The 71,557-nt window shown below is 36.0% G+C and overlaps 5 protein-coding genes and 2 long non-coding RNA genes across 9 annotated transcripts in view; 5 read left to right on the top strand and 2 right to left on the bottom strand.

Annotated features, from left to right (window-relative positions):
* The window catches only part of LOC132113149 (uncharacterized), an 8,631-nt gene extending 6,803 nt beyond the window's left edge, over window positions 1–1,828 (top strand). The window contains exons 2-3 of the long non-coding RNA XR_009425095.1: window positions 1,554–1,620; window positions 1,773–1,828. This is a non-coding gene — a long non-coding RNA (uncharacterized LOC132113149). The remainder of the gene's footprint in view (window positions 1–1,553; window positions 1,621–1,772) is intronic.
* A 3,756-nt stretch (window positions 1,829–5,584) lies between these two features.
* LOC132113148 (uncharacterized) lies at window positions 5,585–6,899 on the top strand. The gene is made up of 3 exons (XR_009425094.1): window positions 5,585–5,661; window positions 6,149–6,539; window positions 6,664–6,899. It is a non-coding gene; the product is annotated as an uncharacterized LOC132113148 (long non-coding RNA).
* A 1,267-nt stretch (window positions 6,900–8,166) lies between these two features.
* LOC132112388 (tyrosine-protein kinase SRK2-like) lies at window positions 8,167–17,864 on the top strand. The gene is made up of 9 exons (XM_059519842.1): window positions 8,167–8,595; window positions 9,567–9,688; window positions 9,833–9,999; window positions 10,096–10,255; window positions 11,218–11,373; window positions 11,493–11,548; window positions 16,825–16,975; window positions 17,056–17,187; window positions 17,281–17,864. Exons 1-9 carry the CDS (start codon window positions 8,300–8,302, stop codon window positions 17,472–17,474), a joined length of 1,434 nt encoding a protein of 477 aa, XP_059375825.1. The 5' UTR covers window positions 8,167–8,299; the 3' UTR covers window positions 17,475–17,864.
* Window positions 17,865–19,646: 1,782 nt separating this feature from the next.
* Window positions 19,647–34,947, bottom strand: rp1l1a (rp1 like 1a). The gene is made up of 4 exons (XM_059519840.1): window positions 34,773–34,947; window positions 28,380–29,043; window positions 27,154–27,331; window positions 19,647–26,869 (listed from the first exon to the last, which is right to left on the bottom strand). Exons 2-4 carry the CDS (start codon window positions 29,019–29,021, stop codon window positions 20,124–20,126), a joined length of 7,566 nt encoding a protein of 2,521 aa, XP_059375823.1. The 5' UTR covers window positions 29,022–29,043; window positions 34,773–34,947; the 3' UTR covers window positions 19,647–20,123.
* On the top strand, window positions 34,560–40,038 carry c32h8orf74 (chromosome 32 C8orf74 homolog). Its single transcript, XM_059519841.1, has 4 exons — window positions 34,560–34,714; window positions 34,941–35,130; window positions 36,135–36,532; window positions 39,795–40,038. Exons 1-4 carry the CDS (start codon window positions 34,673–34,675, stop codon window positions 39,993–39,995), a joined length of 831 nt encoding a protein of 276 aa, XP_059375824.1. The 5' UTR covers window positions 34,560–34,672; the 3' UTR covers window positions 39,996–40,038.
* A 1,574-nt stretch (window positions 40,039–41,612) lies between these two features.
* On the bottom strand, window positions 41,613–48,870 carry LOC132112385 (L-threonine 3-dehydrogenase, mitochondrial-like). Of its 2 annotated transcripts, XR_009424937.1 has the most exons (10): window positions 48,747–48,870; window positions 46,957–47,131; window positions 46,680–46,722; window positions 46,346–46,416; window positions 44,663–44,812; window positions 44,406–44,578; window positions 44,065–44,155; window positions 42,976–43,245; window positions 42,280–42,408; window positions 41,912–42,048 (listed from the first exon to the last, which is right to left on the bottom strand). XR_009424937.1 is itself a non-coding variant. In XM_059519839.1 (9 exons), the coding sequence occupies exons 2-9, from the start codon at window positions 47,120–47,122 to the stop codon at window positions 41,909–41,911; spliced, it is 1,104 nt and encodes a 367-aa protein (XP_059375822.1). In that variant the 5' UTR covers window positions 47,123–47,131; window positions 48,747–48,870; the 3' UTR covers window positions 41,613–41,908. The 2 variants fall into 2 exon arrangements, 1 of the variants encoding a protein (XP_059375822.1); XM_059519839.1 differs by lacking the exon at window positions 42,280–42,408 and having other exon boundaries at window positions 41,613–42,048.
* Window positions 48,871–53,723: 4,853 nt separating this feature from the next.
* LOC132113147 (XK-related protein 6-like) lies at window positions 53,724–70,527 on the top strand. 2 transcript variants are annotated; one of them, XM_059520969.1, is made up of 3 exons: window positions 53,724–54,397; window positions 68,017–68,213; window positions 69,368–70,527. In XM_059520969.1, the coding sequence occupies exons 1-3, from the start codon at window positions 53,787–53,789 to the stop codon at window positions 70,333–70,335; spliced, it is 1,776 nt and encodes a 591-aa protein (XP_059376952.1). In that variant the 5' UTR covers window positions 53,724–53,786; the 3' UTR covers window positions 70,336–70,527. The 2 variants fall into 2 exon arrangements, with proteins under 2 accessions (XP_059376952.1, XP_059376951.1); XM_059520968.1 differs by lacking the exon at window positions 53,724–54,397 and adding an exon at window positions 64,859–64,951.
* The last annotated feature ends 1,030 nt before the right edge of the window (window positions 70,528–71,557 follow it).

Genomic DNA, 71,557 nt, shown 5'->3' with positions numbered 1-71,557 from the left:
CTTGCAAGTTCACACACCTCTTTAATGTTATTTTTAGTGATCTCCGACTGGCGAAGTCGAACATCATTAGCGCCGGCATGAATAACAATCTTTCTGTATTTACGTTTAGCATTAGCCAGCACTTTTAAATTTGCCAAGATGTCAGGCGCTCTGGCTCCCGGTAAACATTTGACTATGGTGGCTGGTGTCTCTATATTCACGTTCCGTACAATAGAATCACCAATAACTAGAGCACTTTCATCAGGCTTCTCAGTGGGTGCATCACTGAGTGGGGAGAACCTGTTTAATGTTTTGATCGGAACAGAAGAGCGGTGTTTTGACCCACGACTACGCTGCCTCACCGTCACCCAGTTGCCCTGCTGCTGGGGCTCTGTTTCCTGGAACCGAACAATGTACAGGAATCCCTGAGCTAGACGCATCCAAAGCCGTATCTAGAGCCCTAACATTCTTACTGTCCTCAATTAAAGTTTGGATGCCTGTCTCTAATTCTGAAATCTTCTCTGTCAGCCTAACTATTTCCCTGCATTTATCACATGTGAATCCCTCATCAGTGACAGAGATAGATAAACTGTACATGTGGCAAGAGGTGCAAGAAACAATGATAGGAGAAGCCATTACTCACCGTGCTTGATGAAAATTCTTACTGCGGTTGTTTGATGAACTTGTGAAAAACTGGAGCGAGGGAGAGGAGAAAAGAAAACAGCGATAGGTTCGAATGAAAACGCTAATGACAAGCTAACGAGTGCTAACGCTTTTAGAAGTGAGGAAAATGTTTTAAAAAGCATGCGAGAGTTAGACGAATTGTTAATTTTGTTATGGTAGTATGTCATTTTAGCAGTGGAGACATTAGCAGAGAAAGAAGATAGGAGTGACTGATACATATTAAGGTCAGTAGTATTTCTGGATTTGCGCCACACCCTTTCAGCAGCTTTAAGCTTAGAACAGTGTTTGCGTAGAACATCAGATAACCAAGGGGCAGAAGGGGTGTTACAGGCTGGCCTGGAAAATAAGGGGCAAACAGTGTCTAAACAAGATGTAAGAGTGGAGCAGAAAGTATCAGTAGCACTGTTAGCATCCAAAGATGCAAACAGTTTAGGGGAAGGAAGTGAAGATGAAACCATTGCAGAAAGCCGGGAGGGTGAAAGTGTGCGTAGGTTACGTCGAAAGATGACATGTGGAGGGGTAAATGAAGTGTCAGGGACCATGTTGAGGTTAAGAGTGAGGAGGAAGTGATCCGATGTGTGCAGTGGAGTAACCAGAACATGATCAGTAGAGCAGTGTCGTGTATAAATAAGGTCCAGTTGGTTGCCTGATTTGTGAGTAGCAGTAGTTGACACTCGGTTGGAGATCGGTTGGAGATCAAAAGAGGCAAGCAGAGTGTGGAAATCAGCATACAGAGGTTTAATATTATTAACCTTTTTTATTTTACTAATAACACTAATTTAAAATAATAAATTCCATTCAAATAAATTAAAGAAATTTTAAAAAGTCAAAAACACAATAACTTAAAAAAAGAAAAGAAAAATAAATCTAAAAACATTTTGTCTCTGCAGGACCCAGTGGAAAGTTTGATTGTATTAAGTGGCTGTGGAACATCAGACTGCATTGCATTTTTTTGGGGTATGGAGTTTAAGAAAGTTTTATCAATAAAAAAATAAATAAATAAAGGAAAATTAAATTAGAAACCACTGTATATTTACCTATGTGACATTTTCCCCACTGTGTTCTGAATGACACATTTTTTATTTGTCATATCATATTTCATACCTTAGACATCCTTTAATAAGATGTTGAATGCCCCAAAACAGAAGCCGATCTGTTCGTACATAGCTGGAGGTGACAGGTGTATAAACAGTCTGTCTGTTTGATGCATAAGATGAGACTCCAGTGTGACACTGCAGTATTTCTGGACTCTGTTTTTAAAGGGCCCTGCTGACCTCACAGGAGGCTCCAGAGGACGACCCAGCGCTGGGAGCTCGCCTGCTGTACAAGGTGAACGCAAGAACAGAGAGTGAAACAAGTTATGGGCTTTACCGCAGTAATAAATCAGTTTCACCAACCTAAACAGAGACAACAGGCTATTCTTTGACATTTTCAGAGGAACAAGTGAGCAGCACCTAAACTCTAAAAAATGCTGGATTGTTTCAACCCAACTTTGGGTCAAATATGGACTAACCCAACTTTTGGGTTAAAAATTACAAAATTACAAAATTTAACCCAACAGCTGGGTTAGTCCTTATTTGACCCAAAGTTGGGTTGAAACAACCCAGAATTTTTTAGAGTGTAGAAGCGCCAGAGAGCTCTGGGCAGTTGCCAAGTTGTTGCTATGTGATCACTAAAGTATGTGAAATTATTTTTTAACAGATGGCTTTACACATGCACGGGTGTTGCTTATAGGCCCAAGTCAATATTGCTCACTCCATATCCTTAGATATGGCTCAAGTTCGTCCTTAATTATAAATCTGTGGGATTTTCACCCATTTTATCATTTGAAAATCTAGTTAAAATTAAGTGAGGTAAAGAACGTTTAGAAATGTAGATATTTCATATTTAGATATTTGAGTAATGATATTAATAATTATGCTTTCTTTAACAAAAGCACTACTTTAAGAACATTCAGCTTGACAGATTTAAACATAATCTATTTCCTCCATTTCTACTAACAGGTTTGTGCAGGAATGAAGCGTGTCCTGAATATCCTGTGGCACGTCTGTTTGAATAACACTATTGTCTTTTTCTCAAATCACATTATTTAAATAGTAAAAGACAAAAGTTGTAACTCCAAAAAAGCCTTCAAAAGCAAAAAATATATAATAACATATTTAATTAAAAAAAAAAAAGTAATCACATCATAGTCACAGTTTTTGAAAATGAAATATTGAATTACATTTATATATATATATATATATATATATATATATATATATATATATATATATATATATATATATATATATATATATATATATTGTAACAAATAAAAAACTTTACAGTTTTATTTATATTAGGTTCTCACATTTTTTGGTGAATTGTATTATAATATTATACTATTTAGATCTGTTTTCTATATGCATTGGCTACTTTTTACTATTTTTAATAGTGTGATTTTCGATTAATTGTATTTAAAACAGTTAGGGTCAATTTAAACCTGCAAACATCATAATAGTTATTAATTAAATAACAATAATAATGAAGCCCACAACAAATGAAAACAAAAGCATACAAAAATATATCGTCCCCATTGCTACAAATATGAACATTTAAGGTACTAAAAGGCACCTTTTTAGGGTAAATGAGGTACAAAAGGTGTATCTTTCGAAAGGCATTGGAACACTAACAGCTTTTGCACCTTTTTTTGAGTGTACTGTAGGAATCTTCTGCAGTTTTTATTTGATTTCTTTCAGACGTATGTAGGTTACATTAACGCGAGCTCTTATCAAAGCCATCTGCGGGTCTGTGAATGTGCTTCATGATGTTGTTCTGTGTCAAAGGCACCATTTGTTGCTGGGCAACTTGATTTTGAACGTCTTTACTCTAGTGCTTCTGGGTTTCATTCCTGTCCATATGGCGAGGTAGATCTACCGAGTGCAAACAAAGCCTTTCTGCATAATACAAACTCTCATATTGTGATTTCAAGTGCCTAATAACATACTAACACTCTTGCCATGCTGACAGGAGTGTTCATTTCACTTTAAATATGTTGCAGAGAGGATGACTGCAGAGCAGAGGCATAAGAAAGCTCTCCTCCTGAATCCTGTTTTAGGAGTATGAGACACTGCATTGACATAAACACATCTGTGCACGTGCAACACACCACCAACTGCTCTGAACACCTTGGCAACCACCCTAGCAACCACTGGCAGGCACCCAGGTCACTCTATGATAATGGTTGCACAGGCATTCTATAGAAAATATCAAAATAAAATATCATAAGAAGCTCTAGTCATCAGCCGATCATCCCGGATGAAAGGAGGCAGTGCAAATGAAATCATTCTGGAAACTATTCTTCGGGCAGGACATGAAGCTGCATTTAGAGGAAAGATAACAACACCTGAGTACTTTTTAATTCCACTTGGTATTTTTTTTTCTAATCTAATTTGAGGTTTAACTGGTTTAATTGGTTGTACTGTACCAACTATGAACTGCATTATAATGATTATACTCACATACACACATTTCTGTAGCATTTTGTAAATTAATACTAAACCTACCTGAAAAACTGAAAGCAGTCTTCAACTTATTTGTATTACTGTCCTGTTGATATCCTAATTTTAAAAATGGCAATGCAAATTTTCCAAAACCTTTTGAAAATTGCCACCATAAAAGCAGTTATTTTGATCACCAATAAATAAATAAATTGTACAATTTTTTGAATAATTTTTGCACAATAATAAAAAAAAAAAAAAAAAAAATGTGTTCTCTTTCTCCCTCGTCTTTACCTGTCGATCTCTTAGGCCGCCTCCCTTGACTGCTGATTGGCTCATGAAGCTGTCAGTCATCGTTAAGCAACGTGACGCCGACCTATCCGCTGTCAGTAAAGTTTCCACCTGCAGAATAAGAGGAAGGTGGAGAGGAACGATGTCGTCGTGCGACTTCCATTGTGCAACATTTAGGTAACTCGATCTGTTTAGACACCCCAGGTAAGCAATAGCAATAGCAAAATAGCAATAGCAAAATAGCAATAGGTAAGAGGTGAACGCCACCCCTTGTATGTTTATTTTCTATTAGTCGAGATTACGGAAGTAAATTACACGGACCTTGGCGCTGAAGACTTTCTTTCTTTCTTTTGGCGTCACTACTAGCATCCTCTTTCTCTTTGGTTGATTTGTTTGGTTTTTCTTTTTTTTCCTGAGTTGTAAGCATTTTTACACATTGGTTGTCTTTTTAATGATTGGTGTTCTTGTAAATATAGTTTGTAGTTATATGGATTATTTTCACTTTGTATAATAAATCTACTTTCGTTGGCAGTTCGTGTCTCTGTATTGTCCATCAGTTTACAGATTTGCCACACGTTTAATGTTACTCCTTTTACCCCAGACCAGAAGAGGGTCGTAACACTGATCATAACAGAATAATGATATACCAGAATAGAACACTGATTTGACTGCTGATCATATAAAAATAGACTGCTGATATACATATTAGAATAAAAAGTCAGAAACAGATTTATTGAGAAGTACGTTTGCACATGCAAAGAATAAATGCACAGATAAAAAAAAAACATTTAAATAAACCACAAAACTCTATCTATTTTATAGTCTATCTATATCATAGTTCTCTATGATTAAATGTGTCCTTCAGAGGTATTTCTGCCTGGATCACAGCAAGTGAGATGGTTTGTGAAACCACTTCCTCTAACAGTGATGAACTTGCAGCACTTCTTCATCAAGCAGGACAGAGGTACAACATTTCACTACTGTAGCATCTTCTAACACATAAACCTGAGCTTTCCTACGCGGACAAGTTGAACTTCTGGCGCATGTGTTAAAAAAAAATTCAGAAATTGCCTTGGTAATGAAGGTTTTAACAGGCCTAAGGTTTATTTTTTTTATTTTATTATTAATTTTTTAATATATAAATCTTTCAGCAGCCTTCAGAAGAAAGCACATGTGTACTATATTGGATGGCAAACTCTTGACACTATAGGACTGACTGATGCAAGTGAATGCATCTCAACATATGGAGCAGGTGCTGTGTGCAGTGCCAAATATTATTTTATCATTTGACATGTTCTTTAAATGAGTTAATTTGACAGTTGCTAATGGGTAAATGAATAACAGTGCAAGAATAAAAAAATTTATGCGAAATGTTTAAACCCCAAACCAAATTGAAAAACAAAGAAGGGGATCTATCATCTTTGGTGACATTCGTTTATCAACATAAAGTGACCATTCATAAAAAAAAGATTTTAGCATCATTTACTCATTCTCATATTATTCCAAACCCTCTATGTTGAGTACTTTTGCATTTACCCCTATTCAATACCTTTATATATTTATTCGAATTTTTATTATTATAACATTTATTAACATCTATTAATATAACAGCTATTTTGAGGGGCCAGAATGTGTAATTTGTCATCAGGATTTTGTGGACACCATCTTTTCAAGCCTGAGTCAGTATGATATGGTCCTGTTTCTTTTTTCAGTTAATGGTGAGCAAACATGGACAAGTTGCACAAAACATGGTCAGCTCCTTAAGTCTCTCCTAAGATGACCTTCATGAGGTGAAGGACATCTAATTTGCATGCAACTGCTCATGACCCTGAGAATTTCACCGCTGTGAGTAAAATTAGTAACCAGGATTTTTAGTAAAACCTCTCACTTCTTAATAAAATTCCTTTCCAGAACACGTCTTCTAAGCGCATAATGCTGCTTAAGTAATCAGATCATTTTTTGCATGGACTTAAAAGAGAGCAAATAACTTATTAATTTTTTTTTTACTATATATTGCTTCAGGAAAGAGTGTACAACATGTTAGAAAACGTTCTGCACATCACAAAGCCTTTTTCCTCAGAGGACCTGAAGTCATTTGTAATGGTAAGCCATTTTTCACATGAACTACTCCCGCAAGTACCAATTTAGTTGTACTGTAATATCTCTGTATATACACATGCTGTAAGAATAATAAAGTAAAGAGTTCAAGGAGTCTTTTATTCAACAGAGATAGCTCTGGGAGCTTTCAACTAAATGGTGTCTTAATGAAATCAGCACAGGAGCTCATTTACCGAAGGGAAAAGTCTACGTGAACTGCACGATCGACCTCAGAGTATCTAACCGCAGGCAGAACAGGAGAGGCATCAACATTTTACAGATATCATTATTCATATCATTTTTAATTCATACTATTGGAACCAATTAAACCCCAAGTTAGATTAGAACACAAAAATGACAAACAATAACCTTCATGTACTGCTTTCGATGTGTTATAGGAACTATATAACAAATATGATGCCCTAGCAACTATATAGCAACACTACACTCTTAAAAATGAAAGTTCCAAAACATTTTTTTTTTAGTTGCCCAGAGAACCTTTCGGAACTTTAAAAGTTCTTAAAAGAACCATTGTTTAAATGTTCAAATGATCTGCAGTGGAAAGTGTACTCACCCTTACGCCATCCAAGATGTAGATGAGTTTGTTTCTTCACCAGATTTGGAGAAATGTAGCATTCCATGACTTGCTCACCAATGGATGCTCTGCAGTGAATGGGTGCCGTCAGAACTAGAGTCCAAACATCTGATAAAAACATCACAATAATCTACACCACTCCAGTCCATCAGTGTCTTTAAAAGTGAAAAGCTGCATGTGTGTAAGAAACAAATCAATCAAGACATTTTTTTTTTATTTCAAATCGCTGCTTCCAGCTAAAATGAGAGTCCATATTATTGCTTCCACAAGTGAGATAGTCATCTGGTCTGAATCAGGAGAGAAATCTGCACAGATCAAGCACCGTTTACAAGTATAAATAGTCCAAAACAGCTCTAAACAAATATGTTTGTGGATTTCAATATGAGAGACAGCATCGGATGGATTTTTCACTGGAGGAAGCATCATTGTGGATTATCGACTTTTAAAGCTAAAACGTCTTAATGATGTTTTCTACATGTGTGCAGCTTTTCACTTCACAAGGCATTAAGCGATGGACTGGAGTGGTGTGGATTACTTGTGGATTATTGTGAAGTTTTAAACAGCTGTTTGGACTCTCATTCTGACGGCACCCATTCACTACAGAGCATCCATTGAAATGATGCAATGCTACATTTCTCCAAATGTGTTTCCGTGAATAAACAAACTTATCTACATATTGCATTACCTGAGGGTGTCAATTTTCAGCAAATGTTCATTTTTGGATGAACTGTTATAAACTTTAATAAAAGCATTGCATTATTAGCAATGGATTGTCATCCTGTGATTCAAGATGCAGTGAATGCCTGCTTCAATTCCTCCAGGAATAAAAGCACTATGGACTAAATGCACAACAACATAATGCAGTCTCACAATGAAGGGGCATTTTTAAGATAGTGTTTCAGGCTGTGTAGCTTGGCTTCTAATCAGTAACTACAAATTCTTGTTATACTCTGTATGCATGCTGTGGCCTTTTGTTGTTGAAATAAACCCAACTGTATGACATCTGCGAAAAAAATGATAAGAATTCTTCTGAAGACTTCCTTGACCTACTAACAGTATCTAGTAGGAACCTGTCTGGCTGCAGTGAGCTGGCAGTAAAGTGCGCTAGTCATGCCATTGTACCATCATTCTGCTGGAGTGCACATGGCGTGAGCAGATATGAGTGGTAAACATGGGAAATTCTGCATGCACCTGTAAACGTTGCTGTCCGTGTTGCCCAGCGAAGAATGAAGAGCGGCCCCTCAGCCGCAAAAGAGTCTTCAGGTCGATTTATGACTATCCCTCACGCACAATATGGGATCTAGATCTGAAGAAAGGAGATATTCTGGAGGTGACAGGAGAGAATGCGCACTGGTTGTATGTGAGGAGACGCACAGCTAAGGCTAACAGATCTAAAGACTTTGTGGAGGAAAAAGGATATGTGCCTAAAGACTTCATCAAACCGCTGGGTAGCGTAGAGGCCGAGCCGTAAGTCTTTGAGTTACTTTTAATCATTTTGAGCTTGTTCGAATGCATAATATATAGCGCAACCACACGCTTAATGAATCTCTGCCTTGAATGAAAATCCTGTGTTTCCAGTTTCACAAGTTCTGGTGAAGCTTTGGGGAAGTTCCTATTGAGAATGATTATAGAGATAGGGTTTGGATATTATTGGACGCTAAGATATATCAGCGTGAATCTGTCAAGGGACAAGTGTAAGATATCCAAAGAAGCAAATTAATGAATACATAAACAATTTTAGAAATCATTAAGTTTTTTCTAAGCTTGTTAAATGAAAAATTAAATACATTAAACATTTTTTATTTGTTGTGACATTATTTTCTTAACCATTAAGCATTTCCCCTCCATATTTTAAATAATGTAATGTTAAAAAATAGTATTAATAATTTTCCCATTCTGTCCAGACACAAATATTTTAACAAATCAGTATTACAATGGCTTATAATTATAATTATAATTAATACTTATTAAATTGAAACACACTGTGTATGCGTGTGTGTGTGTGTGTGTGTGTGTGTGTGTTTGCAAGCAAAATGAATGCACTGTTTATTTTTTTTTTACTTTTTAATTTGTTACAGTGAAATATGACCCTAACCTTATTTGAGTTTTGTTTCTGAGATTAACCCATTAAATCGTTTACTTCATTTTTCTTATAATAAAATGAGCATAAATATGACTGTGAAATACATTTACAATTATACTTTACTAATTTACAAATTTAAATTATAAATAAAAAACATTATATAGTAAAAATATATTATTAAATTATATTTTATATTACGATATTAAATATACTATGTGAATAATGTTTTTTTTTTCCTTTGAGATTCACCCATTAAAATCATTTACTTTATTGTCCATTTAATCTTTCATAAAATGTACCACCACATACTATATTGGACACAAATAAAATACAAATAGTTTCAACTGATTTTCAGATGGTATTTTGAGAGTGTTAAAGCATGTATAGAGGCCAAGAGATGTCTGCTGAGACCAGAGAACAAAGAGGGTGCGTTTCTCATCTGGAAGTGTGAGGAGAATAATCAATATTACTTATCAGGTATGACAAGTGTGATTCACACACACATTATCTCAAGCCTCTGCCACTTTCATATACCTCTACTGAACCTGATAGAAAATAAATCAAGTAACAATAAACCAACCTTAAATGAATAACATTTTCTACAAATGAATTCTTTTAAAGTGAGGAACGGCCTTCATGCACGGCATTACAGGGTCAAGCAGGGAGAAAACGACAAGAACTTCTTCCTTGTTAATCACAAAATCTTCCAGAACTTGCGTGACCTGATAGAGTTTTACTCTGAAAACCAGAGCGGACTCTGTGCGAAGCTTCAGGAACCCTGTGTGAAGGTCAGTGAAGAGTTAAAACCTACAGATTAATGAATGTACTGCTGCATCCAATAAGAATTTGTCCAGCATAATTCCAGTCTGTCCACACTCTTCTAGCTGGACCAGCCAGCTCCTCTGACTCTGTCATTTGAAACCAAATGGGAGGTAGACAGAAGCTCACTTAAAAAAATAAAGAAGCTGGGGAGCGGGGAGTTTGCCGAGGTCTGGCAGGGGCTCTGGAACAACACCACAGAGGTGGCCATCAAAGAGTTCAAAGGTAAATCCGGCTAAATCTGTGCTTCTCAGCTGGTTTTACTTCATGTTTACACTTAGTACTGAGTGGGGACTCAAATGCAGAATAAATGTCTTCAATTAAAGGGATACTCCACCCCAAAATGAACATTTTGTCATTAATCACTTACCCCCATGTTGTTCCAAACCCGTAAAAGCTTGGTTTACCTTCGGTAAAATAATTTAAGATTTTGGGATGAAAACCGGGAGGCTTGTGACTATCCCATAGACTGCCAAGTAACTTACACTGTCAAGGTCCAAAAAATATGAAAGACATCATTAGAATAGTCATTTTGGGGTGGAGTGTCCCTTTAAGAAGTGGCTTTACTGGCGTTAACATATTTTGCTATCATAAATATAGGGTTTGTTGTATTTTTATTATTTGCATTAAGTATCCTTTTTTACCTAGTAATCATGATCCATTTTTTATTTGTGAGCCTATATTTGAAAATCACTAACTCGAACAACACAAACAAGCTACAGCTAACAAAAACATGTTCTAAGAATGTATAACATTGTCATTAAGTTCCAAAAAAAAAATTCATAAAAATAAATGTTTTTGAACATTCAAAACATTTGAATATCTAAATGTTTTAAAGAGGTTTTGTTTTAGTTATGCAAATTTTAAGGGAAAATTTTGCATACATTGTTGGAGGATTGCATTTGAATTTAATTTTTTGTGTGAGTGTGTATGTGTATATGTGTGTGTGTGTGTGTGTGTGTGTGTATATATATATACGTATAACTATTGTTATTATTAGGTTTTGAGAACATTAGTATAGACCAGATAAATTTGAACAGAAGTTATGTTAGCGTTACTGGAAGAATGTTTGCTTTTAACTGTTCTTAACCTTGCCAAAGTATGATTATCTAGGAATGTTCATCTCAAATTATTTTACTTTTAAAATGATGTTAAATTAATCATATCTGACCCACTTTACATTGCAGATGTCAACTATTCAAGTATCAAAACAGAGATTGATATCATGAAAGAGCTGCATCACGAGCGTTTGCTGAAGCTCTATGCTGTGTGTACCAATAGTCAACCCATGTGCTTAGTCACAGAGCTCATGAAAAATGGCAGTTTAAAGACATTTCTCATCAGTAAGTGAATTAATATGAACTTGCATGCAACAAAAAACAATTTAGATAGCCATAATCTTAACTGACAAATTGCTTTGACAGAAAAGTGCTGTTTAAGAAATAAGTTTGTTCTTCTTCAGACCACAAACAGAAGCAAGACCTGGAGTTTTCAATCATGATGGATTTTGCAGTGCAGGTAACTTGATTTCTTTGTGAGTAATTCAGTTGTCTGGAATGTGATCAAAATCATATGACCGGTTTTCCTTAAAAACAATTAAACATGAAACTTCCATAATCAATAATACTCCCATGATAATAATAATAATAATAAAATCAGTGGAGGAAACTGCAGGGCAGGATTTTTACCATTCTGATAGTGTAAAGTGTCTTTATATGAATGACCCCTTTTGTTAAAAAACAAGAGTGACTGGAAAAGTATTTTACTGAAAATTTCAAAGCAATGCATACATTGATTTCTCTGAAAAGGCTCATTTTATTGCTCTGTTAGTTTGAACGGCCTGACACAGCAACATTGACATGTGGTGTGCAGGGCCGTCGGACTGGGGGTAAAACCAGTACTGATTACCAGGGCCCCAAAGTAAGAGAGGGCCCTTGAAAATCTGGAATATATATTTTCAAGGGGAGGGGGGCCCATTAGGACTGCCTATGCATAGGGCCCGGGATTTTGTGCAGCGCCCCTGGGTGTGCTCATTATTTTTGCAATTCCATTCGGTGCTGCTGTCATGCAAGATCAGCTGCTTCTCAATATTCAAATTGATGCTTCCTCATTTCCTCGCTCCACTGTCCTCCAGCCCGTGACCTGGAAATCGATCATCTTGAAGGACATATCAATGCTCCAAATGCACTTGAAGCAGTGAGGAACAAGAGGAGGAAACCCTTATGTGGTGTTAAAACACCTTACAGATGCATAAAACTCTTCATTCACATCCGGCACAACAGTTAGGTTTATATGCTATTTAAATAATACATTTTATATGCTTAAAGCAGTGCATCTTGCATTGTTTACACTGATTTAGAGATCACAGTGTCCAATCAAAAAACTATTTCAGTTGATACTAAACCAAGGCCCTACATTTGTGGGGAATCTATTTATTTAGAAGGCCTCCAATGGTCTTTTTAAACCATTTAAAAAAAAAATGATTTAAATGAATTTTGTTGAATGATTAATTGAAAAAATTAAAATAGCAATAGAATAAGAATTTCTTGTAATCAATTTAAATGATTTGAAAATAATATATAGGCCTACACACCAGAGCTGGGTGAGATGCAGTAACATATGAAATGCAAAATGAAAAAAATGCTTCTTGTCTCGTCACATTCAATTCCTATGGGGTTTTATAATGGGATTTTTCATTTTATAAGTAAAAGAAAGCCTGTGGCTAACATAACTTAATGATACTTTAACGTTTTGTTATAAAATGTAAATTACACTCATCCATATCCAAATCCCAAATTTTGAAGCAGCTGTGAGGGCGTGCAGTTTACATTGTAGAACAAAATGTAAAAATATCAAGTTATGTTAACCACAAACTTTATTTTATTCATAAATTGTAAAACCCCATTATTAAAGTGCCCCTATTATGGCTAAGGAAAGGTTAATATTTTGGTTTTGGGAGTCCCCAACAACAGGCTGACATGCATGCAAGGTCAAAAAACACTTTCAATTGTCTTAGAATATGCATTTATTTTTACCTTACTTGCTCAGTTACTTCCAAACGATTCACTCAACAATTCATTTTTCCAATGAAATACGTGACTCTAATCTGGAGCAATTGATCCGATTGTATGAGGGGCCGTGCAAGACTTAATTCATTCTGGCACTCTTACACGCTTACATTCTCCTTTCACATACATATATTCTTGCTTTCACACACTTACATTCTCCTTTCAGATACATATATTTTTTCTTTCACACACTTTCATTCTTCTTACACATGCATACATTTCTACTCTTACACACACTTACATTCTCTTTTCTTTTGCTTTCACGCACACATACATTCTCCTTACAAATACATATATTTTTTGCTTTCAAACTCATACATTCTCCTTATACATATATTTCTACTGTCACACACATACATTCTCCTTTCACATACATATACACACATACATATATAGATGTATGTAAGAGAAGAATGTATGTATGTGCGAGAGAGAGTATAGTGGAAACGGAAGGCGTTTAGTTGAAACGGAAGGCAGGTTAGGCGCGATCAGGCTCACCGTGACAGGTCTTGATCAGCATGGCTGAGGTAGATGAGGAAGCCGCAGATGTATTTCAGCAAGCTATCTGGGTTTTAAAAAATAAATAAATATTATTATTGTGAAAAGGTTACATGGCCTCGTCCTTTGAGCGAGTTGTGATTGAGGACGCGAGCTCAGCCTCAGTCGTGTTGCCAGAAAGATGTATTATAAGCGTCCAAGGTTTTTTTGTTTTTTTCATTTAATTTAGGAAGTGAATAAAGTGGGAGGTTGCAAGTTAGGGACAGCGAAATCTTTATATTATTTAAATAACTCAAGACTCATTGCGGTTTATTTATTTTTAGATGTTCATTTACTTATTTAATTATTTTTTTTTCAATTGCAGCTCTGCGTGCAGCAATAACTCAGTGCTAGATTAGTGATCTATAAGTGCCACCTGTTGTCAGAGATTGAATTAGCATTTTCATCAGAATCAGAAAGAGCTTTATTGCCAAGTGTTTACACACAGAAGAAATTTCGTCAGGAGCTTCCAGTACAGAAATTACAAACATAGTGCAGACACACATATAATTAAGGAAATAACACTAATAATAATAAATAGTATTAAAATATTCATTAAGCCAATCTGATGTTTTTGTTTTGTGCACTTGCTTCATGTTGCATATATATATTTTTTTGTTTGTTTGCTCAAGGTTAGTATGGCCAGTAACAGAGCAAAATAAACATTTAATAAATGTAAAAAAAAAGAAAAAAAAGAAGAACTAAATAAATTGGCAACGAGAATGGGAATCGGCTCATTTGATTGTAAAATAAATAAAATCCTGATCAGTGCATCCTTAACTGGAATAGTTAGGCCTACCTGAAAGACCCGAAAAAGCATGGTTTATTTATTTGTGCAAAATGGTTATTATTTATTACAATACAATGTTTACAGTCAACAATGAAAACAATAAGTCTTATTGATTGATTGATTGATTGATTGATTGTGGCAAGTCCTGTGAAAATTTAGCCAGGGCAAGTAAAAAATAAATAAACCACAGGCCGAACTGGACCAGTTGAAAATGTCTTTAGCGTTAAGCCCTGTTAATATGATCAAAATCAGTGTCTAAGTACTTGTACACAGATCTTTAGAACACGTTGGTTACATAATGATATGTTAAAAATAAAAACTTAAAATATGTACTTGAAAAGTAAACAGGATGACTTTGAATAGCATAACTGTAAAATTGTGAGGAAGAGCTAAGCAGGTCTTGCACATGTATTTCCTGCTCTGAGAGTGACGTCCTGCTTAAACAGGAAGTAATGGATACCAAAAAAGGTAGAAAGTTTGGACACACCTTCTCATTCAAAGAGTTTTCTTTATTTTCATGACTATGAAAATTGTAGATTCACACTGAAGGCATCAAAACTATGAATTAACACATGTGGAATTATATATGGAATTATATACATAACAAAAAAGTGTGAAACAACTGAAAATATGTCATATTCTAGGTTCTTCAAAGTAGCCACCTTTTGCTTTGATTACTGCTTTGCACACTCTTGGCATTCTCTTGATGAGCTTCAAGAGGTAGTCACCTGAAATGGTCTTCCAACAGACTTGAAGGAGTTCCCCGAGAGATGCTTAGCACTTGTTGGCCCTTTTGCCTTCTGTCTGCGGTCCAGCTCACCCCTAAACCATCTCGATTGGGTTCAGGTCCGGTGACTGTGGAGGCCAGGTCATCTGGTGCAGCACCCCATCACTCTCCTTCTTGGTCAAATAGCCCCTGATGCCTTCAGTGTGACTGTTTTGTCAGTGTGATATATATATATATATATGTAAAAGGAGAATGCATGTGTGTGAAAGCAAAAAAAAAAATATGTATGTGTAAGGAGAATGTATGTGTGTAAAGCAAGAATATATGTATGTGAAAGGAGAATGTAAGTGTGTGAGAGAGAGTAGAAATGTATGTATGTGAAAGGAGAATTTAAGTGTGTGAAAGCAAGAATATATGTATGTGAAAGGGGAATGTATGTGTGTGAGAGTAGAAATGTATGTATGTGAAAGGGGAATGTATGTGTGTGAGAGTAGAAATGTATGTACGTGAATGGAGAGTGTATGTGTGTGAGAGTGCCAGAATGAATTATGGCTTATATGGCCCCCCATACGATTGTCTCATTTTCATTTCATCATGTCTGTAATACCTGATAAAGCAGCGTTTGTGAGTGCAGTGCTGCTTTGTTTTCAGTTGTACTGGGAAAACTGCTATTTTTACTGCTCCAAAAGCAGCACCTAGTGGCCTAGAATGAATTTGCATTTTCATTTAGACCAACTCGAAAAGACCAACAACTGTCATTAGGTAAATTTTAAAGGAGCCCGAGGTTAATTACACTTCTTAGTTTTGACGTCATAGTTCCCCCACTCTATTATTTTAATTATGTAAATGACATCCCATGTTTTCATTTCAAGATGGTTTATATGGCCCCCCATACGATTGTCTCATTTTCATTTCATCATGTCTGTAATACCTGATAAAGCAGCGTTTGTGAGTGCATTTTAAAAACTCTTATCTTTTGAGAGATTTTCATTTCAAGATGGTGAAATTTGCACAAAATCGAGTAGTTTGTTTCACTTCATACTACTGTTGGTCGTTTAACATTATTATCTTAAAACATTTGTCAAATGTTTACCATTTAGTTACTTACATCTTACCTTTCACTCTTTGACTTTTAAAAACTGGATCAGTAAAGCCCTGCCTCTTTTGATTTGATCGGCCATCTCCATCATTTTGACATTAGCTATGTTTCCATCCACCTATTTTTATGCCCATATTTTTTAGAAAAATTGCATTAAAAAACCCTGTTGGATGGAAATGCCAAGATGTGCACAAATTCTAAAATTCTAAGCAATGATTGCCTTTATTGTGTTTCGTCTGCTCAATCTGAAGCGTAAGTAATTTATAATATCTGAAAAATTTTATATTCAGTGCTTCTTCTACTTTGTGAATTTAATGCCAGTTTATTAGGAAGTGATGATTTTTTTCTCTTTGACTCATTGGATGGAAACGGTGCTAAATTTGCACATGTTATCAAATTTAATGTAATATTTCAGTTTTTCCGCATAAATTAAATTCACACCTTTGGATGGAAACATAGCTATTGACGAGCGCTGTTAGACCGCTGAGGCAGAAATGCTTAAAATACAACATTTTCCAATCTAGAATTTATTGCCCTTTGCTAAACTAAATTTCATGCTGTTTTTTTTTTTAGATTACAGAAGGAATGATGTACATTGAGAATAATATAGTTCACCGTGATCTGAGAGCAGAGAACATTCTGCTTACTGACATGCAATGCTGCAAAATAGCCGATTTTGGACTCGCTGAAATTAATCTGGCTGGAAGCCACAGAATTTCATCAGGTGAGATATTTGATATGTTCGTTCAAGCATGCAAGACACACAAACACATAAAGTGCATAACAGTGCTCATCTATCTGCAGATATAAAGGTCCCTGTGAAATGGATGGCCCCTGAAATATTTGAGAACAAGGCTTACACAAGCAAGAGCGACGTCTGGTCTTTCGGCATCCTTTTAACTGAAATCGTGACATATGGAGATGACCCATACCCTGGTAAAGACATTTCACCACCCTAAACATGACACATGTGGGTATATGATTGCATTTCAACCAACTCTGGTGCATTTTCTTCTTCCACAAACTCAGGTATGGACAAAAAAACATGCGTTCAGTCCATTCAGAGAGGAGAGCGGATGGAGAGACCGGCTGCCTGTCCCGAAGCACTCTATGAAATTATGCGGCTGTGCTGGAGGACAAACCCTGAGGAGAGACCAACATTTACGGAGCTACGGGGGAAGCTGATGGGTCTCATAAATGAGCCTGATTCTGAACTGGAGTAGATACTGTAGATTGAGAACGCTGGGACACTTTTGAGCTTAGATTATACATATCCAACACATATACAATCACTTATAATTTACAGAGGTAACAGGTCTTATCTACTGAAATTAATGCAATATGGGTTATTCTCATGAAAATGCAAAAACTGATTAAAAGTATTAATTCACAGTAATATGCCTTTATAAAACTTAGAGCAGCATAAAGATCCTAAAAATATATCTAAAATTATTTAATGCAATAATGAGAATTTGGAGCTAAAATACTTTATTGTCATGGCTTTAAAAAGAGGCTTCATTTTCTTTAGGCCAAATGTAAAAATAAATTAATACATTTTGATTTTGCCGTTACATGTGAGGTTTCATGAGACTCATCCATATGCAAACTGTATTATAAATATACACGTGAACTTTCGACATTTGGTGATCGCTAAGTCTTTGCAAATTAATTTTTAAATTTTTAACCTTTTATGTGAACTGCTGTAAGAGCACGCATCTTCTGTGACCTGTTTAAGAACATAGTTGTAATTATGTAAATCTGGATTGCTGGTACTACTGTAAGTGCACTTTTTAAGGCAGGTTTGCTTCTTCCTTCTGAAAAGGACTGAGGACTTTTACATTACTAAAACGATTTAATAGCCCTAAACACTTGTCTTAGTTTTTAAATAATTTGAATTCTTTCATATTTTTGAAAGAACTCTCTTATGCTCACCAAGGCTGCATTTATTAGATTAAAAATACAGTAAAAACAGTAATATGTGAAATATTTTTACAATTTAGAAGAACCAGTTTGAGTTTTAATATATTCTAAACTGTAATTTATTCCTGTGATCAAAGCTGAATTTTCAGCATCATTACTCCAGTCTTCAGTGTCCTCCAGAAATCATCCTAATATTCTTAAGATTCAGCTTCCCCATTACAGGAATAAATTACATTTTAAAATATATTAAAATCGAGAACATTTTAAATAGTAAAAAAAAAAAAGGTTTTCACTGTATTTTTGATGATGCAGCCTTGGTGAGCATAAGAAACTAATGTAACACTATATTTTAGCATCGCTTAACTTGTTGCATATTAGCATGCATATTAGCCATTTATTAGTACTAATTAAGCACATATTAATGCCTTATTCTACATGACCTTATTCTACATCCTTAATCCTACCCAATACCTAAACTTAACAACTACCTTACTAACTATTAATAAACAGAGAATTGTTGTAGTTAATAGTGAATGTGTCCCCTATTCTAAAGTGTTGCTGAAATAATTATAAAACATTTGAGAAATCGTAATTATTTAAAAATAATTGGGGTAGTAAACCGTAAGAATGACACTTTAATGGATGTCAACCCTTCTCTGGCCGGTGGTTACAAAAAACAGTGCAAGGCGGAGTTACATTGGAAGTAAAAGGGATAAACACATAATTTTATTCAAACTAGCATATGCTATGTAAGATTAATGGTTTTCTGTACATATGTTGTGAAGTCCAGGCTTGTCTATGCACCCTGCTGAACTACATTTATTCACCATTGACTAATAACTGTGCTAGATTAATGACTGATGCAAGACAACCTCAATCCTTTCGCCCTGCTAAAGATACTCCCAATACAAAGGCAATGAGATTAGAATGACGCAAGAACTATTCAAGCTGCTGGACTCAAACTCTGGTGCAATTATTCATGCTTAAGTGTGTTCCTGACTATATTACTGAATACATGAAGGACAAACAACAACAACAACAAAAATACATAATTAACAAAGAGCACTATACTATGGAAGAAGGAAATAAACTTTCAGGTTAAAAATGCCATGGCAGAGCAACGATACAAAGAGAAACTTGCTGATCAAGTTGCTGTAACTGTTATATAGTCAGATACCTAAAACAACAATCTTCTAATCTAAAGCTAAATATGTGCTGACCTGTTATGAAAACAACAAGAGACATTATCAGAGTGAAGCATTTATTATTGTAAATGTTATACAATAGCAACATACAACAATCAAGAATGGTTTAAATATCACACATGATGAGATCTTTTATGATGTAAAATGTGCCATCAAGCACCACTTAGCAGCATCATAAAATCTTGCAACTTCAGAAATAAATAAAACATAGTTAAGTAAGCAATTTTGAAATATAGTCATGGCAAAAAGTTGCTGCTAAACTGAGCATTTGAGTAATACCTCTTTCTTACGTCATATCTGAAATTATATATATTTAGAAATATAATTGTGCCATTTAGCATATAAATTAGAAGTAATGCAATGCTAAACTTGGTTAAATTTGGGCAAAAAATGCATGTATATTATAATTCTTGTAACATTCAGAACCCTGAGAATTCAGTGTTTATCGATAAATTGTGCATGATTGTGTGACTCTGAAGATATATAAAGTATTAAGTATTTCACTGAGTATATGAATCCTTGAGTAAAATATTTGTTGCTTAATGTTTTAACAGACTCAATAAAACTCAATAAAATATGCAGTTTTGAAATATCTTAAAAGTTTCTATTTAGCTCTTTAGATGTCTTTGAAGTGAGATTAATAATCTCACATCATGATCCAAGTCTCATCTAAAGTAACATTAGTAATAAAGTGCTTTATACGATGGAATATAAAATGATTATAATTCTTCATTGTTCGCCATAACATCATTGTCCTTTCTTTTGTTTACTGGTCCTGTTGTTTATTTTAGGAGACACCTGCCATTCAGTCAAGCCATTGCACATGTCCTTTTTATTTCCATGTGGCTCTTTGTACGGTGGTTGTTTAGTAATCACAACCACGCTGTCTCCTTGACTTTCAATACTCTCCATGAAACTCTGAAGATCTTTCAGTTTAGCTGTCTGATTCATGCAGTTCTCCACGGATCCTGATTGAGACTCCACTGATGTTCTCGTCACCTGTTTCGCTAGTGTGCTCTCACAGTCATCAACAACAGTTTCATCAGATTTTTCTTTCTCAAAATCTTCTTCAGCAGAGCTACATTTGTTCATCTCATTTTCTGTGTCTCCTTTGACCTCCTTGGAGTTTTCAGGGTGGTCCTCATCCTGTCCTGTGTCTGATGTCCCATCTACATTGGCTTCATTCTTTGCAGCTCCATCCTGATTCTCATCAGCATTTTTCTCATTGGTGGACGTTTGATCTGACGTTTCACCTTCAGTAGGTGTATCGTCTTTAATTGAATTAGATTCACCTCCATCTTCTGCAGACTTGTCTTCTGTACTCTCTTTCCCAGTCTCAGTTTCTGCTTCCCTGTCATCCGATTCGATTTCATCACCAGTTTCTGTCATCTCATCCTTTTTTTCCGCCTCCACAGCCGTATCACTATTTTCTGCACTTGCTGCATCTCCCTTGGGACTGTCTTCCTTCTCACAGTCCTCTTCTGTATCTTTTTCAGTTTCATCCTCAACAATCTCTACTTCCTCTTCTTCCTCAGCATCTGTCTTACCATTTACCACCATTTCTTCTTTTACATCCTCACTTTCTTCATTTTCCACCTGTTCCTCACCAGAATCTCTTTTGTCATTTGCTTCCTCTTCATTTGGATCTCTTGTCTCATAGTTTACAGAGTCTACATTTTTTATGTTTTCTGCATTTTTGCCTTCATCTACTGTATTGACAAAACCATCTGGCTCTTGATCTGCCGCCTCAAATTTATTGTCTTTACTATTGTCATTGGTTTCCTCTACCTCTTCATGAACCACTTCTTCTTTCTCAACTGCAAAAGTCAAGTTGGTTGAATGTTGTTCTCCCATTTTTGGTTCTGTAGGTTGGGCTGGATCCTTTTTCATTTGCAAAATTTTCCGCAGATCAAATTCCATCATAACTGGAGCCAAACTCAAAGCTTGAGCTCGTTGGGCCACTCTAGACGCCATCTTCTTTTTCATGCATGCTTCACATGGGCAGTACTCATCATCACTGCGCTGATCGCTGCATTCATTTCCTGACGCAGTGTAATTTTCACCACTCCTTGACAAGATGGACTTATTGCGCATGACCCGAAGACGCTTGCGTCGCTGCTCAGTCTGAATCGTGGAGTCTCTTGATAGAGTAGTTCCTGGAGGTCTCGGACCCCTGCCAGCCCGGCTTTGGATTTTTTGCAGTTCTCGGTTAATACTGGATTGGATCCTTTTGTGTACTTCCTCTTTCAGCTCAGTTATCATCTTGTCGAGCATATCATTGTCAGCCAAATCCCACCTCACTTTGAACTCCGCCATGGCATCTGCGTAATGTAACATGAACTGCTTTTCTAGCTTTTTTAATAAGCTCAGCACCCAAACAGGATCTGGGTCTTGTGAAACTATTTTAGCAAGCGGAGCTCTCTGAACAGACGGTGGAGTTCCTGAGCTTGTATTTTCTTGAGATTTCATATCATTACTCTCATTACCCGAGCTCTTGCAAGAGGTTATTTGTGGTGTTTGATCTGATTCATTCTTATTCTCACTGCTTTCAACATTATCTACTTGCAATACACCATTTTCTTGGTCATCATCCAGTTGTGTATTTACTGAACTCCCCTGGACTTGCTCTGCAATCCCTGGAGTTACTGGATCTGAGGAGACTTTGGATGGATCTAAACATTGGCATGCTTGTGCTGTAGACTTTACCTGATCTTCTTCATCTTTATCTTGCAGTGAACCCTCTTGTTCGGCAATTGGAGGTGTTGTGACTTGTACGGTCTCTATTTTTTCTAATATGCCATTCATGCTACCTTTAACAGAGCTGGTGGAGCCGCTGTGAACATCAACCCCAGATGAAGATCGTGGGTTAAATTCATCTTCAGCGGAGGGGTGTTCCTTTGTGTTCTGGCTTTTCTGTTCATCCTCAGAGGGCTTTTGGAGCCAGAGCGACTGTAGGATCATCATGACTTCATTATATTTATGCTGCTTTTCCTTTTTAGAGTCTGAGTCAATTAATCGTAATTTCTCAAGGCAGTCCAACAGGCCTTGAGCAGACTGGCTTAATTTTCTGCCATATACAGGGGAGACTTCAGGTAAACTACTGGACCTGTCTAGTTTTGGACCCAGTAAAACCTTCATGACCTGAACCGAAGAATGATGTTGCTTTTGCAAACTGTCTTGTTTCATTAATGCTTTGGGGTTGGGATCTATTGTACTTACTTCCAGTTGTGCTCTTTCATCACACATCTCTGTTTTAACACAAATGTCATTGGTCTCCTGCTGCATAGGATTCTCACCTTCTTGTTCATCGTGAGGTTTCTCAACCTCTATTATGCTTTCTTGTGCATCAACTTTGTCTCTTTGAGACGTGTCCTCACCACTTTGAGTCAAGGTCATATCTTCAGTGAGTTCGACATCCATTTCATAAACATGGCCATCAATGGGAATGTTCCTAAGCCAGTCTTTCACAACTTCTGTAGGGGAAGCGTTTGGTAAGCATGACGGCATCATCTCCTTTTTGTTGCATTCCGATGAGATGCTGACTTTGCCCTGTTTGCTCCTGTTGCTTTTTGCGCTTCTATTTTCTACATTGTCGATATTTTTGCTGGAGGCAACTGACTTTGATCCTCTGCTGACTGGTCTTGCATTGACAACAATCTCTTTTAACAGATCTGCTGCTGAAAGGGCCCGAGATAAAACACTGTCACTTGAGGAACCGGGATGCTTAAATGATGCTTTATTCTGGATTGGGATCTCATGTAGTAGACTTACATGATTTTGGGAAATATTAGACATCCCTGCTGAATTTGGCCTGGATGCATCATTTTTCATAGATCTTCTGTCTGATGCGGATGACAAAACACCATAATTGTCTCCATTATATTTTATATTCAGTCCATTTATTCCCAAACACTGGGAAGAACAGTTAGATCTTTTACATTTAGATCTAGTACTCTCTTTAGTACTGTGTCCATTTTTAAACTTCACCGAATGCTCAGATATTTCTGAAGAGTTTAAATGGTCACTTTCTGGCATAGCTATTTCAGAGGTTCTTTCTCTTTGGTCATGTTTTGAAGATGTTTCGTTCATTTCTGCATGGTTGGTGTTGTTGACAGCTTCACAATCTCTGTCTTTCATAGCAGTATTTTTAGCACTTCCCTGTGAAACTCTCAAGGGTGACTTACTTCGTGAAGATGACAGTGACAAAGTGGAGGGCACTCTGATATTGTTTTCATTTAACTGGCTTCCCGACTTGCTTTTCTTGAGTTCTACTGACTTGATGCTTTCAGCTGAGACAGGTGAGAGAGCTTGAACAGGAGTCTTACAGTTCTTGTGATGGGACTTTTTGGATTCGTCTGAAATTGCAAACTTCATAGACATTTCTGTCCTTGGCCTTTCCTCTGCAACTACTCCATTTACAAACTCTAACTGATGCCCAGCTTCCTCTGTGCTGGCTGACATGCCACTGGTTGATCGTTCATCAAAGTTGTCACCCTTGTGCTCTTCTCCTAGTCCAAGAGAAACGGATGCGGTTGATGTAGGACTTAGAAGTTCATCAAACTGTTTGCCTGCAGACTTAATGTTATTTATATTAGATTTCACTGACCGATTTGATTTTCCTGACAAGCTCTTAGATTCATCTTTGGCGTCCTCTTTTAGCATTTCAATCTCTGTCTCTCTCAAATGACCATTTATGGAGTTGAGGCAATGACATTTACTGGATCTTTGGGATTGTGAGGATACATTAAAACTTACTGGCATCCCACTTGGAGCTCTGCTCTCAGTTTTCTTAATTTCAGTGTTGTGGATTGACCTAGGAGATGGGGACCTCTTTGACCTAGGCAATGCAGAGGTCACAGTTAAGGCATTAAAAGACATGATGTCTTTGCCATTCTCCACTTCCTGAGATACAATGCTCTTTGCAGTGTATTTGACAGATCTTTCAGAACAAGCATTAGCCTTTTCTGAGGTCTGAGACATTGCACTGGTGGCTCTATTTGACTCATTTTCTGGAGTTGCACATTCATTATGTGTTGTATCAATTGGTTCTGAGGAAACTGTGGTTTCTCGAACATTGTGGTTTGATTTGCAGGACCTAAAATATCCTTTAGATGTGTTTGTTTTAACATACATTGAATTAGGAACTCTTTCCTTAGATTTAGACTCTGCAGGTAAATTCTTTGAGGATGCATGTGACTTCACAGATATTTTGGAGCAGTTGGACAGTGGACTGCATAGTCTTTCTTCAGTGGTTACCTCAGTTTCCAGCTCAAACTGAACATCAGGAATGCTGGCATTTTGAGTGGCCTTTTCATGTATGTCGCAAAAAGATTTGACAGACTTAGTTGTTTGCTTTGATGCATGTGATGGATGTTCAGAAGATCGGTTTGATTTATTAGACATGGCACTAGCTGATCTCACTTCTTGAGGAAACTCTTGGCCTTGTCCACATTGATCATCCATCGTAGTATGACTCTGAGTAGCAGCACTTTCTGATATATCACCGTGAGAATTAAATAAGTTTGATGGCACTTCCTCTAAATCATTTAAACTACAAAATATAGGCGTTTTAGCACTCTCTGATTTGTGAGATGCCCTCGATGCAGCTGATAAATTTGAATTGGCTGAGATTGGGCTGACAGCTCTTTCTTGGCTTTTTTCTTCAGCTTGATCCATTTCCAAGGCTGGTGTGGGCTCTCTCTCTGAAACAATGCAGTCTGACCCAACTGACCTTACTGGTGTGGCACTTTTGGTTCTTTCTGTAACACTTTCTGCTTCATTATGTTCAGATTTGGATGATTTCCCAAAAGAACACATTTCATGTGCAGAGCAGGTAGATTTTTTGGAGATTTTTGAAATAGAATTTTTAGACAGTGCAGACTCCTGAGTGGCTTCCCCTTCCGACATATTATTAACTGGTTTAAAGTTTTCATGAGCATTTGAAGTGGATGCAGCAGATTTGTTTGACTTTGCCACTATGGAATCAGCTTTCTCTGCTTCACTCCCCTCTGGATTCCCATTAAATCTTTTATGCTCCCCACAGCATGAACATACACCAGACTGACCAGATCGTTTCAACACACCTGATGTGGCACTTAAAGATATGTTTCCAGCATCTTTGTCACTTATCTTCAGAGCATCGGATGCATTGGATCCAGGGGTGTTTGCTTGACCTCTAGATTTACAAGGTGCATGGCTATGTCTGGAATCTGTATTACAAGCCCCTCCCTCAGGCCTGTGTTGCCTACCAGATGCAACTGAACTTGGGGTTATGGTTCCACACTGACATGGATGTGATCTGGAGGACACTTTTGAAATCGGAGATGTCATACTCATCCCATCTGGCTCTGCTGGTGTTACAAAAGTGGTTTTATACTTTTTGAGCTTAAGTGAGTGAAAAGCAGTGCTTGATTCTTTACTTGGAGGTTGGGGGGACAAATAAGATGTTGGTGAAGACTGGTAGCCACAACAATGAACATATTTGGGTTGAGCAACGCTCCCAAGATGTTCACTTTGGGACCAGTGTGATGCTCTTGAAACTCTTGGAGGCAGATCATCATAATCATCATCCTGATCTTCCCTCAAAGACTCAAGCACTTTAGATGAGTTGCTAACTGCAGAAACCGGACGCTCTTCCATGACCTTAATGACCTCACAATGTGGAGTAGGAGAGATTTTAGATTCCATATGAGAATATTTAGTTTTAGCGTGACTCTCACAGTCGTCCTCACAAGATCTCTTGCTCTTTGATGTGGTAGCAACAGATGATACTTCACCTCGATTGCAGCAATGACTTATTGCACAATATTCTAATCTAGTGTCTCCTTCCCCCATTGTCTGCTGAAAGCACGAAGCCTTTTCTACCACATGCTCAGTGTACTCACCACTGGAACGAGAAATTGTGCGTGTACTATCCACCGATGACTTTTTGTGTATAACTTTGTTAGATGATGCACTGGAACTAGGTGATTTACAGGTCTCTGGTTCTTTGTGCATGGGGTTTTTCCAGATGTCATACTCTTGGCAGTGATTGCAACAGTTTTGACAAAGTGTTTCCTCAATATGCTTCTGATGCAGCTTCGTTGCAAAGGCTTCATCAGTCTCTGATGCAGATATAGAGTCTGGGTCTGAAAACTCAGCTTTAGCTTTGAGATAATCTGCATCTTTCACAGAAGCAGAGTCATTCACTTTCACTGATGACTTCTTGATCTCGGTGGACCACTGAAGAGTCTCATCATTTAACAGCCGAAAGCGAACCTTCATCTCCACAGAAAGGCTACCGTCTTTGTTAACAAGCACTCTTTTCTCAATGTCATCGTTCACTACAACTTCTTTTACATAAGGACAGTTGCTGACACAGCCGGATGGTCCTGGTGTCATGCATAATCCATTTTGATAGGACTTTTCTGAAGAAAGAGAGAATCTTGTAGATCTATTACTGGAGTCTGATCGTGGATGGATAATACTTTTCTTCGTCTCCAGGCCAAAGTTAACTGTTAAAACAAAATCATAAGATACAGATATATCATTTTATCAAGGATAATAACATATTTTTAACATGCAAACAACAAATTTGAAAGAGGCTCGATTCACCAACCCCTACAATAAATTAACAGCATTTGAGTTGGTGGTAAATGGTTGTGTCATCTTTAGTCTATTATTAGAGACACGTGGGTTGGGTAGATGGTAAGTTAATAAATATAATGACTCACTTAAAACAAATGAATGTAAACGGTAGATAACTTGAAGTGTGTACACAATAAAATAAAATATTTACCATTCTTTTTGCTCTCATGGCCTTCACTGCAGACACTGGAGTAAGACCTTGAGCCCATTCCTGGAAGCTTTTCGTCTGAGAGCTTCTTCAAGCTTTCCATGAGCAGTGGCCTGAAGGGCTCTCGACCCACACAGACCAGCACACTAGGACACTGCATCAGACTCTGAATATTGTCAATCTATGGAGAGCAGTGAATAAACATAAGACAAGTCAAATCCAGTCAGAGATAAAAACGTTTAACAATATCCTGACTAAAATGTTACCTCATAATTGACTGATTTGAAACGTTTTACATGGTTGCACTAACAGACACATTTTAGCATTTAGAACCCCTAAATCATCAAAACTCAAACATAATGGCTTGTTGGGATGACAACAGCAGCATATTAATTTATATAGGGTGAATTCAGGTAAATTGGGCCACCATTTATCACTGAGATGACTGGATAAAAATGGCTCAATGATCCTGAATTAACCATAATTATATATATCAACTAATTAAACACAAAATACAGATTTTACAGATTTTGTATTTAAAGAAGTAGTTCAACCAGTAATGAGAATTCAGGCATCATGTACTCATCTTCTTTATATTTTCTTCAAATGACTTACTTAGACCATAAAAGGAGATATTCAGCAGAATGCTCTTTTCCATACTAAGAAAGCATTGCATGCTGTCAAATTCCAAAATGAACAAAAATACATAATATTTGTTAAAAAAATTTGCTATTCACCAAAAATCTTGCCCAATAGTGATCAAATAGTGCATGCACTGATTCGAACATTTAGTTATGAGGTATGCAACAATCAACGGCAATTGATGTTGTTTGCAAATCCTAAAAAATTACACGCATGAAGGAAACTGTATAGCAATGGTGGAGGGCAAGTATATTTGAGTAAAGTGACTTTTATAATACATTTTACTTGGTTCCTCAGAACACTAGCATACAAATCACATGGGTAATTGTAATGGTGCTTTTTGATACATACTTGAATTTCTCCTTTTGTGTTTTACAGAAAACGTATTTGTAGGGAACATCATGGAGTGTGAATTAAGTTTTTTTTTTTAGGGGTCGAAACATCTCTTTAAGATGCAAATTAGATTAGAAGCTATAGCACAACTATTTTCCCAGGGCCTTCAGCTTTGTCCTGAACTGACACCTCTCTCCTAAAATACTTGAGCCGGCTAATTAAAGAATGGTTGAAGAAATGAAATCCTCCCTGACCTTACGTCCCTCCAGAGTGTAGAGTTTCTTGACATGACATTGCATGAGTTCTGAAATCTCGTCCATTAAAACGCGAAGACTCCGAGCTGTTCGTCTGTTCAGAATGATGGATCGCCTAATAGTAGGGTCATTGTTTTTTACCAGAACAATCCTTTTGGGGTGCCGATGGTGGTGCTGATGTCCCGAGGGTGGCTCCTCGGGTCGGGAGGGCTTGCGGCGAGGGTTATGCGGGTTGCTGTGATGGTGCCAGACCGCCGGCCTCTTCCCTGCAGCTTCCATGTTGATTGGCTTAACGTAGCGGCAGTCAGAGCACAGGTAACAGCCTCCGTCCTCTAGCTGCTCTAAATGTTTAATGCTGTGGGTCCCCCTGGGGGTCGTGACGGTACGCACACCAAAAGGTAGAGGAACCTTTTGGGAAAGGTCATCCAATAAGGCATCAAAGCATTTGAAGCTGCGCTTATGGATGGCCATCTTAATTCCTTTGAACTGAGCGTCGCCACTCTTGTAAAAGGTCATTCTCTTGGCAGGGTTGGCCGCAGTCACACTGGAGCCAAAGGACGAAACTGGAGGATTAGGAAACTGATGAGGTTCATTCTGAAAATGGGTATTGGCATCGAAGGAGCCTTGGGTCGTCCTCTGCATCTTTTCTCCACGTCAATTTAAGCTGTGGAGGGAAGTATGGAAATGTGAATGACATTGAAACTCAGAATCAACACAGATTTCAAAATTCAAACCCAGAAGCAATCTTCATAAAATACGAATTTATAAAGAAATTACATGAAATGGAGATTCTAGTAGTGATCTACTTGCTCTCAGATCTGCCAAGAAACCACAGTCTGCATTGTAATCAGAATGGCACTGATTACAGTGGCACTGACATGGTACTCCAAAGTACTTCAAAGAACATCATGGTATTACAGGAAACAGATATTGTGATGAAAACTGCAATCATACCAACTTTTCAGTGTACTTGTATTATACTACATAGCATGCCATTTAAAACAAAAAAAAGTTGTAAGCAACTACGAAACTAGGCCCCAGTCCAGAGATTAATCTCATGTTCTTCGGGAAACAGTTACAGACTACTTTAAATTGCATTTAGTTCTTAGTCCTTAATAGGCATTTTAATCTAACATTTAAACATGTTCAAGAGCATGATCTCTGAGCACAGCTTGCAAATGAAACCATTTTATGTGTATTAAACTGAGACTAAAGTTGTTTTTCTTATAATCAGATATCTTTTCATGAAAAAACAAAGTAGTTGAATTTAAATACAAAATGCACAAAATAATTTCATGACAGTCCAAACTGAATAAAATCACATAGTGTATCTAGGCAAAATTCTATTTGTATAAAATTGAAAGAAACAATCCATATTTGAACACAAAAGCTATGATATACTGCATCAAGCATGTTTCCACTGAACAATTTGCCTTGTGAATAATAAAACCATTTATGTTTAAACAATTAAAATATCATTATTTCAGCAGCATCTCAGCTCAATGTAAAAACAACAGGATATAAAGTATATATAATATAAACAACATACTTACATTTACAGAATACATTATCTGATGCAAAAATTAAAAAAAGTGTACAACTGCACAAAATGTGAAAAAAAGGACTACACAGAGCAATGTTCCAGACAGCATCTAAGCACACAAATGCTGCAGTGATGCAAGTTCACAAGCCCTCCCACAAACAGTCTGGCCACTAATCAGGGCCTTTGGCGGCTAAGGATAGAACGCAAAGCTTCTTTAATCATCTTGAGATTTCACTGAACTCTAGGGAAGCGTTAGACACATGACAGCAACACCAGTATTGCATGAACAGAGCTGCGAAGAGCTACATCTGCTTTCTGACCCATGATGACAGGCTGGATTGTGTATATTCTACAAACATGTCATTGAAACAATGATGCATCAAACACAGAGACTGAAAATACACTTGCTTGCAATGCTTGTATCTGATGACTGACACAACATGACCCATATAGTATGAATAATATATCCTTTATTTTTTCACATGCATTCTGTAGACTCATGTAAACCAATATATAAATACTAGGCTATATATCAAATCTCAACCTGCTTTAGTGTTTGCATTATCTCAAATTGTAACTATATTGTCACTCAGCTCTTTATATAAAGTTTGATATATCATATGTCTTTATCTTTATATAACTTTATCCACATACATACAATATAGTCATGTAAAGCAATATATAAACACTATATACTGTAGCAAATCTCAACTGTCATCATGATGCTTTGGAATTATGTATTGTGAAAAGCACTTTACAAATACATTTGTCATGACCTTAGATGAATGAATATTATGAAAACAAGTCCAGGTCAAAACACACACACACACACACATGCACACACATACGCACACACACACACACACACACAAACACACATATATATATATATATATATTTATTTATTTGTTTTAATTTTTTAAATGTATGTGATGTAATTTAATAATTATAAAACAATTAACTAATTTAATAACTAAATTAAATGTATATTAAATTATATTTTTATACTATAATAGATATTATTATATTTTTATTTTTTCCATTATATTTGGGGGTGATATATAATTCTGATATGATTTCATGGCATGCTCTTTGAAATTCGCTCAGATATGATGTACATGTTAGTATCTGTAATTACAAGTTACAACATTAGAAGATTCGAACTATTCATAGAAAACTGATTTAAATTATGAATATTTTCTGTGAACCCTCCTTACTGGAAAGTCATTCTCTGTATGATATCTGCCTGGTACTTCATTCGTATTGATTTATATGCAGTTTCTAAGGGCACCTTGAGATGAAAATGAATGTGAACAGGGCCTTCAGTGAATATCTGCTTATTCTCTCTGAATCCTGCAGTGCCATACTGTTACCTTACAGGAGTATTTCATGCATCTTTCTTTTTATTTGTACACTGAAAAAATTAGTGGAGAAACTATTTTCACTCACATAATTGCATGTATATATAAAAAAATACTTGTGATGACACTGACTGTTTGCCCGCTCAAGTACTTCCAAAGCACGGGCTTACTGTAATCTCAGGAAAAGACAGCACATCCTCTGTACCATTTAATAAAAATAACCCACTAGCTGAAGGAACATAATACGGATGTTTGAAGGTTCTATGTTTAATTCTGATTCTTTTAATGGCACACCAAGCACAAACCCCATTTAATTAGAGCTAATTAATTACTAAATACCTCTGAGAGGTGTACATATATTTGACACTAATTATAAATCTCTAAAGGCTGAATTAACAGTTGAAAGTTCTACACATGATTTCCACAATTAGCAGCTGAGAACTTGGCAGCCCATTGGGAGAAACCTGCAACACAACACTGTCAGATCACTGAGACTCATGGGATACGTGTGAGGAGAGTTTAACAGCTCTGAAATACAAATATACATCTGTTCAGAAGCCTGTCTCAGCCACAGAATAGAAAAAAGGTAATTGTGACTTTTTCTTTCATAATTTAAACGTTTTTCAAGATTATATCCAACAATTTTGACTTTTATCTCAGAACTATGAGAATGAAACATAATTGTGAGATATAAAGTTGCACTTCTAAGAAAAAAGTCTGAATTGCGAGAGATGAAATCAGAGTTGCTCTGAACTCAGAAACTCAGAAGCTGAAACTCAGAACTGTGGGATATAAATTCAAATTCTGAGGGAAAAAAGTCAGAATTGTGAGGAATACAGTCAGCATTGTGAGTTAAAGGTGCAATTATAAATTAATTAATTAATTAATTATGAGATAAACTCATAATTGCATGATATAAAGACACAGTTTTAATAAAAAAAAGTCTGAATTGTGAGATATAAAATTGGAGTTGCAAAATATAAACTCAGAATTGTGAGGAATAAACTTGCAATTCTAAGAAAATAGTCTGAATCATGATACAGCCTAAACTCAGATTTGTGAGATATAAAGTTGGTATTTTAACAAAAAAATAATAATAATAATAATTTGTAAGTTAAAAACAGAATTGTGAGATAAACTCAAATTCTAAGAAAAAGTCTGCATTGAGAGATAAATTCAGAATTGTGAGATAAAAAGTTGCTATTTCAAGGAAAAAAAGTCTGAATTTTGAGATATAAAATTTTAATTGTGACAAACTCAAAGTAAGAACTGCGAGATAGTATAAAGGAAATTCTGAGAAAAAAAGTCTGAATTGCGAGATATAAACAAAGAATTACAAAATATAAAATATAAACTCAGAATTGTGAGACAGAAACTCAGTTATAAAAAAAAAAACTTGAGATACAAAATCAGAATTGCAATATAAACTCAAATTCTAAGAAAAAAGTCTGAACTGAAAGATAAAAGGTTGCAATTACCTTAATTATTATTATTATTATTATCACCATCATTATCCCAGGTAGAAACAAGCTTCCATTGTTTGAAAATTACAAATAATAATTAGCATAGCACTTAAAAATTGAAAACTGTCAAATGATTTCCATAATGCTGACTTTCCAGTGCTGACCAAGATCATTAATGCTTACTTAATGCACTTACCAGTACTCATGTTAGTCAGAGCTGCTAGATATTAGTCACTCTTAAACAGAAAAAAAAACAAGTCCTTGAAAATGCTTTGTCTGTTTTTCAATCGAGGCGTGAAAGTGTGAAATGAAAACTGTAAAATATTAAAACAAGAAACGCTTCAAAATGCTAGAGACAAAGACAACAACCCTCACATGATTTGTAACACTGCTAATTTTGAAATTCATAGCAATATATCAGTTCATCTGGCAGTATTCAACATCATAGAAACCAATAATTATTTCATAAAGCAAACAGTTGCATTGACAGCTCTCACACAAATAAATACTTAAGTCTGTAATCTTTCATTTTAGCTTTGATCTCAGACTGCATATTCCACTAAAAACAATTGAAAAACAGGCCTTTTTTAATGAGTCAGAATCATCTAGATGCTCTGTCCTAATTCCACACACCGGCTTACCCTGCAGGCACAGATTCATTCTCCTCGGCTGCCAAATCCTCCAACACCTAACCTCCAAACTTTGACAATATTTCTGATGTAATCCAGTTAGAGAATCCAACAGGTTTCCTCACAATAAGCAGCGCTCCTTCCTCCGAATGAAACAGGCACATCGTTTGAAATCATGGCGTTGCCTCCTGTGAAGAATGTCACTTTCCACCCACGACGATGAGCCACGGACGTGCCACAGCTGCATATTGTCCATCCACACTCATTCATTCCATTAGGCTAATTATTACAGGCAAACCTTCATCCAGAGAGGAGGAGGAGGAGGAGTGGGACTCCTCTGAAAGAGGATTATACTGTGTGACCATCTGTGCAAGACAGAATTAACTCTTAGGTCTCTAAAAACAACCTGTTGTACTTGATATAGACGTAAAAAAAACACACACACACACACACAAAAAAGAAAATGATATACCAACAAAAAGTTATACTGACCTATGTTATGTTATTCATTCTTAATTTAATATTATGAAACCAGATCTAATATTATTAACAAACAATTATTAACATTTCAACTTAATTTCAATTAAATATATTCATATATATTTAGGAAATGTCAAATTATAATTATACCTAATAAGAATAGAATATGTATTGTATGTAATAATATGTACAAATTATAATATAGTGCTGACAAAAGATAAATTCCATCCAAATAAAAGTTTTTGTTTACATAATATGTGTGTGTACTTTGTATCTTTATTATGTATGTATAAAAACACACACATACAGTATATATTTAGAAAATATTTACATGTATATATAATTTATATTATATATATATTATATATTTATACAGAAATATTTCATATATAAATAACATATTTTTTCTTAAATATATACATGCAAGTGTGTATTTATATATAACGTTACATAAAATATATACACAGTACACAAACATATATTATGCAGGCAAAAACTTTTTTGTCATTAATCGTTTGACAACACTATTATAAACCAATATTAACGTTAATATTATAATATTGTTATGACTTGAACACATTTTGCGTCAAAATGCAGTTTTATGAAACCATACTACCATTTTAACTTTAATGTTATTTCAAAAGCAGGTAAAAGATGCAGTATAATGAAACCATATATTATGGAATTAACATTAGGCTAACATTACAACATTATGTTTAAGTTTAACACCAGATGTGTGTAAAACAGAACATTAGATACATTAGAACACCAAGTCCTCTGGGTTTCCCTGGCAACAAACACAACACTCAGTCTCGTGATGGCCTCCACACACACATTACAGGAGATATCGAGGATGAAGGTAAACTCACACAAATAAACACCAGTTAGATATGTAGTGAAGAAGCAGTGGCTCTTACCCGCACGCGCACTTGTTGACAGACGCGCGAGGCACGCAGCAGGTTCTGAAGTCACGATACAGTAACGTTAGATCCATCATCAGCTGTGAAGGACGCTTTAGGCGCATTATCTCGCGGCAGCTGTTGTCTAGAAGCTCTTCTGAGCTCTTATGATGTGTGTTGTTTCAGAGAGATGAAGGCATCGAGCGTCTGAGCGGCTGTTTTCACTGGACGGAGTTTGCTGGTGACGATAAACGCCAGTATTTACATCAGGAGTTTGTGTATGACAGTGTGATGTTTGCAGTTAGGCGAGGACTGTCGTGGTCAGCAGTAGGACAGGTGGCAAACATCAGCAAACATCTCCTGCCCAAACTCACAGGTGGGTCATCACTGCTGCTGCTGTCGCTATAATGTGTTTCTGATGACCTGTCACGTGATCACAAGGATGCCTACAATTCTATGCACGCTATTTTATCTTCTTATCATACCAATATTACACTGACTGCTTTCATTTATAACTAAGATTTCGAATTCATTATTCTGATTAGGATACATGCAGTTACTGTAAATCTGTGTGCTCAGTTTGATGGCGTCACACAACTTAAGAAATCAGAAATTTGTATTGTTATTGATACCAATATAGCATTAAAATTATTTATCTGTATTTATATTCAGAACATGCCACCATTTTTTTCTGTTTGCCAATTTTTATACAAATGCACATCATTCGGTGATAATACTGAAATTCCTAGATTTAGTTTTTGGACAGATAGATAGACAGACAGACAGATAGATAGATAGATAGATAGATAGATAGATAGATAGATAGATAGATAGATAGATAGATAGATAGATAAAGTTCTTTATAGATAGATAGACAGATAGATAGATACATTTAGTTCCTAATAGATAGATAGATAGATAGATAGATAGATAGATAGATAGACAGATAGACAGATAGATAGATAAAGTTCTTTATAGATAGATAGATAGATAGATAGATAGATAGATAGATAAAGTTCTTTATAGATAGATAGACAGATAGATAGATACATTTAGTTCTTAATAGATAGATAGATAGATAGATAGATAGATAGACAGATAGATAGATAAAGTTCTTTATAGATAGATAGATAGATAGATACATTTAGTTCTTTATAGATAGATAGATATATCAATAGAGAGAGACTGAGATATATATATATATATATATATATATATATATATATATATATATATATATATTCCATATTTTCTTCATAGTCTTAGAAAAAAGGGGTTGTTCTGTAGAATAATGTTACTCTTAAGAAGATCTGTTTAATATCACTTAGAGAGTCTTTAATTAATAACTGAGATAATCTCTGTTTTTAATATTCATGTTAGGTTTGAAGACATCGGAGGTCATTAGCCTTGTCGAGGATCATTTATCACAGATAGAGCCTGGACTCTCCACTGCCCATCATGCGGTTCTCCTGGACTATATGGTGAAGACATATGTTCCTCATCAGCGGCTCTATCAGGCGGTTTTAAACGGTGAGACAGGTGTTAAACACATCAGATGTGAGCTCGAGGTTGAAAGCCCCCCTCACCCGCGGCCCCTCAGTGAGGGAACAGACGCTGTGGAGTGGGAACATCAGCGGGATCTCAAAGAGCTGAGTTTGGCTCAGTCCAGAAAAGAAACTGAAATCAAGGAACTCAAAGAGAGGGCTGAAGCTCAGATGATGGCAGCGCTGCAGACCAGTTTAAACAGACTTCCACATGAAGGCCGGATGAGCAGACAGGTACAAGATATCACTTATTTACAGTATCCACCTTATTTTGCAACATGGAAGCTATTTTCTGTGAAAGATACTAAGGGTCAAAAACGAGAAACCTTTAATGCGTTTTGCCTGTTCATTTACACGACAACGGCGTTTTGCGGAAAACACCACCATTATTAGGGGTGTAACGGTACGCAAAAATCACGGTTCAGTACGTACCTCGGTTTTAAAGTCACGATTCGGTTCATTTAAGTGAAGTGACATTCAGCCAAGTATGGTGACCCATACTTGGGTGACCCATATTTTCGGTACAGTAAGAGAAAGAAATGCTTACATTAAACTGCAGGTTGTTTATTTCTATAAACTTTTTTTTACAATTTGTTTACACTTTTTAAAAAATACTTTTTAATAAAATATATATAAAATAGAAAAAGAATAAGAAATAAAATACTGCTGCAAAGTTCTCCACTAAATAAAATACACTCAGTCTCAAACCAATATCACATAATAAAATATAATGAAAAATATAAATAAATAACTATGATTACAGTGCAGCATTACCAATCCCAGCTTGTAGGCCTGCTCATATTTAAAAAATATATATCACTTTTCCAGCATGAACGGTTTCAGTTTTTAGACCTGCTCAGATTTCGTTATTGCGTTGGACCGATCTGAATTAAGAGCAAAGGTCTGTTTAAATGCCGACGGGAGCTGCGTTTGAATTACAATCATTTTTTTCCTAGTTGTAGTGATGTTCACACTCGCGTAATGCCTTTTGAAAACCTTAGGCCGGTGACACACTGGCATATTGCACCTGTCAAACATAGTCTATTTTGCCTTTATATTTATGCTTAACATGAAGTATAGATATTGTTGTCGTGAAGACAAGATCCTGGTCTGTCGGCGGTCTCCCTCTATGTTTGCTACAGTAGCAGCAGCGCGCTAGCGCCGCTTCAGGCACGATTCTGGTGTGTAAAGACACAGAAAACGCGACGCAGCCGTCACGCAACTGACACGCAGTAGAAACGCCACGCTTACGCCACGCAGCCAGTGTGTCGCCGGCCTTAGAATCAGCTGCAGGGTAGGATTTGCGCTGAACGCAGAGACTTCCGCCACTTAATATGTTCATTTGGAAACACGAAAATGTACCTATGTTCCGCACACAAAATATTGCATTTGGTCATTCGGTACACACGTGTGCATAGTACGTGTTAGGTATGTAGACATGTGCAGTACATGTTGATTTTAAAGGCAAGCGCAAACAAACATACACGTACATGATACTGTTGTTGCTGCTCAAGAGTTAGCTAATGCTTCTTCAGCAAAGTCTGGATTTACTTCACCTATATTAAAACCAACCCCTGAGATGTTTGTCTAAATATGATAACTAAAATGTACATTTGAATACGACTAAGACTAAATTTAAAAAGGCTGCCAAAATTAATATTGCTGTACTGTTAAATAATAATAATCTTATTGCTAAAATGTCAAGTTTTCATTGACAAACTAGAGGAAAATACTTCAGGTTTTCTTCACCTGAAACTAGACTAAAATGTTGAGATTTTTTTGGCCTGGTTTCAAAAACAGGGTTTAGACTAAGACATGGGTTGGCCATAGTTCAATTAGGACATTTAAGTAATTTTTATTAACATGCCTTAGCAAAATCATTACCTGTGTGCATCTTGAGACAAAACAAAGGCACTGATATATTTCAAGATCAGTCCGTGCAAGTTTCTTTCCCTTAAAACAGCTCAGATTTACATTTTAGTCTGGAACTAGGTTTAAGCCTAGTTTGTGAAACCAGGGGATTGTCGACAAAAACTTGACTAAAACTAAATAGGATAAGGTTGGCTTAAAATGATAAAAACAAACAAGGACATTATAGCATGGGACTAAGAGTAAGAATAAAATGAAAGTAGCTGACAAAATTAACATATATCACAGCTGCACTTATGGCGACCCGAGTTTGAATCCCATCTCGTGGTCTCCACCCAATGCTTTCCTGTCTGCTCTATAATGTTCTGTCTGATTAAAGGAAGAAAAAATCCCATCATTAAAAATAAAAAAGGAATTGCAAAATATAAACTCAGAAATTACTCGGAATTACAAGCGATATCATAATTTTGCTATATAAACTGAAAAGAATTATATTACCTATAAAAGAAAAGAACTGCGAGAATTTGCTTTTCTTCTCAGAATTGTGAGAAACAAAGTTGTAATTTTTTTTTTCCATGGCAGAAACACGCTTTTATAGGTTTCTTAATGAACTGCTGTTATATTATTGCATCTAGAAATCGCTCTGTAAATTCATTCATTGTTTGTTTATAGGATATTTTCAGGACATATAATTTTTTTTCCAAAAAATAAAAATAAGATTGCTTTGAAAAGTAAATGGTAACAGTGATGCTTGTCTTACTACACACTGCATACTGATGATTTGTAATAAGAATATATGTTTGCATTGTATTTGATCAACATTTCATTGACGTGTTTATCAAACGGAAGAAATGTAATTAGGCGGATTGTTTGGACAGCAACCTGAAATGTAGCTCAGCGCTGATATAAAACAGGATTGTGATCCTAAACTGCCCTGTAGCTGTTGGCACACTGTTACCTTTTCAACAATCATCAAAGTTAATCTGAGAGCTATTGGTGGGCGGCTCTGATGTGTAACTGCTACCAGCATTGACCTAAAAACTCTATTTTGCAGACTTTGCCATTTTGTAGCACAGTGTGAAATGTGAAGGCTGTAATAATTTATACTGTGACAAGCAACAAAGGATTATTTCTGTTGTGTATTGTCTTATGGTCATAACCTCATACTGAACACATTAACAGCTCGACCACTTCTTACTTAATATCTCATGGAGATGCAGGCTGTCAGTTGTTACCAGATAAAATGGATTAAAGGAAGAAAAGTTATCTAACCGTGCTGAGCACAACAGCCAAGGCCACTTTTTCAGCAGCTTTGGTTCCAGAAGTATTTGTCCTAGTTGAAATAACACTTGGACTATGACTTGTATTAATATGCTATATCAGCAAAAATCAGTTTCTCTGTGGAAAAAAGAAATGGGATTTTTACTTCAGAGACCCAGGAGTTTTCTCTCTATTCTCTCACTGGAAAACATTGTGAATATTTATCCAATGGAAAACAACAAACAAATAGGTTTCATTGTGACTAATTATACAAATGTTTCATTTAGATTTTTTTTTTGTGCTTAATGGAACTCATTGGGAATAAAATGAACAATAGGATATGTTTGTCTCATTTTGTCTACTGCAGGAGGTTGAAGAATTGCTGCGCAGTTTTCTGCAGTCGCAGGGAGAGATTATCATGGAGTCTCTGATGAAGGAAGTTTGTCTCACAGAGGATCTGTTGAGCCAGAAGTCTCATCTAGTACAAACACACCTTACAAATCAAACGGTTTTACCTGGAAAGAGCTGTGTGGCAACTCCCACAAAATCAAAGAAGAAGAGAAATTGAAATACAGTTGTATTAAATGTCTATTTTGAGATATTTGTGAAAATTCAAGATTAATACCTGCTCTGTATGTATGTGTTGTGTGTACATCAAAACTAAAATAAATTAGGAAATTCACACCTACTATAGATAGAAAAAGTTGCAGTGACCACAGAAAACCAGCAGCAGCTCTGGTTTTATTGACTGCATTTCATTAAGCATATGCACATTTTGGCAGTGAGGTTTCACTACTTTTAAAACTGTTCGTGCAATTTCATCTGGCCAAAATCAAGCCAAGGCTGTTTTATACAACCTAAAAGGACAGTTTGTGGTACTGTACATGTTAATCGGATTAATGTTCTTCAAAAAAATAATAATAATAATAATAAAAAAATCATAGTTTCTGAAGTAAGAAGCAAAAAAATCCGGTTTGTAAATAATGACATAATTTACATTTATGGGGGAACTCTGAACTATTCCTTTAAGATTGCATTAAATGAGGAAGACGCTGATTCTCAAATGACTGTTAAAAATGTATTCAATAATCTTTTGCTGGCATTACATTAACAACTAACCAAAAATCAAAGATACAGAAATATATATTGTGGAGTTACATAGGTCAAGTCTTTATAATTACATCACATGTTCTCTCAAGTACAAACACAAATCTAATCCAGATACACTGTAAGCACCATGAAAGTGAAAGTGAAAGTGAAGTGACATTCAGCCAAGTATGGTGACCCATACTCAGAATTTGTGCTCTGCATTTAACCCATCTGAAGTGCACACACACAGAGCAGTGAACACACACACACACTGTGAACACACACCCGGAGCAGTGGGCAGCCATTTATGCTGCGGCGCCCGGGGACCAGTTGGGGGTTCGATGCCTTGCTCAAGGGCACCTAAGTCGTGGTATTGAAGGTGGAGGTGATGAGGTTATTAGATTATTGTAATAAAACCAAAAGAGGCTAATAACGAAAACGAGAACGAAACTAACACCTTTCAGCAATAGCACCATATTTAGGATTGTTGTTTTATACTAGGATATTGCATTTCTTCCATAAAATCTTTTAAACACCACTACCATTCAAGAGTCTGTAAGATTTGTATACTTTTGAAATTAGTCTGAAATTATTTGTTAAAAATATATATTAAAAACAGTAATAATGTGAAATATTAGGTAACACTTCAGTATAGCTACCAAATTTCACCTTTAACTAGTTGCTTATTAACATGCCTAATATTAACATATTGACTGTTTATTAGTACTTATAAAACACATATTCTGCAAGACCAGGAGTTTATTAGGAATTAGGAGTTTATTGAGACAAAAGTCATAGTTCATTGTTTGTTAATGCATAGAATTGGACCTTAAGTGAGACCAAATATTATATTCAATTTAAATATAATATTTGGTCTTTTGTACTGCATTTTAAAATTTATTTTTATTTCTGTGATGGTAAAGCTAAATTTTCAGCATCATTACACCAGTCTTCACTGTCACGATAAAATTAATTTCTTTCAAAATTAAAAAAATCCTTCTCACCCCAAACGTTTGAACAGTATAGTGTAAATTATTCTATCAGAAAAAATAACCCATAGCTCAGAATTTACTAAATTCACTGATAAAAAACTAAATTAAACTGATTGCTAAAGAACAAAGATTCCACAAAACAAATTTAGGCTTAAATAATATAAAATCAGGGAGGTTATTAAGAGGATTGAAGAGAATAAGGATATAAATAACCCTGTAAATGTTTGGTTTACTTCACCAGGAAAAGTGTGCAAATATGTGCTACATATGGAAAAATGAAGAAAGTTTGACCTTCATAAACTCAGTGTGTTACATAGTATACTGCAAAGCCCAATTGCCATTCGTTCCATTAGGACCCAAACACCTCAGATAAACTCAGACACTTGATGACAGATGATGTTCAGTTGCCTTGAAGCATTCTGAAGTTTGAGCCAGTTAAGTTGAGCATCGTCTGAACCAGCTCTGGCAAACCATAGTTGTGTTTCCAGCCCCAGTCACTGCGGGCATTGCTGTCGTCAAAGACCATTGGCCAGCTGTCAGCTAGAAGAAATAACACAGAAACTATTTGGAATGATAAAAAAAAAAAAAAAAAAAAAAAATATATATATATATATATATATATATATATATATATATATATATATATATATATATATATAATAAATATATTAAATATATATTTTGCATTGCATTGCATTGCATATCCACCAAAAACTATGCGATGCATGATCAGAATACATTGCAATTGCGTACAATACATCATTTTCTTACCAATGGATCTTCTGAAGTGAATGGGTGCCGTCAGAACGAGAGTCCACATGGCTGATAAAATCATCACAATAATCCACAAGTAATCCACACCATCCCAGTCCATCAGTTAATGTCTTGTGAAATGAAGAGCTGCATGTTTGAATTTAAAATAAATTAACAAACCATTAAGACATTTTAAAATGTAAACCATTGTTTCCGGCTAAAGTATGAGTCCATATTCCATAATAACGCTTCATCCAGTGAGAAAGTTCATCCACTGTTGTCTTCTCACATAAAAATCCACCAGCATATTTGTTTAGAGCTGTTTTATCTTTTTAAAAGTACTTGATCTGCGCATATTTCTCTCCTGATTCAGACCATATGACTTTTTCACTAAAAGCAATATTATGGATTACTGACTTACTGTATATTTTAGCTGGAAGCAATTGTTTGAAGTCAAAATGCCTCAATGATTGCTTTGTTTCTTATAAACATGCAAACATGCAGCCTTTCTCTTCACAAGACATTAATTGACGGACTAGAGTCCTGTGGATTACTTGTGGATTATTGTAATGTTTTAATCAGCTGTTTGGACTCTCGTTCTGATGGCACCCGTTCACCGCAGAGTGTCTGTAATGCAACATTTCTCCAAATCTGATGAAGAAACAAACTCATCTACATCTTGGATGGCCGATGACAGATGTGTGTGACTCTCACCAATGGCTTGTCGCACTGGGTCAGTCTCGTAGGTGACCTGCAGGTCTGGCAGGTGCCTCCTGATTTCTTGTACCAGCTCCTCTGGAGTGAAGCTCATAGCGCTGATGTTGTATGTTCGCATGGACAGCGCCTCAGCAGGAGCTTCCAGAACCTCCAGCGTGGCTCTCAGACAATCATCGATGAACATCATGGGGAGTCTCGTGTCCGGCCTCAGATTGCACACACAGTTACCCGTTTTCACAGCATCATGGAAGATCTGAACAGCATAGTCTTATAGAAGAGATGTAAAAAAATGGAAGCAAAAGTTTACACAGATGCATTAACACAGATGTTTAAGTATGATTTAGTATTATAGAAGATATTCATATTTTGCCATATAGATTTTCAGTTTTCATTTAGTGCTTCAACTGTGTACTTTTATTAGATTTTTTCTATTTATTTTTATTTTTATTACAGTTGTTGTCAAGGAAACATTTTCTTTAAATTTATTTAAGTTTGGGGTTTTTCATCGAAAATTAGCAAATTTATTTCAGCTTTATGTAAATGTTTAATACTCTTATTTTACAATAACAAGGCAACATTTATCATTTTGTTTTACATTTTAAATTTTTCATCTAATATTTTATTTCAGTTTTATTTTACTTTGGAATACTTTTAGTTTACAATAACAACACATGGCTACATTTCTGTTTTCTTTCATTTTTTATGTTTTTCATCTAATATTTCTATTTAATTTAAGCTATTTTCAGATTTTAAGCTTACATGTTTTTTTCAACTTTTTTTTTTTACATTTTAAGCTTAATTTCAATTTTTAATACTTAACAATAACAACGCACAGCAACATTTTCAAATGTTCTAAGATCAAGTGTTTCATCTAATAGTTTAAGCTTTATTCAAATTTTAATAACTTTCGTTTCCAAAACCACAAGGCAACATTTTTAGTTTTCTAATATTTCTATTTTATTTCAGCTTTATTTAATTTAATTATTTAATAGTTTTAGTTGACAATAAGAACATGGCAACATTCTCTAATTTAATTTTTATTACTAGTTTTTTATATCTAATGCATTCAGTTTTCTTTCAGTTTACCTGTAGTTCCTCCACCGGGTTGACAGTCTGCAGAAATGATTCCAGGGTATCTGAGACAGCGGAAGTCAAGACCATACCTGTGATGGTAATACTGTAATACACAACACAGAAATGTAAAGCCTTGAATAATGCATCACAAAGGTGATGCACGGCGATGAGGTAAAACAAAGCTAGAAACATTAATACGCATTAAGATAAGTTTGACATATTTGTAGATATATTTCCTCCTGGTACATACTGTATCAGACTTCTATTCTCTTTTTTTCATTTAATATAATGCTAAAATTAAAGTCTCATCAAAGGTTCAGTATTAGCAGGTGTTCTCTCAAAAGCATGCTGACCTCTCCCATTAACTCTGCGTGAACCTTGGACACTCCGTAAATGGTTTGTGGGCGCTGGATGCACAGATCCGGGGTTGGGTTATGAGGGGACATGGGGCCAAAGGCTCCAATAGAGCTGGGGATGAAGAGACGGAGCCCATGTTCTACTGCGACATCAAGAACATTGTGCAACCCTAAAAATGAGAAAAGAAGAAAAGAAACATCAGTGTACCTTAGGACTGAAAAGAGGCTGAAGATGACTGGCCCCGGTGACTAACCAGTGATGTTGACATCACGAGTGAGGGACACTTTGGCCTCTCCGTCTGCACTCAGTATGGCGCTGTAGTGTATCAACCAGGAGATGCGGTTGTTTACAACAATCTCATGCAAGTTCTTGTAGTCCAAAATGTCCGAATATATAAAGGGACCTGAGAAGAAAATTCTAAATAAGTCCAAAATAAATCAATAAAATTAAATATAAATAATATGCATATAAATTATTAACATTTATAATGTGTGTTGTTTATATAAATAGTATATAAATATTCTAAAAGTAAAATACGTTCAAATTTAAAATATAGATCAATATACTCAATATACACCTAATTTGAAACTAATCTACATAGTTTCTTGTACATACAACATTTTTGGAGAAGAATTATGACTAAAATGTCACACCACAAGCGAATAGAACAAATAAACATTTGTTAAAGTAAATGACAAAAATAAATATAAATAATTAAAAAAGTAGAATAATGAAATAAATTTTTGATAACAGGCATTTAAATATTTGTATTTATTAAAAATCATTTGTATTTATTGTTGCAAATTTTATTATATATTTCAAATATGAAATATTCATCTACATATGCATAGATTAATGTAATATATATATATATATATATAAAAAATAAAATCTATTTAAATTCAAAATGCAGATCAGTTTATATTTATGAACTCATACATGTGCATATATCACATTTGTAGAAGAATTGTGACTAAGATGTGCATATACTGACACTTCTTTTCAATAAATAAAGGTACATAAAAGTAAGGTATATACAGTACAGACCAAAAGTTTGGACACACCTTCTCATTCAAAGAGTTTTCTTTATTTTCATGACTATGAAAATTGTAGATTCACACTGAAGGCATCAGGGGCTATTTGACCAAGAAGGAGAGTGATGGGGTGCTGCGCCAGATGACCTGGCCTCCACAGTCACCGGACCTGAACCCAATCCAGATGGTTTAGGGGTGAGCTGGACCGCAGACAGAAGGCAAAAGGGCCAACAAGTGCTAAGCATCTCTCGGGGAACTCCTTCAAGACTGTTGGAAGACCATTTCAGGTGACTACCTCTTGAAGCTCATCAAGAGAATGCCAAGAGTGTGCAAAGCAGTAATCAAAGCAAAAGGTGGCTACTTTGAAGAACCTACAATATGACATATTTTCAGTTGTTTCACACTTTTTTGTTATGTATATAATTCCACATGTGTTAATTCATAGTTTTGATGCCTTCAGTGTGAATCTACAATTTTCATAGTCATGGAAATAAAGAAAACTCTTTGAATGAGAAGGTGTGTCCGAACTTTTGGTCTGTACTGTATATAATAATAATATATAATAATATATATATATATATATATATATATATATATATATATATATATATATATATATATATATATATAAATACAGAAAGAGTTGTATCACTGTTTATACATTATAAACAGTATTATTTATTTTTTTGTAATTTTATTTTATTATATATTTTATTGAAATATTCACATTTACAGAGACCTATGTTAGTAAATATTCTACAAATAAAATATATTTCAATTTAAAATATAGATCAATATATTATTAATTAATTCTACATATACATACATCACTTTTGGAGAAGAACTGTGAAATGTTTCAGTTTCTAGGACGTTGCTCACTGTGTGAATATACTGACACTCACCGCTTTGGTAAACATGAGCTGGAGGTTTCCTGATATCAGACAGAATTACATTATATTTTCCAAACTGCTTCCTTGTAAATAAAAAGGGAAATAAACAAGATTATTTTTCTCTGTAATGTCATGCATAAAAATTCCTTATAGCCTGACAGCTATTTCTATGACAACCCTAGATTCTGTAGTCAGCTAACAAAGAGTCTCTGCACTTTCTAAGCCAATCAGAAACAGCCCCTGCCTATCTGCCTTTCACATGGTGACACCTGGTTGGTTAAAATGTCATGGGGGCGGGGTCATCAATCTGAAGTTCTAAAATCATCTGAAAGTGCTTCAGTTTCACCTGAGCAGTTTGGTGAGCCCTACTCCCAGCTGACCCAGACCTCCTGAAATAAAAAACAGGCAGAAAATATGATTAAATCTCATCATCAGTGATGTGTTGCCATGGAGACTATGTTTCATGCTTCAGAATGTGGTAACCAGGGAAACATGGCATCTAAAGGTTTATATAACACCCATTTAGGCCTCAAAGCATCATTACAAAAAGACAATCTTTATAAATAGGATTACACAATAAACGGTGCATTACAAAAGCAATCACTTGTCTCCTGCTCTCATACCGGTAATGAGAACTCTGGGATGATCAGATTCAGAGAAGGACACCGAGTGAAAACTGGCATCCGATGCGACTTGGCGCGGAGAGAAACTGACACGGCGAGATAAAACAGCGAGAGACTGAAAGTCACCGGCGAGTGCCAGACCTCTCACAGCTCTCATACAGGACATCTTCTACTACTGTCAACACAGAGAGATGAATAAAGAGCATCATCATCCACCTTATTTTTAATCTAAGAGCGCTGCTGCTTTTTCTAAGATTGAATGTGTGCGGCTTCCGGGTCCATTCACTTCAAGTTGTTTTAACTGTACAATAACAGTCCATTATGCTGCTTGATATTGCAAACTGGTGTGTTTTATAATGACTTTAATTCATTATCATTATCATAAACACACTGGTCTGTAGCACAGATGCTTTTGTTATTTGCTGCACTCTGCTATTCCTCTATATTAATGAATATGGAGTCTCTGACATGCAGAAAATAGCAAACTTACACATTGCAAAATAAGGCAGATACACAGAAATGCACATCCAGAAATAATACTTCTGTATTACGTTTGTGTGCTGGGAAAAAAGGCTAATGGTCTATGACAATGTATTATGTTTTGTGTCTATTTGTTAATGAGAGATTTGTGGACACAATAATATTTAGTTTATAGTTTTCATTTTGAAGTGAAAATATTAACTTAGTGGGCCAGAATTGACACAGAATGGACCCAGAGCGCCAATTTACTATTTTAAATGTACTTAAATGAACTACTTATTACAGTTAATGGAGCTATTATTCAATATTTTAAAGAATTAGATGTACGTCTAAGACATCTTTACTTTTCATTAAGTCCTATAGGACAACTGAGTGAAATCAATCAGTTTACTGACACATCTTAAATTAAAATATGAGCAATTAACTAAATATTCATATGCCTGTAAATCATAGAATTATTTACCTTTCAACTGAATCTCTTTTACTGGGATTCTGTTTAGTCCGTAATCAGTTATTCGATTAAACTGTCAAAATACAATTTGAATAGAAGAGCTGATTCAGTATTTGACACTTTATTGCATTTAATATAATATACATATTAATAGAATCTAAAGTAATGGGTAAGATGACCTCTTTGACTTTAAACAATTTTACATTTTGTGCAATGAAAACTAAATGACTAAATATTTCTGTTTATTTCTCCTAGTAGCACATTGGCTGATGCATCATCATCCTGCACATGCTAAACTTAAATATCTTAATTAAATATCTTACTTCTAAATTTTACAAGTTATAATGTGGCCTCCATATAAGTCAAAAAGCTCAAATCTCTTCTCTGAAGAAACCCCGCTGCTGCCAGCTTCTGTTCAAGGCTATAACACTTTAATAGAAACATAAGACCAAGGTTTATAAGCTCCTCTCGGTGTATTACTACCACAACACGTAGTTTAAAACATCAGCGCTTATAAAGTCGCATTACTTACTTTCTAGTCTTATCTGAATCTGAAACAGCTTGTTTAAAAGACACATTAAACTGAACTGAGCTGCATGAAGGTCAACGGTGACTCTCTCGGTCACAGCACTAGTGGCTGGCTGTCGAGCAAGATCCTCACTTTGGAAATGCTTTAAATCCCCGGACAGATTCTTCTGGAATCTGTTACAGTGTGTCAGTTCGGCGGCGGCGGGAATATCAAAGGCTCCGGATACACGCGCTGTTACAGTGAAACATTCCTGCAGACTATCATGTCATTCATTCAGAAATATCCTATAAAGTGCTGACAACATAGATGAGAGAATATTGATTTACTCACCGCCCAAATGTCTAGAATAAAAGGGGGAAAGAAACAGCTAAATGACCTGTATGCGCTTACTTATGCAACTGCATATGAGTTACAGAGGATCAGGTGTAAATGTCTTTGACGGGACTGACCATCAGTTCTTCTTTGACCATCAGTATTGCATCAGCTACAGGTCTCTACAGGGAGCGAGATCCGCTCTCTGCTGTGATTGGTCAGTCAACCCGAGTCACGCCCACTTTACGTTATATTCAATGTTTACATAGTAAATTAGTTTCGTTTTGTTATTATAGTGGCCTCAACTTTTAGAGACAGACTCAAATGTAATTTAATACAACATTAAAAAATTATAAAGTCAAAGGAAGTGAAGTTTATTTTTGAGAAAGATACAAAAAAACAACAACTTTTCACTTGCTTTGATATGATCTGCATTCATCATTTATTATAATTAGTTCATAAGTTCCATATTTTAAACAACATATTTTATGAGATCAGTTATAAAAATAAAAAAATAAAGATAAATGGGTTTTCTTTATCTTGCAACATTATAAATTGCGTGTGTCTTTATTTCAGCTCTATTATGATGAATATGTCACATTTTATTTCTTACTCAAATGACTGAGATGATGTTTCCCTGCTATCTACATAGACTGTTAATAATCTGGTAACGGACTTGACCTATATATATATATATATACATAAACTTTGGTACTTGAATTCAGCATTACAATGTAAAGCAGAGCAATAATGAACACAAATAATCTTCTTTATGAATGACTGATGATAGTATTTTAGCCTCTCCTCAGACAGCAGACTCAGAGAGGTTATTGTGTTCAGACCATTTATTTAGTCTAAGTGAATCAATTTCATGTCTTCCACAAGGAGCCAGTGGAAATTTCCTCTGTTTGTCTTGTAAATAACAAGCAAGAGTACTACAGAATCTGAACATCTATTCTCATTTATTTATATAAAGTGTTGAACTCAGTGAACCCTTAAACATAGACTGTGTGTCACCGTGATGTGCTGGAAGACTTGTAGGGCTTGTTTAACGAAGGACTTTTCCCACACCTGCATGACATTTAGCACCCAATCAGGCTTGTGGGAATTTTCATGAGTCACATTCCTCATTTTTCCACCAAAAAAAAAAAAAAAAAATATATATATATATATATATATATATATATGTATATATATATACATATATATAAACTATAAAAAAAAACTAATGGCACACCAAAAAAAAAAAAGCTAAAAATTTTGAATAAAAATATTACATCATATGTATATATATATATATATATATATATGATATTTAAATAATATTTTATTAAATTATATATAAAAAAATAATTATATTTTAATATATACTTATTTTAAATGAGGAAAGAAATGCTAATTAAAAATATTTACCACATATATATCGTTCATATCTATACAGTGTGTGAATATTTTAATTATTTATAAACTTTAGTCCATCTTTCAAGAATCATTGATTGCAGTTGTAAAGAAGGTTGGGTTTAGGATTTAGGCAATGTCTGGCTTAAGTCCAAAGAATCTTTGACACAGCAGTCTTATGTTAGTGGCCATGCTGCATGTCTTGAGCATACTGAATCAACGGTGTGTCTTTCACGGCATGAGTGTCAGGTTTGCGGGTAGAGATGAGGCCATGACTCAAATGCAGGGAGAAATGGCCTTTAAATGATCAACAAAAACAACAACAACAACAGACTTATTCAATTACATTTTAAAATACCCAGTCATTCAAGTAATATGAAGAATAAACTTTATTTCAGAAAAAAAATCATATTTGGCATATGCAGTTCTTATATGTGTACAATATTCTTATATTACATCATATTAATATTCATATGGCATTTAACACCACAATAATTTACCAATTATTTTATCAGAGAGAGAAATTCAAACACCCCCACACACACACACACACACACACACACACACACACTGTTAGACTTTTATTTGTGCACATAACACTAATTTGTGGAATTTGTGGTCCGTTCTTCAACCCACAGAGTGTCTTTCACAGGCTTTTGGCTACTATTTTTTATTAAACACCAGAAGACGCTGTTTTTGACACTTGCAAAGCTTTGAATCTTTTCCTGAAACAGTCAGGAAAGCCTCATCGCTTCATGAGGCTTTATTTGCCCATCACTACTACCCCGAGGGACGGGACGGGACGGGACAGGACAGGTACAAACAAACAATGGATCAGCATAGTATTGCAGACACCAGGAGAATAAATAGGGAGACAAACGAGGGAGAAAAAGGTGGAGAAACTGAAACAATAATGAGATAACAAGAAGGGTGGGGTCAGACAATAGACAGGAGAGCATATACTGTAGCACCAACAACAACAGTGACATCTGGTGGCCAACTAGGGCACACTAGCGGAACTGTCACCGAGCATTTGTGTGTGCAGCAGTCATGCAGGAAATACATTTATTGTCTGCTTCAATAGCAGCACATAAGCATCCCAGAACTCCACGGGATCTGCAGGCAATTATCTCACTTGTAGTATTCACTGCCCCTACAGTCGCAACATTAGCTTTCATAAAAATGTCATGCCCTTGTGCTTTTGTATTTAGTAGCTGTTCTCAAGCATGCTGCAGAGAATAGTCACTCTTCTGAACAGGGAAGCATATGTGCTTTTCAAATCATATTTTGTGTAAATGGGTTTTGCTTTTGCAGTCAGGAAGAATGATGCTGGACACTCTGAACAGTTTTGTATCAGTCATTCCTTCTCTATACCTATTTTCAGTTTTATATTTATTCTTTTATGCAAATTTTTTTAAAATAAAACAGCCAGAGTTCAAAGTGTCCACTACAGCAACATGCAATACTTTTGACTTGATCTTACATTTGCAAAGTGATGAATGAACTGGAACTAATTACACATACAAATTTTAATCTCTTTTTAGATCATCATTTAATTGGAATGTAAATCTAGTTAAAACATTTTACTCAAAATGTATTTAAGGCAACTTTATGTTTTGTACCTTGAAATATCAAAATTATTCAAATGGAGCACTGGCTTGTAATTGAGGAAAAGGTATATATTTACAGCAGTGAATTCCACTCACTTAAAGGGATATTTCACCAAAAAATGAAAATTATGTCATTAATAACTCACCCTCATGTCGTTCCAAACCCGTGAGACCTCCGTTCATCTTCAGAACACAGTTTAAAATATTTTAGATTTAGTCCGAGAGCTCTCAGTCCTCCATTGAAGCTGTGTGTACGGTATACTGTCCATGTCCAGAAAGGTAAAAAAAACATCTTCAAAGTAGTCCATGTGACATCAGAGGCTCAGTTAGAATTTTTTGAAGCTCTCGGACTTGATCGGGGTTGATTTTGAATCATTGTAGGATGGATGTGTACACACACTTCCAACACACATTTATGTTCAAACAACTGTTTGTGAATTTTGCCTTCAATGACCCCTTTAACAATATAGTTTTATTCATTAAATAAATAAAAACCCGCAGCAAATGAAAAAAAAGCATCTTTGTTGATTTTAAATAAATAAGGTATTTTCTTCTTCATCATCATCTTCTTCTTTTTTATGGTTTAATAATGCACGCATTCAGAGTCTTTTGGGCATTTTTTCCCTGTTACTGAAAATGAGGTTTCAACTACTCTTCTGGTTTTATCATGACAGTTTAATTAGCTCAGAGCGGTTAAGCCTCACAGTATCTCTGTCAGATGCGGCGCAGTGTCTGTTTGAAGATTTGGACTCTCTCCACTGGGACGGAACTAAAGATGGGGGCTTTTGTCATATTCCTGTGACAGAGGGTTTTGCTTGTGCTCTGCTAATCTAGGAAATTCCCGTTGTGCTGAAAGCAACTGAAGTGGAGCTCACAGACTGTGTTCAAGGAGTTTCTTTTCCCAGCATTTTTCCTTTAACATAATAACCGGTTTAAATATGAATTGAGCAATAATACATGTGTTTTCAAATAAATAAATTCATGAATGTTTTGCTGTTTAAATTCTGCAGAAAACCCAATAACAATGGCAGGTTTCCAATATCATAAAAAGTCAACTTGTTAAACTGCGTTTTTTTTTCTGGACAATATTGGTGGAAATATTTTTATAATCTTTTTTTTTACAGATATACATTTAAATAAATAAATAAATGTTATATTAAAAACAATTTAAGGGTGGAATTTATGTATTTATTTTGTAGTCAGAAGGTTTGTGTACAGAAATGGACTTTCATAATCAAACCCACATTGAGAAATATTCGTTGTTTATGAAAGTATGATTTTTCTTGGACAGCAATGGGGGAAATATTTATATATTTAACCTTTAAACATATATACAGAAATTTTACTTTGAAAAAAAAAACATTTGTGTTTATAAAAGTGTTGCAAATAAAATGTATGGTTTTTCCTTTACAATAATAGTGATTTATTTATGTGTTTGCTTGTTTGCCTGTCCATTTAATTATTTGTTTGTTTGTTCAGTTAAAAAACTTTAAAGTTTGTGTACAGAAATAATAATCATATATCAAATTAAAAAAAAATGATCAGAGTGAGAAATATTCATACAATTGATAAAAACTGATTTTATGTATTCATTTATATTGTTTTAAAATATATAAAGTATATAAATATATTCACACCTCTCTCTCTCTACACACACACACACACACACTTACTCACTCACTCACTCTCTCTCACACACTCACACACACACATATATACGTTTTATACATATTTTTAATATACAAAATATCTTCGTATAGTACACTTAGTATAGTACATCTTATGTATTTACACGATATTTCCAACTATTATTGTGAAATGTGAAAATCGTGTCAAGACGTGTCAAGACTTTTAACTGGTAAATTATTCATGAGCCCCACAAAAATTTTAAGTAGCATCGTTGTCTCTCTCTCTCTCTCTCTCTCTCTCTCTCTCTCTCTCTCTCTCACACACACACACACACACACACTCCAGTACAGGTATCGCGGAAGTGACGTCACGGAGCGCGGAAGGAGGGGAAGGTGGGGGGTAAAGCGTTCCAGAGAGCAAGATGGCAGCAAAATCCGATGGCTTGGGGGTCGTTACCGGTTTCGCCCAGCTGCACAACCTGGACGAGGCGGTCTGTGACGAGGATGCGCTGGACAGCGCGGCTATACACATCTGCCACTGCTGCAACACGTCGTCGTGCTACTGGGGCTGCAGGAGCGCGTGTCTGCAGTCGCTGCTGGGAGACAGGGATGCTGCTGCTGCTGCTGCTGCTGGAGGAGGAGGAGGAGGAAGCAGGCGGCCGCAGCATCAGCACCAGCGGGAGGAGCGCCTGTGGCTGGACTGTCTCTGGATCGTCCTCGCGCTGCTCGTCTTCTTCTGGGACGTCGGCACGGACTTGTGGCTAGCGTTGGACTACTACTTCAAACGGGACTATCTGTGGTTCGGGCTCACGCTGTTCTTCGTGCTGGTGCCGTCGGTGCTGGTCCAGATCCTGAGCTTCAGGTGGTTCGTCCAGGATTACGCCGGCGGCGGGCTCGGGGCCGTGGAGGGGCTCAGCAGAAAAGCCACGGCGGATCTGAGCTCGCGCATCTACGGCAGGGACAGGTGCTGTGTGATCTCCATTTGGATCTGGCATGCTTGCGTCCACATCCTTCAGATGGGACAAGTGTGGAGGTAAGAGGCTGGGCGTCACATGTACTGATCAGATGCACATGATGTGCTTGTTTTGACTCCGGAGATCATGCACACATAAACTGAGCGATTGCATGCACATGTATCAAATGTGACCCTGGAGCACAACATCAGTTATAAGTAGCATGGGGATGTTTGTAGCAATAGGCAAAAATATGGGTCAAAATTATCGATTTTCCTTTTATGCCAAAAATCATTAGGATGTTAAGTACATTTCATGTTCCATGAAGCTATTTTGTAAATTTCCTACCTTAACTTATTTTTTGATTAGCAATATGCATCACTAAGAACTTAATTTGGATAACTTTAAAGGTGATTTTCTCAATATTTTGATTTTTTTTTGCACCCTCAGATTCCAGATTATCAATCAGTTGTATCTCAGCCAAATAGTGACATATCCTAACAAACCATACATCAACGGAAAGCTTATTTATTCTGCTTATTTATTCAACTTTCACTCTTATTACTGGTCGTGTTTTCCAGGGTCACATTATATGTCCATCAAGTCAAACAGGCTAGCTCAGTTGAAACACAATGTTTTCTTTCTCTTGCTTTACAGCTTGTTCAGTATCCTCTAACCATCTGTGTAACGATGCCAAACAGTTCATTTCAGCAGAATGACGGGCTCACTTCGGGCTGGAGAGTGTGAAATCAATAGAGCTTGTAATTAATTTACTTGAATGACCTCTGCAAGAGGAAAACAAACCTCGGTCTGGTTGGGTTGGTTTTGCTGCATCCAGCTTGGGCTTGATTTTGTAGCATGTTGCGTGCACTTTCAGTCTTGTCTTCAAGATGTTGTCAATATTTGAGCCATTCCAAGGTCATATTTAATGCTGACTGAGAAGCGTGTGTGTTCTGCTGAGGGGTTGCATTGGTCTGATGTGGTCTGTTAAGCTCTGCAGTTGAATAGGAATAAATGACAAATTATGAGCACCAGCATTAGCATTCAGATGCTTTTAACCAAGTGCAGAATCACAAACATGTCATCAAGATACAGCATGAGGACGAATAGGTGAATACAGAGCCCCCCGTAAATTGTAGTATCTCACAAAAAATATAGCATAAAGAAAAAGTTATTTTGCATTTTGATATTTTGCATATAACGGTTAATTACAATTTGCTTCCCAGTTTTCTCTTGATAAAATATGCGTAATTGTCATTAAAATATTAATTATAATATTTTCAATTCAATTCCATTTTTTTCGGGAATGCAGTTGTGCCAGTTGAATGACTGATTTTGTGCAATTAATCTGGGTTTATTAATTGGGTTTATTTACTGCCATAGTTAAGTCTGTTGGTGCAGAATAACTTTAACCGGTCATATAAAGTGGAACATTCATTTTAAATTGCATTTTCATAGAAATTATTAGATTAGAGAAGGTTTCTAGGCTGCATGATTTTTCAGTCAGATTACAGCATTTCCAAGTAATAAAACATCATATCTGTGCTCTGTTCTGTTCAGAATATATAATAATAGCCTGTGATTAGCTCCACACAGCGGCCGAGCCTGTATTTTGAGAGTGTCCAGTGATATGTAAGAATAGCTTGTAGTTGATGTTTGGCTTCATCAGCAGGGCGACAGGAGAAGTAGTCAGTGTCTGCAGGCATGAATAAGACAATTACCGTATTTTTCGGACTATAAGTCGCACCTGAGTACAAGTCGCATTTATTTAGAACCAAGAACTAAGAGAAAACATTACCGTCTCCAGCGGCGAGAGGGCGCTCTATGTCTTCAGTGTAGACTACAGGAGCACTGAGCAGCTTAGAGCGCCCTCTCGCGGCTGTAGACGGTAATGTTTTCTCTTGGTTCATATCTTTTAGTTCATTTCTCTCGGTTCATGTCAAATTAATTTTGATAAATAAGTCGCACCTGACTATAAGTCGCAGGACCAGCCAAACTATGAAAAAAAGTGCAACTTATAGTCCGGAAAAAACAGTAGTTGACTGTCACGCCGGTTAAGATCATCTGTCGGGCTCAGCGCTGACCAGAAGCTGTCGGGCACAGGCAGAGAATTTGTTCCCTGTCGGCGGCGCTCACACTCTCTGGATGAACATATGCTTCTCTTGGCAGAGATCTAACACTGATGAGGACTGATTGCGGTGTTCAAATTGTAAGACCCCAGCTTGACTCTGAGCTCTCACAGCGTGACGATCCATTCAGCTTCCATGCATTCACTTTACACATGCAGATCATGTCCAGTTGTTATTCTGTGACATTTGGGCTTACAGGATTGAGAAAATGATGTTCTGAATGTTACCAAGAGGTTTTTTGGACCCTACTGTTAACATATGACTACAATTAATCAACAAAGAAATTAATTAATAGTTCTAAGATGGCTTGTTAGTTTCTCTCTGGTCTCTGTCTGCTATTTTAATTTTTTAATATTCCATGTTTGTCTAATTGTATTTGGGTTTGTGTGCACATAATTTTTTTTGCTGCATATCTTGGTCTGGACACTTCTGTAAAAGAGATTTCAAAAAGAGCTCAAAAAGCTTTTTTTTTTCTTCCTGGTTTAATAATAATAATAATAATAATAATAATAATAATAATAATAATACATTTAATTAGTGTTGTTTTGCACTAAAAATGTTGTAAAACAGTTTTCAATCAAATACTACTAGTAAAATTAATAAGAAAAATACAAAGAAATGCCAAATTAAATTAAATGTGATTTGTTTGTATTTTTAGAAAGACTGAAAGAGTATTTTCTTGCTAAATGTACTTCAATAATCTGTATTTACAAATTTGAAAAATGTCTATTTTTTTAAGTATATTTCAAGTTAGTGAATTGAACAAACACTTAACCTTAAATACTGAACTGAAAAAAATTGTAACTTTTTCCTGTACAAATATCTAAACAATCTTAAATCAAGATACATTTACTTGTATATACTGTAAGCTATAAATATAAAATAATTTAAGACATTAAGTTTTGTTTTCTAAAAATTAATCAAAAGTGAGTTTATGCTTAAAAAGAGAGGAATTTGGCATCAGAAGAATAAACTTAATTCAAAGAAAAAAAAAAATTCTTACCTTATTGGCATATTTTTGATAAATGTTAAGAGTCATCTTGTCTCAAATAAAGAGTGTGCTATTTTCATATGAATAGTTCCTAAAATAATTTGGATAGTTTTGGACAAGTGTTAAAATCAAAATGGATGAAATCCCCTAGACTTGCACTGAAAAAGGGAAACAGGACGTATCTAGAGACAAGAATATCACAAAGAGCATGAACTCTTCTTATTATAGGACCTTTAAGAAACTACATACTTTTATTCCTTTAAAGAAAACACAAGAATCTAATTAGCATTCTTGTATCTGTTTTTAACCCTCTGGGCAGCATCCTAATGAAACGGGTGAGCTGCGGGTCCATGCGGTCCTGATACATGATCTGTAGTGATCTGTAGTCCAGCAGCTGGTGTAAGGGTAGATGTTGGCATTGACACACTGACCTGAATTCTGTTCTGTATATGTTCAGTGCAGTTTCGCCCCAGAGCTCACACCTTTCACCGGCACGTTACTGGCCTTTTACGGCCTCCACTTAACCGCAGCAGGAGTGGCTCCTGGGACACACTTCACTGCTACACGTATCCCTCTCACAAGATATTGCTTTCATGTTTTCTTGTCCACCCACTCATGCAACCTTTACCTTGTTTAAGGTTCAGCATTTACATTGTTTATATATTGCGAATGCTCTCTTTTTCTATGAGCAATACATGAGAAATACAAGGTACCAGTTGCTCATAGCAGGAGACTCATAGTGTGTAATGTGTGTAATGTTTTTGAACTTAAGATTCTTTGAATCTGTCACATTCCAGTTTACAGTCATGCATTTTAGAATAGGAACATAAGCAACCTGTCACAGAGCCAAACAATATTTTCAGTGCACAACTCCAGGTTTATTAAAGGGGTCATATGACGTTGCTAAAAAAAAGATTTTTTAAAATGTATTTAGTGTAATGAAATGTATGCGGTTTAAGGTTAAAAAACACAATATTTTCCACAAATTTTCATGATTTTCACAAAGCTCATCGGTCTGAAAAGCGAGGTGTATGCTGATTGGCCAGCTATGCAGTGCCTTGTGATTGGCCGAATACCTCAAGCGTATGACGGAAATGTTACTCCCCTTACCAAACTGTGATGCCATATCCCGGTGCGACGAGACAAAAACAATAAAATCCATTATAAACGAGGCATTTGTTCCTTCCAGTGGGGACATAATTACTGATTATAATGACTTATACTGTCTCTTTACGCATTGCGTTGTGTTGCGTATCACACTGCGTAAACATAAAACATGTCTGCATTTGTGATCGGAGAAACAACAGACAACAAGCACTTCTCTACACTGCTCAAAACTCACATTTGAATCATCAGTGGCAAATCTTTTAAATATGAAAACGTACTTACAGTCAGCATTATTTGTCAGAACAGTCGGCATTGTAGGCTGCTGGTTCGGAAAACAGTCCTCTTGCTCCGTAAAATCCACTGAACACATCTATATATTTCGTTTGAACTGTTCTGGAACAGTGTTATAAAACAAAGTAATTTCATGAACGTGAACATTTGGGCAGTGTTATGCAAATCTTCCCACACAGTGACATAGATGTGGGGGTGTGTTAGAGTGAGGGGGGGTCTTTTAGGTAGGCGTGGATGACTCTTAACATTTATAAAAAATATCTCTTTAGGTTTGAGACTTTAGTCTTTGCAACTTTAATAGGGATCTTATCTATGGACAAACAGCTTATAACAGTCCAAAGAGAAAGGGAAACTTGAAATCGCATCATATGATCTCTTTAAAAAAGCTAGACTAAGAAATTATGATATTTTAAATAAATATTTGATTTTATTAGATATTTTCCACTTTTATTTTAGTACTTGTGTTTTAGTATTTGTGTGTGTGTGTGTGTTTGGGGGGGGGGTTGTCATTTGTTTTAAGCTTTTTTATGTCTGTAGTTTAATCATTTGCATTTCTGTGTGTTTTTTAGTGCTTAAATTAAAACATAAATACATTTTGCTTTGGCAACTAGCTGAAATAAAGTATAAATATATATTTTTTTTATTTCAGTTATTTAATTTAATGTTTATTTCCTTTACCTGGAAAGTTATTAAAATACTGATCTTATTTATTTGAATCAGTTATTTATTTTATTCTGTTATCTGTTATTATTTTATTAGGGTCATTATAGTTAATAAAAATGTTGTTGCTTGAAATAACCTGAAAACAACAACAACATTTATCATCTTAATTTAGTTACATTTTTATAAAAATAAAATAAAATAAAAACTATTTAGATTTATTAAAAAAAAACCTATTAAATATTTTCAGATAACAAAAACAACAAAATATTTACTTAAATTAAAATGATTTTTTTGTTTCAAAATGTTAAAAAAGAAACTACAGTATGACACTGTAAAAAATCTGGTATGAATGCAAAAATGAATTCACTTTGAAACAGTCAATATGCACAGTGCTTTATCATTATACAAACACATGATTTCATAATGTGTTTAGCTTCTAAACCTGAGTAGCTCTTACTTCTACTTAGCCACATGATCCTCCATCAACCATTAAACCTTTCAGAGAACTGTGAGCCTTAATATTGTTTCTTTTTATTGGGGAATTACATTCACTGGACTTTCAGAGAAGATTGCAGCTATAGTTTCAGTCTTTGCGTGTACAGTATGAGGGTAAATATCATAATTGTTGAATTCATTCTGCAGCTGCGACCAAAAATATACAGAACAGAAAACAGAAAATTTAAACTGGAATTTGCTGGATTACGAATAACTTTCAGGGGTTGAAATTAGCTAGATAGAATCGACTGTTTGCTCTTTTTGAAGAGGTCATATTATGCGTTTTATTTATCTATTTTTATAATAGTTTGATGTTTTTGTATGCAAAGGCTTTTTTTGCTTCTGTAAAGACCTACATATTAATCTGTCTGATTTCTGAAAGTGGCGGAAATTCAGAAAAAGAGACATTTTTATTGTACTCTAAAACATACATAATTTTTTCATGGTGTATTAACCTTTTAGATGTTTTCACAATCGTGCCCGTTTGTTAAGTGCTCAGAAATGTCCCAGTAGCTGAAAAAGGTCTAAAAGTCTGTTTCCTCAGTTTGTATTGCTAACTGCTCAACAGTCTGTTCAGCTTTAAAGCTTTGAACTGAACCCAGACTGTTTCCTTATAAAAGATTCTGCTGTGAGAACCTGAGTTGCACACAAACCTTAGTGTTAAAGCTGTGTTCAATTATTGATTGCAGGCACAATCTTTGAAATTTTCAGGGTAAAAGCATAAAGCCTGTGAACTGAATCTATCCTCCCTGCGGGAGTTTCAGTAACAGCTCTCCAGAAGAGAAAGAGAGAGAGTTTACAGTGCCTCAGCAGGTTCTTTCTCTTAGTCATGATGCACTCGCTTGAAGTAGCACCTGAATACTTCATCTAGGGGTCAAATGAGAGAGCAAGTGAAATTTTCCTGTTTCACAAAAATCCAGACAATTTACTGTAGACCTGCATATCGTAAAGGAATAGTTCACCCAAAAATGAAAATGTGCTCACCCTCAGACCATCCCAGATGTAGATACTTGTGTTTCTTCATGGGAACAGATTTGAAGAAATGTAGCATCACTTTATCACCAATGGATCCTCTGCAGTGAATGGGTGCCGTCAGAATAAGAGCTGATAAAAACATCACAATAATCCAAACCGCTCAAGGATACTTTAATGATGGATTTGTTTCTCAGAAACCTGCAGCTTTTCACTACATTAGATGGTAATTGATGGGCTGTAGTGGTGTGGATTACTTGTGGATTATTGTGATGTTTTTATCGACGATTTGGACTCTGATGGCACCCATTCACTGCAGAGGATCCATTGCTGAGCAAGTGATGTAATGCTACATTTCTCCAAATGTGTTGAAGAAACATACTTGTCTTCATCTTGGATGTCCTGAGGGTGAGCATATTTTCAGCAAATATTTCTTTTCAAGGAATATGCTCTAGCTTCAAAATAGGATCCAGGTGTAATGTTCTCAGTGTTAATATAATGTTTTGCATCTATCCTGGTTTAATGAGCAGAGTCAAACTGTATGCATTTGAAAAAAGGAGAATGGAGATTGCATTATTTTCTACATTTAGAAACACTTGTGTCTGCATGTTGTACATTATCTGCTGTATGATGGTTTAATTGAAATTTTATTCAGAACTTTTCATATTTTTTCATATTTCTACTGTGACATACAGTTTCAGAACTAAGAGACCAATTAAATAAATATCAAACAACAAAACTGTGTTTAAATAATGTATAAATTATCATAACAAAATAAACGCTCTGCTGGAATACATTCAAAATCATTTGCAGATCCTTGTGTTGAATTATGCAGGTCTCTGCTGAAATCTGTCACCATGCATTTGAATGTATTTGCGCTTTTGCAGTTGTCACAGTGTTTTTTTTAGAGTGTTATTCAGTGTTTTCCTAGCTGATATTTTATACAATATATGTAGGCCTAAAAAAATAAGACACTTGCTGGACCATTTTTCTGTTTGTATTTTACAACCCGAATTCCGGAAAAGTTGGGACGTTTTTTAAATTTTAATAAAATGAAAACTAAAAGACTTTCAAATCACATGAGCCAATATTTTATTCACAATAGAACATAGATAACATAGCAAATGTTTAAACTGAGAAAGTTTACAATTTTATGCACAAAATGAGCTCATTTCAATTTTGATTTCTGCTACAGGTCTCAAAATAGTTGGGACGGGGCATGTTTACCATGGTGTAGCATCTCCTTTTCTTTTCAAAACAGTTTGAAGACGTCTGGGCATTGAGGCTATGAGTTGCTGGAGTTTTGCTGTTGGAATTTGGTCCCATTCTTGCCTTATATAGATTTCCAGCTGCTGAAGAGTTCGTGGTCGTCTTTGACGTATTTTTCGTTTAATGATGCGCCAAATGTTCTCTATAGGTGAAAGATCTGGACTGCAGGCAGGCCAGGTTAGCACCCGGACTCTTCTACGACGAAGCCATGCTGTTGTTATAGCTGCAGTATGTGGTTTTGCATTGTCCTGCTGAAATAAACAAGGCCTTCCCTGAAATAGACGTTGTTTGGAGGGAAGCATATGTTGCTCTAAAACCTTTATATACCTTTCAGCATTCACAGAGCTTCCAAAACATGCAAGCTGCCCATACCGTATGCACTTATGCACCCCCATACCATCAGAGATGCTGGCTTTTGAACTGAACGCTGATAACATGCTGGAAGGTCTCCCTCCTCTTTAGCCCGGAGGACACGGCGTCCGTGATTTCCAACAAGAATGTCAAATTTGGACTCGTCTGACCATAAAACACTATTCCACTTTGAAATAGTCCATTTTAAATGAGCCTTGGCCCACAGGACACGACGGCGCTTCTGGACCATGTTCACATATGGCTTCCTTTTTGCATGATAGAGCTTTAGTTGGCATCTGCTGATGGCACGGTGGATTGTGTTTACCGACAGTGGTTTCTGAAAGTATTCCTGGGCCCATTTAGTAATGTCATTGACACAATCATGCCGATGAGTGATGCAGTGTCGTCTGAGAGCCCGAAGACCACGGGCATCCAATAAAAGTCTCCGGCCTTGTCCCTTACGCACAGAGATTTCTCCAGTTTCTCTGAATCTTTTGATGATGTTATGCACTGTAGATGATGAGATTTGCAAAGCCTTTGCAATTTGACGTTGAGGAACATTGTTTTTAAAGTTCTCCACAATTTTTTTACGCAGTCTTTTACAGATTGGAGAGCCTCTGCCCATCTTTACTTCTGAGAGACTCTGCTTCTCTAAGACAAAGCTTTTATAGCTAATCATGTTACAGACCTGATATCAATTAACTTAATTAATCACTAGATGTTCTCCCAGCTGAATCTTTTCAAAACTGCTTGCTTTTTTAGCCATTTGTTGCCCCCGTGCCAACTTTTTTGAGACCTGTAGCAGGCATTAAATTTTAAATGAGCTAATTAAGTGGATAAAAGTGTAAAATTTCTCAGTTTAAACATTTGCTACGTTATCTATGTTCTATTGTGAATAAAATATTGGCTCATGTGATTTGAAATTCCTTTAGTTTTCATTTTATTAAAATTTAAAAAACGTCCCAACTTCTCCGGAATTCGGGTTGTACATATCCAGGGCAGTTATATTACTTTCAGTGGCATTTTAGCTTCAACCAAATACAGTACCTATGATTTCTGACCATCCTCACGGTGTTTGCTTTAGCTCTTTTTCATGGCCATATTATCATGTGGTATGATTTCATATTGTGTTGTTGATAAATGTGTGAGGGATAATGTATGATCATGGTAATAAATCTCATATCACCCTGAAGGGGGTGTTTTGTGATTAATAACATACTGTCATTTTTTTGTGTGTGTGCAACTAGAATAGAGTTTTGTTTTGAGTTTATGGGGTATTTTTCCAACCAAGGCTCATTAGAAAAACATGCTTGCGGCGTAATTTTTGCAGATTTAATTTATGCTTTTTGCACGTTGCACGATACTTTCGAAGTGAAATATCCAGTGAATGAATGATGCGTGTTTAGTTTTATCCGAAACATGATGAACGTGAATCTAGCAGTGTTTTATCACGTTGGTTGTTGTTGAAACATAAACGTTACTTTAAAGCTAAAAACAAATGTGAGATAAACATGCATTTACTGAAGCAACTATGCCATTTTAGTTTGCTTCTAATATTTTATTTTTAGCTATATTACCGTAATTGGTGTTTCATGGGACATGTACCCTTGTGCTTTACATTGCAAGTGCAATGCTGGACCAGGTGAGCTTACAAGCAAGCTTACTTCAGAAATGCCATACATATGGAGCTGGTTATGATGGAAATTTCAAAATGTTTATAAATCATGCACTCTGGTTAAAGTGTTTTTAGGACATTACATAATATTGTGCATGACAATTAGCCTTCATTAACTGATAATCTGTCCTGTAATTATTTCTGATCATGCTCATGATATGTATTTACTTTTGTTAGGATTTTATTTTTCAATTCAGACTTTTTCTCTCAGAATAAAAAAAAAAAACATGATATAAAAAATATCAGAAAATCTGTTTAGATTTTTATTCTTTGGCAAACATTTTTTTAATACAATTGCGGAATGTTAAGTCAGAGTTCACTGCAAGGAAAAAGTCAGAAATCTGAGCTTATATATTGCATTCCGGTTCAGAATTCTCTTCTCTTTCTAAATAGCATATCCATCCCTCTGCTTTATGAGATTCTAATTTCTGCCTTGTTTGGAGTCATTTTACCCATTTTCATTTGATGTCTGTTCGATCTCATAATTCTGTTGCAGTTTGGTTGTCATGTGTTCTCCGTCATCCCATTCTCATTTCATGACTCCATTATATTCTGTTTGTTTTGCATTAGTTTCCCTGATGGACTGGTGGTCTAGACAGAAGCTGTTTGGTTTTGGACAGGGAGGTTTACTCGCTCACAGACAGAAAGAATGAGAGAAAGAAAGAGGCTTCTGGAACAGAGCGAGATGAGTGTAAGTCTACCTCTCTGTCTCTTTATTTCCCCCCTTTTTAACATTCGCTTCTGTATTATTAATGCAAAAACATCTTTCTCGTTTCACCACCTCTAACAACTTGTTTTACTTAAAAAAAATTATTTTGAAGTGCTGGAAAGTGAGATGGAAAGAGAATAAATTTGGCATATCACACGCATGCATAATGTTCCCAATCATTTTCCCACTGTCTCTCTCCATATGTTTGTGGGATGATATGAAACAGTGGAAATCCTTTTTTTTCATAGTTTCCCCCAGGAGGGATTTAGCGGGAAAACCCCAGGATTTCACAGGCGTGCAAATCTTTCATCCGAGGTGTCACAATTCTAGATAAAAAGCGAAGTAATTCTGTTTGTCTGTATTTAGACACTGGAAAAGATTATTGCTTTATATGGATCTATGTGTTGGCGTGCTTATTTTCATTCATAGTTTTGTTGCCTCTATGAAGGAGACTGGGGAGATGAGAGATCGATTGGATGCATTAATATGGCACATCTGTATTATCTCCTTTCTAGAGCTCTTGCGATTCTAGTGTTTTATTAGCACTGTTTTATTTCTCTATTATAATGACTACATCTTACTGTATGTTCTTAATCTTATTTTTTTTTGTTTTTCTGAAATAAATTAATGCTTTTATTCTGTAATCATGCATGAAATTGATCAAAAGTTAAATAAATGTATATAATGTTAGAAAACATTAAAATATTTCTATAAAAAAAATCGTCAAAAATCACTGTCTCCATACTTTTTATTCAGCTAGAATGTATTAAATGAGAATAGAATGATATCTGAAGAATCATGTGACACTGAAGACTGGAGTAATAATGCCGAAAAATCACGGGAATAAATTACATTTTACAATATTTTCAGATAGAAAGCATTTATTTGAATTTGTAAAATATGTCACAAAATTACTGTATTTTTTTAATCAAATAAATGCAGCCTTGGTGTGCAAAAGAGACTTCTTTAAAAAAAATGTTGCTACTAAAACATTAAACTGTATCTCACAGTGCATCCTATGAATTTGTGGCTAAATTTATCAGCTTTCATACAGAGTGATTTTAGTACATGCACTCCATGCTTTTAAGGCTGTATTGATTAACACGGGAAACAGCTTGGATGACATGAAACCCAACATTACTGTAACCCATCCCGGTCGATGGGACAGCTGCGTACGGTGACTCATTCAGCTGGAAACATAAAGCAAATAAAGGCTGTGCACTGAGTGACTTCCTGTGGAACTATTAGAGAGATTTGAGAGATAACTCTTTCTGTCTGGCGTTAGACTCATGCCTGAAGCCTGCTGGATGGCAGAAGCTTTAATATCCCAGTTCAGGCAGTGCAGTATCCACTGGCTATATATCAACACAGAGAGGTTGTCTGTTTGTTTGCATACAGTCAATATTGGCCATTAATCATTATAGTTCAGATATGTCCCACAGTGACTGTAAATAAATGCAGTGTTAATATGCAAACTGTGAAATCGCTTAGATGCATATGCGATATACTGTGATTTCTCACTCCGTTTGTCTGTTTTCACAGCTCTACACTCCAGACTAGAGTATATGAGCAGTGGAGGGTTATTATATAAAATATAACCATAAAAAACATTTCTTACTTGACATAAAATGTATGTTAACTGAAATAAAATATAAAAATGTATACTTATTTAAGCTAACTGTCAAAGCAACTTTTCTTTCATTTAGTTGGTTGAGATAAAAAAAAATTGAAATAAAATAAAAATAAAAAGCAAAAATACATCAAAACAAATTTGAAATATAATAAAAAAAATCACTGGAGCAGTGATGCCTTCTTGTCTCCGGTATATTGTCACAGTGTGAATACTGCCCTTAATATTTCTTCTAAAATGAGAGTGTTGTATTTGGGTTCTCCAGGACACTGATGTAATAAGTCTGCCTATGATGAGAAGCTCCTGCTGCTATGTGCTTCAGCTCATTTTATAGACATAAATAATCCATGCTTATGTCCAGAGTCGCTGTGCCTCAAGCAACTTGTGAAAATGATGGGCACATGCGAACGATACAATTTATTGTACAATTTATCTTCTAAATACATACATAAATTATTTATTTATGTATTAATTAATTAATTTATTTTCCAAATACTATCATTTTAAGAACACTCAATGCTTTGTAGCTGTGTCCATTTTTGGTAAAATGCATTGATGGGAAGTCAGATAGTGATGCCAAGTGAACAGTTGGACAAATAACAAAAATGAGCAAGTCCTTGGATGCAGCACCACATATAATGTCGATTTATTGGATATTAACCTGCATTGAGGTGACTAGATTCCTGAAAAAACAGAGATTTCCAATGGTCAAAATAGTGTTTTACATGTTGTTTCTCTGTGTGTTGCGCTGAGTAGTGTTGTTGTGTGGTCTTGAGTGGTGCCTTGTTGTGTGTTTGTGCTGTGTGTTCCCTCCAGTTCTTCTCTACCAGCCTGAGACTCCCTGCTTGTTGGTTCCCCAAGGCGGCCTGACAACGAAGCCTGGTGCTGAGAATCGAATCTCTGATACTGCCTGCTTTGAGCCCCTTCACTCTGCTTGCATGTTCTGCTGTTTTCTGCTCTGGTTTTCTCCCCATCCTTTGGCCCAGATTTAACCAACGACTGAGACTGTACCCCAGACTGTCTACATCTCAGGGCATTGATCTCCCCCTGCTGGTTGGAGCTGTCCCAAGATTGTCCACCCCTGTGCTGTGAACTTGCGTGTTTTCAGTAAATCTCGTTTCACTCACTCTGCATTGGGATCCCTTCCTGTTGACCGTGACAGTATTTCTCTGGTTTCTATGTAACACAGGAAAACAAAATTGAAATAAAAAAAAAACAACTGCATATATTTTTATATACAAAAATGATAATAATAATAATAATGTTTACAAGAATGTTGCTAATTTTGTCCAGAGATGTGTATGTTTATTAGCTATGCATCTCATTGAAAAGGATCTTTGGAACATGATGTTTTTGTAGCCTCTGGTAACTGAAGACAAATTGTTTACTTGTAGTAATGTTTTGCTCTTCTGAACAGGTATATCCGCACAATGTACCTGGGCATCCAGAGTCGACGGCAGAAGGAACACAGGCGGCGCTTCTACTGGGCGATGATGTACGAGTATGCTGACGTCAACATGCTCCGGCTGCTGGAGACGTTTCTAGAGAGTGCCCCCCAACTGGTGCTACAACTCTGCATAATGATCCAGAAGAACCGGGCCGAGACACTGCAGTGTAAGTGTGAACCGTACGTTAGTGGAGTTAGTTCAGTCATCTAAAGCTTAGCGCTTGAAATTGTATATTAAAATAATATTTATAAGTGCAGCGCTGCTTTGTTTATAGTGGTAAATCTAATTTAGATTCAAAAACTACTCATGTTGCATGTATGCAGCATCTTTTTTTGGATTGTGATTAAATTACAGTGGTTGCCTCTAATTTTACATAGAAAGAGTACAGATAAAAGTGCATGAATAAGGTGGGGGGGGGGGGGTGGTATTATTGACACTTTATAGGCCTTGAACAGTTAAATACACACACTTGTATATGTTGTAAGTATCCTTATAAACAAAGTAATTTAGGTCTAAAGTGAAAGCAGCTCTTAAAGTGACAGCAGTCTAAAATTCCTGCTGTCTGTCATTCATGTTACTCAAACAACAAAAGAGAGAAAATCTCTCACTGCTCTTGACTAAATCTTGTAACTTTAGTAAGAAGAAATGTATTTTTAATTTACACAGTGAAGAATATGCAGTGTTTTATACATTTGATTATTTTATACATTGTATTTAGCATTTCTTATTTATCCTACTGTAGTTTTTTTTTGTCCTTGCTTGTAATTAGTTTCTTGTTCTTTTTAATCTTTGACTGTTTACTTGTCTTCAGTGAGCTTGAGTTTTTTATTATTATTATATATATATTTTTGTGATATTGATACTGGTGACAAGAATTATGAAATTACTATGGTATCATAAAGGCCTTATTTAAAGCAAAAATAACTATATCGTGATTTATATCGTTACCAAAAAAATTAAATTACTCATATCGTGATACAAGATTTTGGTCACATCGCCCACCCCTTCTTCACAGCTTAATTTTTTTTATCCACACTAACTTAGATTTGTTTAACCTGAGTTCAGTCTGTGCCTATTATATTTGTGTGTCACATTCAGTGCTTCTGTGAAAAGTAATGTAAAGTGTGACGAAACAAGAGGGTAGGGTCAAATGGTCACAGGAGACACATTTAAAACGCATGGTAAAACCAGGTGCAAATGGTCATGTGTCTTGGCTGACTGCTTGTGATCAGATCACAGAAAGCATATCAGAGGCCCTGTTTCCACCTGATATAAAGATACGTATACTGAAGACTGTCTCTCATCATGAATACCTCACAGGTGTCTCCTCCGTTGCCTCACTACTCTCGCTTGCCTGGGTTTTGGCTTCATACCACAAACTCCTGCGCGACTCCAGAGATGACAAAAAGAGCATGAGCTACAGAGGCGCGCTGATCCACATATTCTGGAGGCTTTTCACAATATCTTCACGGGTGCTCTCCTTCGCCCTCTTCGCTTCCATCTTCCACATCTACTTCGGCATCTTCGTGGTCGTGCACTGGTGTGCCATGGCTTTCTGGATTGTGCACGGTGGCACAGATTTTTGCATGTCCAAATGGGAAGAGGTGCTCTTCAACATGGTGGTGGGCATCGTCTACATCTTTTGCTGGTTCAACGTGAAGGAGGGCCGAACCCGGTTCCGCATGGTTATCTACTACTTCGTGGTGCTTGCCGAGAATACGGTGCTTACTTGCCTGTGGTACGCCTACCGAGACCCAGTCACCACTGACTCCTATGCAGTGCCGGTGCTCTGCGGGGTTTACCTGACCTTTGCCTCTGGGGTGGTGTTCATGGGCATCTACTACGGGTTCCTTCATCCGATGGGACCTAAAACAAGGCTGCTAGCCAGCTCCTGTTGTGCCGAGCTTCTTTGGGGACTTCCATTCCCCCCTGAGGCCGAGCCCATGGTTCTCACCCCTGGACCGCGAGTGTCCCAACCCACTACCAGTCGGGCTTCCATGGGGGCCTTTGGCCAGCAGGACGACGCCTCGGTGGACTCCTGCCTGCCCGTGTTTCAGGTGCGCTCACCCGAGCCCACCACTCCCTTGGGCCGCTACAGGCCGGAGGGACCTCTGATCAAGATTGACATGCCTAGGAAACGCTACCCAGCATGGGATGCACACTTCGTGGACAGGCGCTTGCGAAGGACGATAAACATCCTGCAGTTCATCACGCCCGCCACCGTCGGGATCAGGTACAGGGATGGACCACTGCTGTATGAGCTCCTGCAGTATGAGTCGTCCCTGTGACATCTGCAACGTTTTGTGAAATGCATGCCATTTTGGTTTCCGTATAAATGTGTACTTGTGTGTAAAAGAGTGTAAGCATTAAGCATTGCACATTTTTCTTTTACGTGAGAAGCCTCTAGAAGATGTGTATATATTTTATATGTATATACTGTCTCTTTTTTACAATATCCGTTTAGAAATGTGTCCCTGTGGAGGGATATGTATGCGTCATGGTGTTTACGGCCAGATGAAACCATAAAATTGGAAAAATGGAGATTGGTTGACCACGTCAACACCGCCTTGTGTTTTTTTAAACAATTAGCTGATCTTATATTTCAGATATTTCATTATATACAAAAAGCACCTGCTATAACCTAGATTTTCCACTTGTGATTTGTACTGATGATGCAATCAAGTCACTTATTTTCGGTAAGAGTTGATGATTTTTGAGTAGGAATTCTACTTGCCAACTACGGTATAGGGATTTGGCCTCTAGTGAATTAATCACTATACACGCCCCTTTACACTGACCTCTCCAGGTGAGAATCCACCTGTCAGACAAAATCCAAGTGGCATTCATTGTCTGTTTGCCTTAAAATCTGTATTTAGCTTATTAAAGTGTCTTGATTATTGTATTCTTTGGTTATCAAAGAAATACCTCATTGACTCTGTATAGCACAGTTCAAATCCATTAAATCCTTTGCACAATAAGTATGGTTAATATTGCTTTTATATTAAGAATTAAATAAAAAAAAGCACACAGCTCTTGGGCGGTTTTGAAGGCACAACTTTATACAGAGAATAGCATATTGATTGAAATTCTCAATTATTTGGATGTTTCTGTTTCTCGGCTTTGTTCACACTGCAAGCCAGAATCTCCTCATTCTAATTTTCAGCTGCTTAAATGATACGTACTATTTAGTGTTCTATTTCTGTTATAATTAATATTAATATTTATAAATGTATCTTATTTTTATTGCATGTCTAGAAATGAAACAATTTAGCATTATTCCACTGACCAAGTGTCAAGTATAATTGGTTGATTGGAAAACACATCAGATTCAGCTGTGGTGTGAATATAAAGCGTGTTTTATATCATCAGAAATAAGCACAGAAAAGCCCCAACAAGGTGGCGTTGTATGACTGGTCATCTCCATTATTCCAACCTCTTTTCGAGCATTTAGACTGCATAGTGTGTAAACGGTTACTACTCTCAGCTGTTTGTCTGGTTTCGTCATCCAAA

The sequence above is a fragment of the Carassius carassius genome, chromosome 32 (genome assembly GCF_963082965.1).
Source record: "Carassius carassius chromosome 32, fCarCar2.1, whole genome shotgun sequence".
NCBI classification, from domain to species: domain Eukaryota; kingdom Metazoa; phylum Chordata; class Actinopteri; order Cypriniformes; family Cyprinidae; genus Carassius; species Carassius carassius.
This window is presented reverse-complemented; position numbering and strand designations above follow the sequence as displayed.

Excerpts from the sequence above, each read along its gene's own strand:
- LOC132112388 (XM_059519842.1), top strand. The coding sequence starts at position 8,300 with ATGGGAAATTCTGCATGCACCTGTAAACGTTGCTGTCCGTGTTGCCCA. Across the intron at positions 10,000-10,095 it reads TTCAGGAACCCTGTGTGAAG|CTGGACCAGCCAGCTCCTCT; the intron begins GTCAGTGAAGAG and ends ACACTCTTCTAG. Across the intron at positions 10,256-11,217 it reads GGCCATCAAAGAGTTCAAAG|ATGTCAACTATTCAAGTATC; the intron begins GTAAATCCGGCT and ends TTTACATTGCAG.
- rp1l1a (XM_059519840.1), bottom strand. The coding sequence starts at position 29,021 with ATGCAGAGGACGACCCAAGGCTCCTTCGATGCCAATACCCATTTTCAG. Across the intron at positions 27,332-28,379 it reads ACACTCTGGAGGGACGTAAG|ATTGACAATATTCAGAGTCT; the intron begins GTCAGGGAGGAT and ends TGCTCTCCATAG. Across the intron at positions 26,870-27,153 it reads CCATGAGAGCAAAAAGAATG|TTAACTTTGGCCTGGAGACG; the intron begins GTAAATATTTTA and ends TTGTTTTAACAG.
- c32h8orf74 (XM_059519841.1), top strand. The coding sequence starts at position 34,673 with ATGGCCTCCACACACACATTACAGGAGATATCGAGGATGAAG. Across the intron at positions 34,715-34,940 it reads AGGAGATATCGAGGATGAAG|AGAGATGAAGGCATCGAGCG; the intron begins GTAAACTCACAC and ends GTGTTGTTTCAG. Across the intron at positions 35,131-36,134 it reads TCTCCTGCCCAAACTCACAG|GTTTGAAGACATCGGAGGTC; the intron begins GTGGGTCATCAC and ends TATTCATGTTAG.
- LOC132112385 (XM_059519839.1), bottom strand. The coding sequence starts at position 47,122 with ATGTCCTGTATGAGAGCTGTGAGAGGTCTGGCACTCGCCGGTGACTTT. Across the intron at positions 44,156-44,405 it reads ACGCAGAGTTAATGGGAGAG|TATTACCATCACAGGTATGG; the intron begins GTCAGCATGCTT and ends TGTGTATTACAG. Across the intron at positions 43,246-44,064 it reads ACCCGGTGGAGGAACTACAG|ACTATGCTGTTCAGATCTTC; the intron begins GTAAACTGAAAG and ends CTCTTCTATAAG.
- LOC132113147 (XM_059520969.1), top strand. The coding sequence starts at position 53,787 with ATGGCAGCAAAATCCGATGGCTTGGGGGTCGTTACCGGTTTCGCCCAG. Across the intron at positions 54,398-68,016 it reads CAGATGGGACAAGTGTGGAG|GTATATCCGCACAATGTACC; the intron begins GTAAGAGGCTGG and ends TCTTCTGAACAG. Across the intron at positions 68,214-69,367 it reads CCGGGCCGAGACACTGCAGT|GTGTCTCCTCCGTTGCCTCA; the intron begins GTAAGTGTGAAC and ends AATACCTCACAG.